At 38.2% G+C, this 72,089-nt stretch overlaps 1 protein-coding gene and 2 long non-coding RNA genes across 4 annotated transcripts; 2 read left to right on the top strand and 1 right to left on the bottom strand.

The window, feature by feature from the left end:
- Positions 1 to 24,690: 24,690 nt before the first annotated feature.
- On the top strand, positions 24,691 to 33,705 carry LOC132087545 (uncharacterized). Its single transcript, XR_009420531.1, has 4 exons — positions 24,691 to 24,838; positions 28,254 to 29,792; positions 30,379 to 30,516; positions 33,373 to 33,705. It is a non-coding gene; the product is annotated as an uncharacterized LOC132087545 (long non-coding RNA).
- On the bottom strand, positions 30,117 to 34,545 carry LOC132087552 (uncharacterized). The gene is made up of 3 exons (XR_009420532.1): positions 34,472 to 34,545; positions 32,109 to 32,209; positions 30,117 to 30,772 (listed from the first exon to the last, which is right to left on the bottom strand). It is a non-coding gene; the product is annotated as an uncharacterized LOC132087552 (long non-coding RNA).
- A 5,540-nt stretch (positions 34,546 to 40,085) lies between these two features.
- PRPF4B (pre-mRNA processing factor 4B) lies at positions 40,086 to 65,222 on the top strand. 2 transcript variants are annotated; one of them, XR_009420529.1, is made up of 19 exons: positions 40,086 to 40,240; positions 43,978 to 45,171; positions 48,021 to 48,194; positions 48,462 to 48,617; positions 49,352 to 49,433; positions 50,946 to 51,156; positions 53,539 to 53,612; positions 54,983 to 55,073; positions 55,436 to 55,583; positions 56,810 to 56,947; positions 58,152 to 58,305; positions 59,233 to 59,347; positions 59,833 to 59,984; positions 60,441 to 60,527; positions 61,190 to 61,965; positions 62,474 to 62,519; positions 63,041 to 63,127; positions 63,950 to 63,995; positions 65,032 to 65,222. XR_009420529.1 is itself a non-coding variant. In XM_059493875.1 (15 exons), the coding sequence occupies exons 1-15, from the start codon at positions 40,203 to 40,205 to the stop codon at positions 61,391 to 61,393; spliced, it is 3,018 nt and encodes a 1,005-aa protein (XP_059349858.1). In that variant the 5' UTR covers positions 40,086 to 40,202; the 3' UTR covers positions 61,394 to 62,725. The 2 variants fall into 2 exon arrangements, 1 of the variants encoding a protein (XP_059349858.1); XM_059493875.1 differs by lacking the exons at positions 63,041 to 63,127; positions 63,950 to 63,995; positions 65,032 to 65,222 and having other exon boundaries at positions 61,190 to 62,725.
- The last annotated feature ends 6,867 nt before the right edge of the window (positions 65,223 to 72,089 follow it).

The raw sequence follows: 72,089 nt of genomic DNA, 5'->3' as shown, positions 1-72,089 counted from the left end.
AGGATAGAAATCCCATGATGAGAAACATGAGTTTGGGATCTGGGAAGCCAAAGCCCTTTGCCCAATGCAGACACAGAGTGAGACAGGGTTGTTGGCAGCAGGAGACAGGACGAGGCAGGAAGCCTTGCTTGCTTACACAAACATCATCACAGAGCACACAACAGCAGCCTTTCTATATTAAAAAGCAACATTCTTATGCATGCATGTGCAAACACAATGGAGCACTGAGAGACTGTCTGCTCAATGGGCATTGCCATACTCTTTATATACGCATGCATGGGCAAAGCTAATGAAATGCAGAGAGAATTTGGCTTATTGTATGACCACTAACAGTATATGCAAAGGAAAGAGATTTTTAGGAGTCTGTTAATTCAGTCCTCTCAGAGCTTGTTCCTTTCTAGCATCAAAATATACCAGTTCAGTAAAAAACTCAGGCTTATGCTTAATTTTGTGCTTATGCTAATGTGCTGCCAGTCCAGCTACAACCAGAATCAAATTTTCAGACGATACTTGAAGTTTTGCTTAATGAGGATCTTTGTTTCTGTCAAATATGTTTCCACTGTCTCTTGCTGAAGCCAAATATCTTTATAAAAATGCTACAAAAATCGTTGGGTTTTGTTTAGTTAGGTTTTTTTTTTCCCCAAAGAAGAAAATCAAATACTTTTATTCTTGAAAAATTGCTGAACTTCCAGAGAAAAAGAGAAAAGATGTTGATGAACTAAGAACAAGTGTGAGAAGTATGATTCAAAGAAGAAAATGCTGGATTAGACTATATGAAGACCATGAAATAATGCTTAGCAAGCAGCTGAAAACTTGCATCCTCCCAGATGTCAAAACAAACTGGCCCAGAACAGAAAATTCAGTTCCCACATTTCAGCAAATAACACTTTACCCATTCCTGATTTTCCAACTCTACATTCTCTTCCACTACAAGTTTTTTAAAATGAAGGAACAGCAAAGAGCAAAAATATTACAAAAATTTGCTTTAAATCAAGAAAAAATATAATTGAATACACAACATAGCACTAAGGATCTTGAATAATTTGATCTTTTATCATAGTTCTAACATTCTGTTCAGCAGCAATTAACATTGGCCATATGTCTGCAAGACAGAAGGAGCTCTGGAGAGGACTGATATATTTTGAGGACACCCTCATTTCTTCAGAGCTTGGGATTGAATACTGTGAGCCTCAGTTCTGACCACTGCAATTTGCAAACCAACTCTTTTTAAAGAAATGTTTTACTTGCAATGGTGCTCCCAAAATATGTAGTACCAAAGGGAGACAGGCCCCTTCAAAGTGGCAAACAGTCTGATAGTGGAGGCACCATCACCATTCTGCTGCCCCTGATAATGTATTTACACACGTAGCTCACTTGAAAGCTGCTTGCCTTTCACTCTGGAATTGTTTCTTATCCAGACACATTGTAACAAGTTCAGCACAAACAAAAGAAAAGGGACTGACCGGAGGCGGAACCCAAAACACTCAAAACCACCAACTACCTTATGTTGCAACTGTACTCTCAAATCAACATGGAGAGGAAACTAATTTGAGAGAGAACAGGAGTAGAGCTGCATCAGCTTCTAATCCCTTTGGGTTTTGCTGGCTGTAAAGGCAGATATGTATCACTCCAAGAGCTTTGGATCAGAAAGCCGGAGCTTGAAACTCAATTACTCTAAATCCCACTATTCCATGGTGATAATTCATAATGCATTTCATGGCAAGAAGTAAATTGGTTGCTGCATAGTGCTTATACAGAAATTTTAAGATCAAAAGAGGATGCAGCGAAGGGCTATTCATACAACTGTCTATTCTAGTTCAACAAACATCTGGACAGATCTTGTACCTTCAAAGTCAGCAAGATGGAGTGGCCTCCTGAACTTTATTTAAGGATGCTTTCTACTTGCAGGTGAGCTGGTCAGGTTTTTTCATCATATTAGATCAGCACAAGCTTTGGCAGTTATTTTTAAAAAGCTTTTCCTGCTCCTAGTTTTAAATCCTGTATTTTGTTTTGCTTGGTGTAGTAAAATGTCTCATCTTCGCATCCTCACATAAAACTCCCCTGACACCAAAAAGGGTAATTCAGTTTCTACTGTAATTGTAAGCTTTTAGTAGAAAGACACTAACTGTGAACTTTAGGCAGAGAAGACACTGTGCCTGCAGACCTCTTGCAGAGAAGCCAGGCATGCAGAAATTGTTCTCCAAGTAACGTTGTTAGAAGAAAAGGAGGACACATTTGGCTCAGGAATGCAGCTACAGCAAAACAAGACTGGGTTTAGGAACTTGGGGAATATGGAGAGGGTTTTTACGGTAATAAATTATAATATGCATGTAGGGACTGAAAATTAGCAACATGCTTGTAGAAATTGGGGGGCACATTAGGAGGAGTGATCCCCCATGCCTTCCAGGCACCTAACTAAATTATGCCCTCTTTAACACAGAAAAATTGGTGTAAAGAGGTCTTATTTTGGCTTTGGAGATTTGGTAACAGTGACAGGTAGCTGGTTACTAAGCTATGCCCTGTACTTTACATTTTCAGAGTGAACCTGTATTTAAGTCTCACCATCAATGACAAAGCAGGGAGTAATTCTGGTAAAAAGAGGACCTTCTAGGCTGACAGTAGATCAGATTTTAGAGACTTCAACAGCAAAAAAAAGATCTCCAACTTCTACAGTTATTTGGTTTCATAAAACTCACTCGGATATCAAAATGCCCTTCTCCGTTGGAGGCTTGAATTCCCAAGATCACTGCCACAAATCATGGAATTATTTAGGTTGGAAGGGACCTTGGAGCCCCATTCCAACTTTCCTGCCACAGGCAGGGATGCCCCTCACTAGAACAGCAATGGGGCACCCACAACTTCTGTAGGCAACTTGCTCCAGTGCCTCACCACACCCTGAGTAAAGAGCATCTTCCTAAGCAGTGGTAACTGGGAGCAAGAGGCTGGCTGGCTTCATGCCAGGAAAGAAGCAAATTCAACCATGTACATTTAGGCATTTTTGAGTTTTTATGAGTAAGCTCTGGCTTAAAGGCATATTTGTGATGCAGCCAGAATCACATATTAGCTGTCAAAACTAAATTATTTCTGCAGGGCTTTCTGAATGTAGCATGACAACCACGTTGACCAATGGGTAAGATTCAGGTGGAAGTCTCGAGTTTTCAAAAAAAAAAAAGTCCTTTTTGTAATAATTGTGTGGAGTTGTAACATTTTATACAAAGCCCATTCTGACATAATGAAAGCTTGTCTTTTTCCAGTTTAAAGATCTCCCTTGTTATTTGTAAGACTGCTTATTTGTCTCCTGTGATAGGCATGCAAAACCCTTCAGCAGTGCTAATCTCATTAGAAACACAAGAGATACCAAACCACAGTGGATGGTCCATACTAAATAATTTTAAAATCACTTTCAGTTGGCTCTCACAAGAGATATTGTAACAACAAAAAGAACACTTGAAGGCTAAAATCAGAATTCATCCCCACAAAAGGCTACTTCCTTTAGAGATGCATCATAGAAATTCTAAAGAAGACTTTTTTTGAAACATAGCTGAGATTATAGTTTTGGATGAGTAAGAGGAGCTAATCATCTTGCTACTGCTTACCCTACATATCATTAGCTGGTGTGCTTGCCTATGAAATATTTGAACATACAGTGGATGATCTGTGGGAGTCCATCGGGAAATAGGTCACTTTTCTTGTCTGCTTTTACTGGATGATTTTGGAGAAGGCTCATCACATCACTGGTTTGGACCCTTGGATAATTTAATGTGTTATAGTAAAACAAACTGCTGAGCCTTATTTTCCGTCATTTTGCATTCATGTCATTAAAAATGTGTTTAAGTGTTCCAGATGTATTGCAGAGCAACAGAGCTTCAAGAACCAGATGTTCACCACAGCTCTTCCCAGCAGTGTTGACAGCAGCAGTTTTCCTGGTGATACCTCTCTTGTTTTCAGCCTCATTTCAGATAATACACACAGAAATTACTTTCTCTTGCTCTTTGGCTGTAGAGATTTTTTCCCTCTCTTCCAATATTTTTCTCTGCAATATCTTAATTTGGCAACATATTAAGGGACATGTCTTAACAAGTCAGCGCAAAGGGACAGAACTATTTCGCTTACGCAAAAAGAGATATTAAAAATTCAAAGGCTGCTTTATTACTTGTTTCAGTAGAAGCTAGTTCCAAATTCTACTAGCAAAGCGCTAAAGTTATCAAATACATGCCCAGCTGAGTAGTAAGAATCATTATGACCTACCTAATAAGGATTTATGCTGCACTGACTGGAATGTAACAACAAATCCCAAACACATGGAGGCCATATACATGGAGGGGAGAGATGTGAATCCTTCCAGGCACATATAAGCCAGAGATGAATGCAAGTGCTAGTGTACTCATACAAACAAAATTGTCCCACTTTCACCATTCTGCCATTGGCAACAATGCCTAGATTATCCAAAACCACAACAAATTACAAAGCAGAAGAATTATGACTCTCTAAGAATCTCTGTGCTGGAAGCATTACTGCAAGTCATGTTGCTAAAATAAAGAAAATAGCTAGAAAAAGTTAGATTTTTCTTTCTCTATTTTTTTCTTTAATAGAACAGTCTGCTCATTTAGTATTATTATTAGCCCTGTTTATTATTCATTCATTTCTCAAACCATTTCTTTTTAACTAGGCAAAAGATCACCAGATCAGGAGAAAGGTTCCATAAATAAGGAGAATGGGACAGAACGGAGCCCTTTCAGACATGAAGCATCTGCTGCTCCCAGGGAGGTATGTGGGTTTGGGATTGGCTTCATGGATGGCCTAAGCAAGCCCTGAGAGTTAGGTTGCAGGATAAACATGTATATCCAAATCAGATGCAGCTTTGCTTTTCCCTCATCACTCAAACCCAAACACTGTGTTACAATTTAAAGTCCCTGCAAAACATTTCTACTTCCCTTGGTATTATAATGTCTTCTGGTATCTCTTCACAACAACCACTACTAACAAACACAAACAAGACAACAACAACAAAACTCAAACCCAAAAGAACATATGCTCAGCTTATAAATAAACCACAATTTTTTCTTAAATGTTGTGCTTGCAAGGGAGGACTGTAATTACAGCTTCACAGGTACTATGTAACACAGGCTGGTTTGGGCAGCTTTAACCTGTCTTCCACAGTTTGCCTAAAACCCAGATCTCCCATTTGCCTAAAGCTTACTAATTATGAATTGCTAAAGAAAGCAGGTTTTAAAAGATTGTATCTGATCTATACTATCAGGACGCTTTGCTGGAGTAACCATTCCAGCCAAAGCATCCCTTGTGCAGATGTAACTCAGGAGCAGCAGAAGCACTGCATTTGGCAACCCTTCTGAAAGTCACCCTGTAACTGTACAATAGTTTCATTGGGGCAATTGCATTTGTATTAGGACATTTTCCTGGCCTGGCTCCACTAGCCAGAGATGACACCTTCTTGTATCCCTGGCTTATACTGCTGTGTCAACAGAAGTCTGTAACATAGATCCCTTCCTAGAGAGGGAATTGTGATTCTCTAGGAGAGGCCCAGACACTCCAGTGCAGACCATTCTCTTCCCTTACACCAGTGCAGAAACAGTGCAAGCCAATTAATGTCGTTGGATATGATCCAAATTTACATCTGTGTAAACGCAGAAGACACTTAACTCTAAATCCAATGCTGCTGCAGCGTTTGGTACTTGCGATACCAAATTCTGAACTACTTTCCACTCATGTTGAGTGGTTTGCAGATGGATCTAGATTCATGTGGAGTTTTTTGCTTAAATTATCACAGTGTTTAGGATTTTTGCCTCAAATTGTTTTGCAATTGTCATATGATTTACAAAAAAATGAATTAAAGACTACAAGGGAAATTAGCATCAACATTTGTTTTCACTGTCATGATTTATACCAGCTGCAGACCCGACCTCAAAAACCGACACTGTGTAAGTCAAACTGCACAACACAATGCCATTTCTCACACTACTAAACCCCTTTCTAGCAGCACTGTATTTCTCTTACTCTCTTGGGAGACTCATCAGTGACAGAGTTTGGGGTAGATATTAGTTTCTTCTGGTTCTGTGGACTTGCTACTACCTCTGCCTCATACACACAGTGCTAGCAGGGCCCTTATATTCGTTGGCAGCATTGACAAAACCACTAAGCCATACAACCCTCACACTTTCCAGATTTGCATAGTAGCTCCCAATTTTTTCAGTTGTCACTGCATGGAGAGGTGTTTAAATAGTTCTTTTCTTTCCTGGATGGCAGCCAGCATAATACACAATTTCAGACAGGGTTGATGCAGAAACAATGCTCTGCTTAAAAGCGTGAAAGCATTTCATGAAAGGAAAATAAAAATCAGAAGGAAATGCCTTATTGTTCATGGCTCAATCCTTTCTGCTTTTTAGCAAATGACATCAACAGCTAAACCCAGAAGTCAGAAAGCAAATCCAAAGCAAACCTTCTGAGATTTGCCTTCTGACAGGCACACACACTTCATTCCATTACCCAGTATGCAGAGCACAGCCCCAGAACTAATGGCACTGTGACCTGAAAAGAGAAGAGAAAGATCCAGAGGATGAAAGAGAGGGTGTAAGGATGGGGGGGGGGGGGGGGGGGGGGTGAGAATGGGTGTAGAGATACACTTCCCACAGCCTGAGCAATTTGCTTTAGCATGTGACTGCATTGCCATTGACTTACCCCTTGCCTGAGTCACAGCTGAGCCTATTTGTTTTAATCCTTGTTCTGATTTAGTTACAGCACCACATAAAAGACAATGGGATTTGTGAAAATCTCCTATGGAGGTCTACCAATTCAGGTATGCACTCAGTAGGGCCATGCAAATTGTAAGGCTGGGAAAAAGCCTTTAGAAGTAGATTTCCTGGAAGGCTGGGGGTTTACTTCCTTTGCCTGATGACTTGGCTCACTCACCACTTGCACTCTGGAAAAATTGTTTCTACTATGCATCTTTAAGTCACCAGCTAGGTCTTCAACCAGCACTTTTTACTCAAGACACACTTGTCATCTCAAACTCTTCTCCCAGACACAAAACAATTGGGTATTTCACTCAAAAATCTAATATGCTGTTAATGGCATCACCCAGCAAGACTAGAATTTCTGGTGAGAATTAGAAAATTAAGGTAGGAGAGAATCAGAGCTCTGGAACAACAGGGCAGGAAAATGACAAACTCTCAAAACTGAATTGAATAAATTCATCAGCATTCATTTAATTACTGGAAGAAGAGGGGTAAGACAAAATCACCCAAGAGATCAGCTGCAGCCCAGAATTTCAGAATTGATAGTTTTGTGGTGATTTCAGCTGACCATTTCAGAATTTAGTTGCCTATATAATTGAAATATATTAATGATGTCCACTTCTTTATAAGAGGCATGTTTTCCTAGCACATCTTGCTCTAGCATGAGACAGGCAAGCACACTGGCTTCACTCCTAAATGACTTTTAAGGGATAGAGGAAAGGAACATTTCTTCTACGTAGGACTCTTGCCAGCAGTTCTGAAAGCTGGGGCTGTTGTCCTTATGCCTAGCAATACACATATGCAACACCCCTTCATTTCACTGTAAGGACCATATGGTCTGTCTAGCATGAGCTTGAACCACTGCCATTTCATTCTAGCCTGGCTGTTCTGTAACAACAGAGGAATCCAATTTTCAATCCATCCATTTTGTCAGTAGTGTTGTCTTAAACCTATACCAACTCATCACCCAGTGAGAGGCACAGCTGCAGCCAGTGAAGTTTAACTTTGCTCTGCAGCAGCACAGGAAAAAATGACCTGCCAGCACTAATCACTGAATGCTTGAGGTTAAAATGTTTCCTAAAAAAAGGATACTAGTGCATCCTATGTAATTAATGTTTAGCCATAAGGTGAAATGGTTAACTTGACTCTTCTGATCACTCTCAGAGACTGAGAATTAAGCATTTTACTGTGTCTGCATGAAACTCGCTGTGAGCAAGAGGTTTTCAGCAGACAGTGAGATGATGCTCTCATGTGTTAGATAGGGGCAAGCAAACAAAAGTGGCGCAAGCATTTACCCAAGAAAATCATAAGAGGATGACCACACTAGATAAAACTGAGACAGGCTGGAAACTTAATCACATTTGTTTGTTATTGCAATAAATAAATAAATAACTCATTCATAGGAAATTTATAAAAAAGCAAAATCTGGTCAAACACATGCTCTTTCTGCTTACAGTTTTAAATCTTTTGTGATGCTAGCTTGCCAGGCAATTTAAGATAACAGAGCAGCCTTGATGCTATCCCTGTGCAGGGCAAGGAGTTGAATCAATCAGGATCACTAATCACTAATGAGAAAAAGCCACAGCACAACACCGTAGAAAGAAACAGCTGGCAATAATAAATCTAAATTGTTCTTCATAGAGAGAAAAATGGAATCATGTAGTGATTCCTGAACATCTTCCTGAATGCACACAGTGCTTGGCTTTGAGCAGGGCATTTGAGGATCTCAAAGGAACAGCATGGTTCAACAAATGCTTGCTAATGAATGAAAAAGTTGTAAAAGGAAAACTAAATATAAATATAAAAATGCAACTTCAAATTAGCTCATTCTACAGCTTTACTGAAGTAGCATCTTCACAGCCATAGTGGAAAAAAACCCAAAAAACAAAAAAACCCCCAACAAATTAGTTGATGCTGCCATCCTTACTTTATCATGCAAAGCAGATAGGAAACTGGATATTGCTCTCTTTCTGCAGGATCTGTGCCAGCTAGAAAGCATACTATAGCCAGAATCTGACAATTCATTTAGAAATGTTTTTGACCACACAGATTGTAATTACAGAGTGAGGAGTTAGAATATAATGGCTAGAGAAAATGCCCTGTCATTGATGGCCAAAGAATTCAATTTATGCTTCATTTATCAAAAAACAAAATCATGAATGATCCAATTACAGCACACACACCCCTCATTGTAAAAAATAGCTAGTCTCAAAGGGTTGTTTAAGTTAGCAGGAAAATGCAGTGTAAGAATCAATAGCAAAAAGTTAAAGCAAAAAAATAACACCAATTTAGAAATAAGTAACATTTCAGTTGTGACCTATTGGTAAGACTTATTATGAAATGAAGTAGTAAACTTCCTTTTTTTTAAGTTCAAATTATAGAGTGTTTCATAAAAACAAGGCATGTCTTGTCTATCAGGAATTCTGTGAAATGGACTACAGAGAACATGCCAGATGGGAGATCGGACACAGGCACCTTTCTGTGCTTTTTGGGGTCAACCACACTATGAAATCAGTAATTTCTCAAAATTCATCACCACACCCCTTAGTCTAAATTTATTGCCAAGTTTCCCATGAAAACAAAACTTAGCTTTGTGCTCTACATAGACATGGGCTTGTCCAGTGCCTCTTAGTAATTCTGGAACCCAGTAGCAAAGTTTAATGAATTCAACAAAAGGCAGGGGGTTGCTAAATACGAAATGCTTAAAGGATTTATAAAAAGAGACAAAAGAGAGAGGATCACAGAATTACACAGAGAATCAATCAGATTGGAAAAGACCTCTGAGATCATTGAGTTCAACCCATGAGCAAACACCACCATGTCAAGTACACCATGGCACAAAGTACCACATACAGTCTTTCCTTAAATACCTCCAGGGATGGTGACTCCACCACCTTCCTGTGCATGGGAATGGCAGTCCATTTCAATGTCTATTCACCCTTTCTGTAAAGAAATTCTTCCTAATGTCCAACCTAAACCTCCCCTGGCGTGGCTCAAGTCTTTGATAAGGTCACCTCTGAGTCTCCTTTTCTCCAGGCTAAACAACCCCAGCTCTCAGCTGCTCCTCATCAGACTTGTGATTCAGCCCCTTCACCAGCTTTGTTGTCCTTCTCTGGGCTTGCTCCAGCACCTCAATGTCTTTCTTGTAGTGAGGATTTCTAAACTGGATGGAATACTCAAAGTGTGGCCTCACCAGTGCCAGATGTAACTCCATATGGAATTGTTGTGGCCAAAGTGTAGGACCTGACCTTTGTTGAAACTTCCGCTGTTGGTCTCAAGCCCATTGATCCAGCCTGTCCAGGTCACTCTGCAGGGCCTTCCTGCCCTCCAGAAGATCAACACTCCTGCCCAGCTTGGTGTTGTCTGCAAATTTACTACAGGTAGACTCAGTTCCCTCATCCAGATCATCACTAAAGGTATCAAACAGCCCAGCCAGTCCTTAACACAGAAGACATCCTCTTAACCCATGGATCTCTTATTCTCCACAGAGGAACGGAACACAGAATTAGACATCAGAGAATCCCCTTGGGAGGACATGCATCATGCATATACACACTTTGAGAACAAGGCTTTAGTAGCTTTGCTGTTCATGAAATTGCTTAAGTGAGACCATTAAAAAAGCAATTTTTTGCTGTGGCCACGGATAGCATACAGTCCACGTTTATCTCAAAAGTTATCTGGGAGATGTTGCTGTTATGATCTCTTCTGGCCTTAAAATCTATGCCATTGTGTTACTTTTTCTTCAGCTCTACCATTAGTTGAATTCCTTCACCAATATTAGTCTGAGTAGCTCTTTAAAACATAATAGAGAAAAACATGATGGACAATACGACTTTTACTTATGAAAATTCCACATTGAGCACGAGACTGCAGGGACTGGTCTTTTTGAAATACCGCTACAATTTTCAGATGATTTCAGAAAGGAATTGTAATAACTAATTTGACTATTGACAGCACTTAATTTTTTCTGAAAATACAACTGAAAAGGATCCCATGCCAGATCCTCTTGCAAGGCTGGGTTTGCAGAGAGCAGAGATGTTAGATAACTTGTTAAAACAATTCCTGCTGTGGCTACACCTAGGAAACAAGCAACTTGCTACCCCACCACCCCAACCAGAATGGGATTGATTACTTCCAGGAGCAAATACTGTCTTCATTGCCTCTAGAAAGTATCCAAGTACTAATTTTAGGTGGAATGCATTACTTCTTAGGCCACTTAAGTTTGCAAAGCTCAACCACACATCTGGCTCCAGAAAAGCTTGAAGTTAGTACGAGACCAGGTTGGGAAGAATCAGCTGCAGCCACTGTGACCTCTTGCAGCAGGGTGTGGAGTAAAGTCATTGTTTGCAGAAATGGTACCAGCATTTAACCATATCTATCATCTACAGGAAGGAAAGTACAATACAAGGAAGGCCATGCTAAGTCCATCCTGAGCAAGCATGGGTTTTTTCCCTGAAGAGATTTCCTCAAACCTGTAACAGGACATGTTTGCCTCAGTTTAATTAGAGACAGTTTCTGTCAAAAGATCTGTTTCTGCCTGTTCCGCCAGCAGTGACTAAGACAGGTTTAATTGCACGCTAGGAAAGGTGTGCTGCATTGCTCACTTTCTATTAAGGGAAAAGAAATTAAAGCTGCCACAGGAAAATGGAATGGAGGCACCTCCACACAGCAGCTGGCAAGTGAAGAAAGGGCATTCCAACCACCAAGACATCATTTCCGAAAAATCAGACAACAATCAAGTGCCTTGGCCAGTTGCACTGACTGTGGCAGAGGAAGTAAAGCTTTCTTAGTATTAGGTTAAAACATCATATTATCTTGTTGCTTCCTTGTATTTGCACACGAAGAAAGAACAAGGACAATGAAACAGTAACACAGCTATTTACCAGTGCACGGCCTTTTTTAACACTGGACACACCCACCGCTATAAACTGGGAGCCAGAGAGAGACATTGTTTCAGAGCAAGTGCGTCAGGAGCAAAAAACTGGAACAACTCCCTGAGCAATCTCATTCTGGACAAGGGCTGTTAGTACGTGTCACCTCAGTGGCAGGGCCGAGGACAGGGAGCCACGCTTTCTTGCCAACCCGTACTGGCAAGAATACTAAAATTCTGGCCAAAGTATTCTTCATGACACAAAAGAGGAGTGCTACAGATCCCTTTCCTCAGGGATGAGAGTTACTAATAAGTACAGCAGTGCACTCTGTTCCTCAGCAAGACTTGAATCACCACCTATAAAGAAAAAATTCTTCTGCTCCTGCTAACAGCTATTACTGGGTACAATTCAGACCAGAATAAATTAACACCAATTAGATGCGATCAGCATAAACTTTCAGCAGCAGTTTATGGGCATACCTTTGCATATGCCTGGCTGGGAACACAAAAAGAGCTTCCTTCTCCCAGGGCTATGGTGGTTTGTCATTGCTGTATGACCATATTACTCAGAGGGTGTGGAATTATCAGGGCAATAACCCAAAAGAATGCTGAATATACATTTACAGCACTGGACTTTCACCTACCCTACCTCTGTTGGTTCATCTTCACAAGCCATCTCTTGGCACATATTTTTTGCGTTTAAGAGTCCACAGGGAGCTGCTTATTTAGAAAATACAGTGTAAATGAGGAAACATAATCCATAGATATTTTCAAGATATTTTCTGCCAACACTGCTGCTCTGTTTGTAAGCAGTTTATTCCTCTTGGTCTTTTATATTTCCCATTATATGTAGAATTACCTTGGAACAGGAATGTGAAGTTGGAAACACTGATTTAGGCGCAATGCAAACCAAGAGTGTACATCATATATACCACTAAGTCCTGTATATTTATGACCCAGAAAATAATAATGTACTAATACAATGCAGTGTCTTGCAGAATTTAGAGTTAACTACATATAATAGCATTAACTATTGATTCTTCAACAAAAATCATATTTGATCAGTTCTATCTGGTTCTCCTCCCTACTTTTTAAGTTTTTGTAGCTATTGTGAATTAGTTTTCACTAAGAATCTTCTAAGGAAAGAAGGGAAAGAAGTAATTTTTCTTCTCTATTTCTAACACTGTCTTAAAGAGGACAGGTATCTTTGAAAAGACTCGGATATGAGACAGAACTGTTTTTCCTTGCCCGACTTGTGCCCCAGACTTACTTTGAAGCCACAGTGAAAAAACTTAAAAACCTTCTTCTGCCTTATGTTACCTCTGCCACCCCTAAAGGAAGGGCTCTGACCATGAAGCTAGAAGAACATCTGAAACCACTGCTAACAGAGCAATCCAGTCACTATTAGCCATTAGAAAAATAGAGAAAGTCTATACAAATAACATTTAAGATATGTTACACTGAATGATGTAACCTAAATCCTGTTCCATTTAATACTGCATAATTGAATATTCTCTGAAACAGAAATTGGGCTCCTCATGCGTAAATAACACTTTCATACAAGCACTTAATAATCCCCATTTCCAAGAGGTTTTAATCCTTCTGCACTCTTAGGAAACTCAGAATACTAAACATTGTCTTACTGTGCTAAGGAGTCTTCTGAACCATGACAAAGTATCTTCACAGAGATAAATAAATAAAAGTAGGGGCACAAGGACTTTCCCAGGTTGTCTCTTCTCAATGGAAGCTCCAGCAATGAAAGCAGAGTTAAGAGTTGATGAGTTAATCATGACCAGCTGGAGGTACTTCAGTCTGAAGATTGGGGCTAAAAAGCCAGTCCTGTGGTCAAACTTGCCTCTTGAAGGCTCCCTACTCAATGTCAGCATCTTCTGGAGAGCACTCTAAGGCACCTGGCTCACCTCAGTACACACCCACACTGAAACACTGGGCTCCTATGGGCACTCTGAGGTTGGGGTCCTGGGTTCCTCCAGCCTTTTCTGAAATCAGCCTTCACGCACTTCTGGAAGGATTCCACATCACTCAGGACTTCTACACCTAAATCCTATTGCATTCCTAAATTCTCCATCTTAGATGCATTCTAGGTCTAAGTTGCTCAGGCTTGACCACAAACAACAGGAGATTGGGGGCCAAAAGGGGACAGCAATAAAATATCATTGGCCACCCCAATCTATTTCTCTTTTTTTTACAATTCTGCAAGCTGTGTGGCAGGAGCTCATTTACTATTTTAACATCTATAAATTACTAATATAATTTGCAAAATTCATCTTGGCACTGTTAAATGAGTTCAAAATAAGACTGATGAATGCATGCAAACCAAAAGGATCCAAATTAATGAAAAAAATCAACCTAGCCTAAAGCAAACTACTAGCCTTCACACACTTAGACACCACTTTGGTGACTGTCAGACACCCTTAGTGAAGTCAGCAAGATATTCTGTTCAGAAGAGGCCTTAAGGTGTGGTTTTAAATCAATTTAATTAAAATAGTATGAAAAGTTGTGCCCATCTTGTTGGATAGGATTACAGTTCCAGATTCATACATTAGCCAGGTATCAGCCTAGCCACTGTGGCTGTACATGGAGGCCTAGGCCTGTGGTTAACATCAGGCACAGTGTGATTAAACCCAGGAAAATCTGGCAAGAAATGTATGTTCATTATCTTCTTTGAAAGTCATTTCCTACGAATAATCAAATTTAATAGGTATGGTGTGTCGCAGACATTTCTCCACAGAAATCCTTTATTTCACATTTCTGTCTCTTCGGGAGCCAGGGGCCCCCAAAGAGAAGGTAAACAATTATTATCAGCTGCTGTGGAATGCAATAGGATTCACCTTGATTGGCTCATTTTCTATGTTTATAATTAAGAGCCAATCACCAGTTCAAGCCAGGGGACTGAGTCCTTGGCCACAACTTTGTTGTGGGTTCTTTTCTATCTATTCTTAGCTTAGCTAGCAGCTCTGCAAACCTCTCTCTATATTCTTTTCAGTATAATTATAATGTATTATATCATATATTAATAAATTCAGCCTTCTGATCAAGATACAAGATTCACCGTCTCTCTCTCACCAGCAGCGACCCACTCAGGCCGCTGTAATAATGGTGTGCCCTCCAATTAATATCAACCAAGCAGAAAGGAGACCAATATTGTAATTCTAGGAATACAATATTAGAATTCTCAACATTAGTGGGTACCCTATCTTGTAATGGTGTTTCATGCAACTTTTATAATACACAGTGACAGAAATTCCCAGATGATTATGTAGATATGACATTTACCTTAATTTATAGGAAAGAGCTCACTTGTGCAGATAGTGCTGATGAAGAAAACCAACTACAAATTTGGGAAATGTGTTGCATGTTCAGCATGTAAGCAGAATCTGCCCCTAGAGATTATACTGAAATCAATGAGCCTTCAGAGAGGGATATTTCCATTCGAAGTTTCCAGTCAAAACATGCATTATTTATAGCAGTAGAACCTTTGCCTGAATATAACACAAGAGTCTTTTGTCAGCTCTACCACAGCCCTTAACCTATGCTGTGCCTGCATTTTGTTGAGATACTGCTCTATGAAAGGTCTTTCCTGACAGCAAAGTAGGAAGGACAGGGAATGCAAGGATCAGTTTGTTCAAGAGGAAGCACAGGTAACACCCTAATACCTCTCTCAGACTCACAGAAATTGACATTCAAAGAACCACGCACACCACCACCACCTTCTTTGCTGGATTACACAGAGAGAAAATAAAGCATACTAATTCAGATTTTCCTTGAAAAATTTGGCTTGGAGTCAGAAGCAGACTTGGAAGACTTCTACTATACTTTGCAGTTTGACTAGAAAATAATTGTTAGTAAACAAGGTACATTTAAAATATTTTATATTATTCAGTGATAGTTACACATGAAAGCCTCACCAGACTTCCACTACTAGCTGTTCCTCAAATACCAAAGTGTGTTAACTTCTGATAAAAGGCTGCTGCTCCAAGATGTCTTAAAAAGCAAACCAGAAATATGTCAAAATTATTAATTTCTGCACCAAAATTTTCTTCCTTTTCTAGAGTGCAAAGAATTCTGATAGAATCTGTCATATTCAAATTGAAAGATCACTTACAAGGACATACCAAAATCCTTCACTTTACTATGCTCTCTGGGGTTGGGATAAAGAACAGATTAGAATTTGGTTCTATAAATTATACCTTGTATATACAAGACCTATTATCAGCAGTCAGTCTTTTCAGTAAACTAATTAATGCTGAATATTTCTGCCTTCTTATAATAGGATAATAAACACACACACACAGAAAAAGAAATAGAGCACTTATTTTGTATTCAAGGTCCCCTTTCTAATTAACTTATCAAGCTTACTATACAGCCTTCCTGAACAACAATGGGGAAAAAAATGAGAAACCCCCCCCCCCAGCATATTAAAAATTCTAGTGGGCATGCAACTGCAGCATGTTACACCTGCAGCTCTGCTACTCCAAGCTACTCTTGCCTGTTCTCAAATGCTTGGTGCTTAAGTGAAAGATGTAAAAACAGGGCAGAATGCTGCCAGAAATAATCTCTTGCCATTACTAGTAATTTAGTAAGTGGTACAGACCATTCTTCACAACACTACTGAATAAATTCCCTAGAAAAGCAGATTCCTTACAACACAATTGTCAAGGTGACACCAAAATGAAAGCTCAGTTCACTTACCAACTATTACAAGTCTCTTTGTGCTCTTTGCAAGATTGGGACTGTTGATCTGAGTTTTGGCTGAATTCCAATTTGTTTAATTAAATTCCACATAGCTACATCTCCCTCGCATCCCTTTGCTGCTGCTAAGTGCTATTAAACAACCAACACATTACATCAGTGTCCTCTGGGCCCAACACCAGCAAGGATCAAAACATTTCCCCAGAGCAGGCAGTGGAAAGCCACTGGAATCCTTCAGAATAAAGTACTGCTCTTGTCAAAAATGAGTACTTACCACTCAAGCAATTTCAAGTTAAAGAACCATCAGACTGTTGTGCAAACAAGTTAATACAATTCACATGGCAGTATTTTAAGGAAAGAAAACATTTCCCATTAGTAATTCTGTATGTACTCAGTTGCAAATGTTCAACTACTGTTATTTCAGAAGAAGAGGGACAAAGTATTGATGTTTGGTATGCACCTCCAAACTTTTCTGTGCCAAATGTACAACAGGAAGATGACACTGGGGATGCTTACCAGTTTCTTCTACTGTGACAATTTTCTTCTCTTAATTTTTTTCTTGAATTCTTTCATAGACATTCTACTTACAAATTGCCAGTAACTTCTCTCCACATAAGCCTCTAACATTTTCCTGTAAATCAAGAAATCCACAATTTACCTGAAGGAAACCTTTTATCCTGTTGTAGTAGTACATTCTTCACAATTGTGTTTCAGAGAACAGTGCTTCTGTCTTGTAGAAAGTTGTGATACTAGGGTTTTTTTATCCCCACAGGTTTTTTTAAACCACAGTCAAATAATAAATGTGGAGTCTTAGAGTAAAACCATTTTAAAGAGCAATTTCTATTTGGCTAAATAAGATTCAGGTATACTTAGCCACTGAATTTTTAAGTCAAGTTTATTTGATATCATGTTTTAATAGTTTATATTTTTATTTCAACATTGGTAAAGTTTATGATAATATACTCATTTTGTTATAAAAAGTAACCATGGAGAGATTCAGTAAATTTTGTTTACTCCACTGAATGCTACGGCATCAGTACATTTTCCTGAATCATTTACTGTTCTATATAGAGACTGTATTAAAAATGAAAGATGAAAAGAAGAAACCACTTATAAGGTTCACTGTCAGCTTTGACACATTTCAATTGATCCTGCCTTGAAATGTCAAGCTTTTGATTTGTAAGTAAGCAGAATGCATCAACAAGAGGAAACCAGAACAGAAATCAACACATTCACCCTTTGGACAGGACAAATCCCAGAATCCTCCCAGCATTGGAGTTACCACCTGTACCACACCCCATGCAAAGCACTTTGGAAAGACCACTCTTAGTGCTTTTAATTGCCACATAAGAACCATTTCTTCTTTTCTTACATATAACCCCTGGCTTTCAGCACAAAAGCCTGACAACACCAACAACTTCTTCCTTTGCTGGAATGCTTTGGGGTTTAGTTAAGGAACCTAATGTTCCACAGGAAGTGGTTTGAGGGTAAAGATGGCCCGGAAACAGGTTAATGAGATTCCCAAACTCAGGTGATATTTCTTTAATGTATTTTCAGAGAAGTTGTTTGTCAGCTTCTCTGAAAGTACAGAGAAAGGGGAAGAGGAGCAGCAAAAACTACGGCCAAACACCTCATCATCAGTGTGATGTCAGCTTGTGTGAAGGTCCAAGCTCTTCTGAATGCTGTGATAAAACAGAATTATCTCAGTGATGACTACCACCAGCAGTGAGTGAGCACTGCACAAACACAGCCTATCAGTCTCAAGCTGTAGTGCTCACAAATCCAAAATACTCAAACAGTGGGTCAGGGCACGAGCCATCCCTAGCAAGATCTGGCTCTGCCCAGCAACAGAGCTAACCCCAAGCAGCTCTCCTGAGCAACTTCACTGACAGCTTGGCTGCATTCCAAGTGAGAGATTCTACACCTAAAGTGCCTCTCCTTTTACACAAGCAAGATGATGCTTTTCACCTTTTTTTTTCCCTACTACTGCAGTAAGTTTTTGCACCATGTTTTCAGCAGTATTTCTATTTCAGTTGTGCGGCTGTGGATGTATCTGTTCTTTTAAAATAAAACCTCCACAGAGACAATAAAAAAATCTAAACTCCTACAAACAGAAGTGTCCCAATTTAGTTTTCCATCTTAATAGGACCTATAAGCATGGAGATCCTTCAGATACAATTGCTCCAGCATGCAACCAGCTACCTCAGAGCTGCACACTTTTGTGTGTGCAGATAATTCCAACTCAGTGTAGTGAAAACTGCAAACTGCTCTGAACTTGCGTTTGTCATACATTCTACCTATTTTGCATTATGACAAAAGGACATGCCTCAGAATAAAGAGCTTAACTGTAACACAAATACCGTCAAGGATTCATTCTATATTAAAATGTGAGATTTGCCACGCATTTACTATGGGTCAAAATCTTACCCTGAGATGGTGTAATTATCATCTGATACTAATCAAAACCTCAGTTTTTTCATATTCAGGAATACCAAATCTAGAAGCTAAACCTTTGAGTTCTGGCACTTTCCTCATGCAAGACCAGCCAAGAATACAGCTGTACACAGGTTACAAGAGAATCTAGTCTGTAACTTGTGGGTTAGTCTCAGCACTTGTGACCTAACATCAAACAGTGAGACTCTCAAACTTACCAATTTGTAACATCAACTTCTCTGAATTTAAGGTTTGCATTCAATAAATATTGAGAATCCATTTATTTTGGCAGCACTCTGCAGACCCACAAGGTAAGACACTGAAAAAAAATCACCTTTAGGCAGATACACCTACTGTTAGCAAACTGGTGTATTACCTTCTAAGATTCCACTGCAAAGTTAAGTGTAGGCAGGCAGTAAGAAATCCTAACAGGTGAATAACCCACACATTTAAGTGATGCTTCACAAGAAATTATGATGTCTTGTAGGAATGCCTATCATTCTCCAAGAGTATAAAAGGGGACACACAGAGAGGTCAGATTAAACAATTAAGTGTGCTAAACTTAATTTTTAGACTGATTTTTAGGCTAGTAAACCATACTAGTTTAAAAACCTCATGGCTTGTGATGCCAATATTAATGGGTTTTCTCTCTTTGGGGTAGCGGTACTTGGGTGGTGTTGTTATCATATTGTTGTTATCATATTTCTAGAGTCTCATACCTTCTGGGTGGTTTTCTCACAATCAGCTCTTCACAGCACCGTTGTTCCTGCTTCTTCATCAGGGCTCCTGCAAGGCTCTCCCTGAGCACCTAGCCCACCCCCCTTTTATCCCAGTTATCTTCATTGGCCACAGCTGCCACCCAATTAAGGACATCACAGCTGCAGCCCATCAAGAACAACTGGGACCTACCAGGGCAAGGCCTACATACAGATATTCAAGTATAATACTGATATTTTACTAGGACTCAAAGGCCACCTCTACTGTAGGGCGGTGGTGCTATTACATGAATACAAGCCACAAAAACCCCAAGACTTCCTTACAAGTATGCTTAATAGGAAAGCATATTTCCTTTTCCTTCACACCTAACAAAAAATTTAATTGGTTGATCTAGCAAACAAAAAAAAATCCATTTTCATACTAAGATTTATACAAAAGATGAAACATTTTCCCATACATTACTTTAGATCAGCACAGAACCCTTGCCATCTCCACTATCATCAGAAACACAGAATTTTCAGGAAATTTTCTTGCAGTCTTTGACAGCAAAGCTACAAAAAATGTGAACCTGTCTGATTCTGTGCCATCAGAAGCAGTCATCTGCCTCTTCCAAGTCACTAATATGGCAAATATCTCAAGCAAATTCACATCCCATCTTCTACACAGCTCTAAGCTCTTGAGAAGACAAAAGCCTTAAAGTAAAAGATCATTGTGAACAGCCCAGTCACATACTCACACACATATGTCCAAGTATCAACACATGTAAAGATTCACTCTTTTCTAACTGAGTATCAATAAACACTTTCTATTTATTCATTAACTATATGAGAATACTGTAAAGGTTTATAGATTACACTTTTCAGCATATTTCATCACAGTAGTTATGCCATCCTTAGTCTTGCTTACACTCAGATCTGTGTGTTATTTCTGCTCTTTACACCTCACTTTTGAACACAGCCCACTGAATCAGTCAATGGGTTTTGTGTGGGTGCAAAGTGTGCACTTGGGGACAGGGTGAGGTTTGTCTTGATTTTTCTTTCTTTTTTTTTTTCTTTTTTTTTTCTTTAGTATTCTTAAATTTTATTGTGTTTTTTATATAATTTCAGAAGTAGAGGGTGTTACATTCCATTGTGCTTACAAGTCTTATGACCAACACAGACCTGAAATAATCTATGTAAGAAAAAAAAAAAAGCAACACAACAAAACCCCAGCCTTAACTGTATTTACCCAATTCAGGCCGTGTCTTTCACAAGTGGCAATTCCAAACATCCCAACTATTTAGGTCAGGAACATCATGCAGATAAGAACTAAATATTTTTTAAGTACAGATTTCACATACAACAAAAGAGTACTTCTAGACAGTGTTATTGTTTACTTTAATGAATACTAGTTAAGTTATTCACTTCCTGATCTCATAGACTGTCACTATAAGTTTTTGACTTATTAAAGAAAAATCCTATTCATTTCCAAGGGAACCAGTTTCACAGCAGAAGTAGAGCATGCAAGTGTTTATAGAATCATGATGGCTAACATGCACCTAACAGGGTAAAGCAGGCTCATGGAAGGAGGCACATTGATAATTTGCAAGCAGCAAAATAGTTGGTTTCTAGAAGAAGGACTGATTTATTACAAGTAAATGAAAAAAAAAAAATGCTTCTAAAGTAATACTGCAAAAAGAGACAAAATACTATGACAGATATTACAGAATGGCTTACTTTTAAAAGGAATTTTAGTAGCACAGGATACAACTTAATGACAGCTCCCTGTCATTAAGTTGTATCCAATCACTAAGGAAATCGTTGTAACAAGGTCATTAAGTCATCATTCCATTACATACATTTAATTAATTTTTTGTTACAACACTTGGAAAATGTTTACAATTCTGCATTTCCACCCACCTGCCACAAAAGCTAGGAAAAAGTGTTTTAGCCTGTTATTCCATGACTAGATATTGAAAAGCTCTGGGTGAAGAAGGAGGTTACTTTAAACCCAAGGTGTTTTATCACTTTTGATAAATGCGTTTCCAGACTTCAGTCGAGGCATCAAAAGACTCTCCAAACACAGCACTAGTTTTGTAATCAGACCTACCATTATTATGACAGCTAAAGAACCAGAATAGATTATATTTTTTGTTATGTAAGTAATAAATCCAAGCTAATCAAACCTTCTCTCCACCAACCACTGCACACCTCAAGAAGTGAACTCGTGGACATTAGCTTATCTTAGTTTAAATCTTTCAGCTTTAGGGGAAAAATCCCCAAAACAAAAGAGTATTTAGTGTAAAGAGTTTAAACAGACATGAATGTAACATTTAAACATCCGATAAGGCTGCTAGGTACGTACTTGGAACATGTATTTAGGCTTTACTAGGACCAGCTAGTGCTCCCACTTATCACAAGACACGCCCTGCCAACACTGCAAGAGGAGATGTGTTTAGCACTAGCAAGAATGCGATCATTTCCTCAGTCCGCGGGGGCGGGGTGGGGCGGTGGAACCAAAACACAACAAGCGAAGCTGCAGACAAATCAGTGAAAAAACTGCGTAGTGAGCCTAAACCACCAAATTAAGACATAAAATTAGTGAATGAACACGTTTTTGGTTTTTTAATGTAAGTTACTACCACCGGCCCCAGTACCCCTTCACACACATGCACTGATACTGTCACCTACTGGATATTTTTGTATTTATCCCATTAGCGTTCCATTCATGTTCCAGCAGGGTCTATGTGGTAGTTAGATACAGAGAGAGCTGTAAAGAAGAGCCAGAAGGCAATTCCCTTAAGCAAAAAAGCCTGCACAGAGCCAAGGTCCCAACAGGAATATATGTAAATGCTTGGCTTGGGTAGGAGTGCATACCTTAAAGCGTGGGATTTTGGCATTTTTTAAAAGCCAGCAGATTTACAGAATTTGTCTGGCAGAGGGATTATTTACACTTACCAACTCTACGAGCTCAGCCAACATTTGTAGGGCCTCTCACTTGCATGTGTTTGCAAGTGCCACCATAGTGGCACAAGAGCAGCACTCACATTTGGAAAGCTTCCCACTTACCAGGAAATGAAAAGCAATAGGAAGGATGCTTTATCTTCCAGGCAAACGCCAAGTGTGTGGGAAATTCAGGAGAGTATCAGGGGATCAGCATTTACAGCACATCCTCCAAGCCACAGCTCATCTTTCACATGATCCTGTTGCTAATGAAGCATGATCTTAGACACTGCTCTGGGCACTTAAAAGTTGCAGTCTCTTTAAACAGCAGCAAACCTACTGCATCTAAATTTGGCTTCAACCACAAGTCTAACCAAGATAGACTGGCCAGAACCGTTTCCAAATTGAGTTTTGATATTTTCTTCTGAATCAAAGTTCAGAGGGACAGCTTCAAGTGTATTCTATGCCACCAGCTAAAACCAAACAAATTCCAGAAAGTGGAAATGTAGCAGAACAGGAAATTTTCAAAAAGCAATAGGAAATTACATTAAGGTACAATAATTTTAACTTAATGAAGAAAACACAAAGAATTTTCTGTAAAGCCATCAAGGAGAACATTTACATCACAAATACAAAATAAAAGAATGACTTTCAAAAACAAAAACATCAAGAGGTATGTTCTTAAAGGACAGGCCACCCCTTTCATTTACATTCCCACTGAAAAAAATCTAATTTACAATGTTTAATTTCACATTTGTATGAAAATTCTGAAATATTAGTCTTACAGTGGAGAACCTGAAATGAACCTAATCAGGAAGAAAGCACAGACTGAAAAAATGAGACAGAATCACAGAATGGTCAGAGTTGAATAGAGGACAAGCCCCACGTAAGCAAAACAATTCTCATTTTTATGTCCAAAAATAAAACAAACAACGAAAACATTTGAGTTAAAAAAAATAATGAAAAGTGAACATATTTTAAGAATCAAGTAACAATTCTCCTCAAGCATTTCACTCCAGCATAATTACAAGCATCTCTCCTGTACCAGTTCTACCACTGTTATCTTTCAAGAGTTAATGCACTGCATGAGCACTGCATAGCCAACATTCTTTAGGTTTACCTCCAACTGTCGATGGGGAAATGAACAGGAAGAGGCTGACATCATGTTCATGAGCAGCTGTCAAGGTAGCAAATTGTATTTTCCTAGGTAATAAGTAGCTTCCTAAAACTAGTTACATGTGCTTGCTGTTGGTCACATAGCAGCATAACAAGGAATAGGAGGTAGTTCAAGATTTGCAATTTTCTTTTCAGCGGTGACTGTCTTCTTTTTTTTTTTTGCAAGAGTTTAATTTATTTTGCAGGGGTTTGGACACTTGTTTATTTATGCATCTAAACACCATTAACAGTGCCTGGCCACACTGCCCAGACAGTCTCCCAGCAGAAAATGTTTTGCCCATCACTCTCCTTCTCCTGTAACTTTTGAAGGCCTGTCAGTTGGCTTCTACATAAGCTAAGAATATTTAATAGAGCAAATGTCTGTCTCTGAAGACATGGCACACTTGCTACCACAGACACTGAGAGCCATCTGTCCCAGTAGCAAGAGATGTCTATCAGCCCCCTTCACACCCAGGTTTCCTGCCAGGCATCTGCCTACTCTCCTGTGCCACCCTGAGTGATGCCATGGCTGCGGGATGCAGCACCACCCACAGCACTTCAGTGTTGGAGCGCCACGCTTCTGCCAAGTGACTGCCAGAGTGTTTCCTTTCTTCAACTCAGGGAAAGGTAATTTTGTCACTAAGGACAAAGGTGGATATTCCCCATCCACTATGCTGCCAGGTCCTATAGGACAAGTTCTCCACAAGCTGTTTTATTTAAGTATTATCACAAGCATCAAATTGGCTCCCACTGTCCTGTCCATCCATTCACTGCACACCCCAAGTAGGAGGTTTTAGGAGAGCTTTAACCCAACATAGCCTGTTTCCATCCTATGCATTCACTTAACCTTATTTTCTAATCCTGTAAAATGTTCAATTCAGAAGAAAGAAGGAAAGCTTCACTTTTTAAATACCAACAAGATGGAATGGAGCCAACAGTTCTATAGGGGGACAGAATATAAGAAAATAAAGATAGTGCAGAAAGTAATCTTACCCCTAAGGAGTTGCAGCTGGGCCAATTATCAAAGATTAGGAACAGGCCTGACTTTAACAGGCCACAGCTGTAACCAATGAGAAGAAGAGTGCTTAAAAGAGTGGGGTGGCTGGTTGAGAAGGGAACTGGAGTCAGTTTGCTGCTCTGTGGAGAAGAAAGAGTCAGTGCTCAGAGGAGATACCCACAAGAAAATATCAAGAGCACACAAAACTTCTGTGATAGAAGACAACAGTACGGAACTCCTGCAATAAGATGACAACACAGTTCCAAGCAGATAGTACTACAAGGTACTATTTTTGTGTAATTCAGAATTTGTAATGTAACTGCCTTTTTTTTTTTTTTTCCTTTTTTTTCCTTTCTTTTAACCCTCAGAATTATGGCTTTACTATAACCACAGCAATGCCAAGTCTATTTGAACAAATCACTTGGTTGAGTCAGAAAGACTGTCAGAGCATCAGTCACAGAGACTGGGCCTTTGACAGAAGTTCAATGAAGTTCAAAACTGAACTTCAGGGTGAAGGCTGAAGTAGGGAGCTTTCCAGAAAGTGAAAGGGAATGTAGTCAAGGTGGAAACCCAACTCTATGATACTGAAAATCTTCAAATATGCCTATATTTGCAAGTTGATTTTAGAAGTTTTGAGAAGACATTCCTATTTCTAATCTGGCTGTAGAGTAGCAGAAGAGAAAAAAAAAAAAGGTGTGGTTAAAGTCCATGTCCCTAAGAACTAGCAAAGATGCCCTTTTCAGTTAACAAGGCAGGAACATAAGCAGTCCTTGTCTTTGCAGGGTTTATATCTTTACATAGGTGTCTTCTGAACACAAATTCTAAACCAGGATCAAACATATCCTTAAAGATCAATATCCCAAATTGCCATTAAAAACCATCAGTTAAAAATTCACCTGTTTTGTTAAATCAGGGTCACAGTGTTTGGTTTTTGCATATTCAACATAAGAGAGAAAACTACCAGCAGGGGAAAAATACACTTTTTCTCTAGAAATCCTTTTTATGTCACAAAATAATCACTCCTGCACAGCACTCAATACTCAACAGTAGAGTACTATTTTTCCTCCCTGAGCAATTTACACAAGTGGTAACATGAAGAGGACATCCATGCAATTCACCTGTGTTTGCACCTGCTGGGTTAGAGAGACCTTGTTCCCTATTCCCAATGAAGGGCTTTGGTGTCAGCATGCATTCCCATGGGTTTCTGGAAAGCTAACTACAAGAATGCTTCCTGTCAGAAAGGAAATGAACTCTGTCACAGCTGGAAAATCATCACCTACTCTTCCTGTGTAAGTGGTCTGAAGGGATTACATTTCTCAGTTGCTGTGTTAATTTAGGCTTTTAATGTGTTTTATCATCAGTATTTAAAGCTATTAGTTAGGAAAGATTCATACCACTGTGAGAAAGGTAAGAGCACAAAGATTCTTATCAGACCTGTATACAATGAAATACTTCCATTTATTATGTTTCAATTATTTATTTATATTCCCAAAATGCCATGGTTTGCTGTGTTGAATTAAATTCCTAGCAGCCAATACTGCATAATGTAACACGATCATATTGGATTATTCTATTCTGATGATTGATTGGTCCACCAAAGTTTTCTAGAATTCTTTTGTTTCTGCTATATTACCTGTTATTCTTGCAGGCCTACAAATGGAATTTATTTAAAAAGGGGGGAAAAAAAACTCCATATGAAAACTATGTATGTGCTAGTATACAAAGAGAAAATTCCTTGGCAGGGAAATGGTAAAACATTTGAAAAAGCCAACGCAGATTACAGATTTGTTATCCCAAATTCATTGATTTTTCTGGATTATCCCCCTCACCATCCTCAGTGTACCTCAGGAACAACAGAGGAAGCACTGGCTGCTCACAAATTCAAGCACAAGTCTTTATGCTTTAAAATCACATCTTTAACACAATCATTTCAAAGAGATAACGCGAGCATAGAAGTTTAAAATCCTTGTCCTGTGAAAAACAACTATAGCAGGTTTAAAAAGTGCTTACTCACCTATCCAGATTATGGACCTTTCCAGCAAAAGGAAACAATGTCCTTTCAAAACACACTGTAAATAATTAATAACTGAGTAAATACTATTCCCAAAAATATGCAATACATTCATATATTAGATGTAATAAACAGGATTACTCATTCTTTAAACACTCTATAAGGAAATTAGAGCTATTTTAATGACATATTTGCAAAGGCAGTTCAAGTCCAGACACTCAGAAAATCAAGTATTTTAGAATACTATGGAATTGATTTATACTATGCTCAAGACTTCTACTAGTGAAAGTCTTCTTGCTAATTACTACACAAAGCAAGAATGAATCATAGAGTTATTTTATGCAACAGTATTCAAAACAAGAAAGAAGAAAAAGGGAATTTCATCCTCAGTTATTTGTGTGGATCTTTCCTGCACTAGAAAAATAAAGCTTACATTGCTCAAAGAATAAAAGCCCTGGACTTGCATGAGGGAACTTAAATACTCAGGGGAGTTGTTGAAGTGTTTGATGCATAGAAGGTGCTAAATCAGTGACTTCAGTGGAACCATAAAGCCTATATATAAAAATCTGTGATTTAAAGAGTGGGATTTAAGATGAAAGGCAACTCTGAAAGGCAAGTTGTGCCATTCTGAATAAATCTTTGTCATTATCTCCTCCTCTCCTCTTAAACATTTGTAATCTTTGAAAAGGAAAATCACCAGAAAAGAAAAAGTCAAGTCACTTGATAAAGTTTTAGGCTCCATAAAGGTCTCACATGCATTACAACACTATTTTAATGAAAATCATCAAGGCAAGTCTATCAGTGAATCAGTCCTGTTAGGAATTAGTTTAATTCTTCCCAGTTAGCTACTGAATGCTGATTACAGCAGCTGATAGTCACAGAAGCCACTATGTTTTTTCTTTCTCTATATAAACTACTGGATAAAATTTAGCAGCTGAAAAGTCTTGACTGCTCTCTCTCTGTGGCTCTTTGTTAACTGCTTGATCTGTAACTTAAACAGAATTACAGCCACACACTTTCAAGAAATTCACAATGGTATGTAATAATCAGCATTTTCCCTACAGTTTATAAAGACTCCACTATACTCCCAATCAGTAATATTGTACACTTCCATAATGTTTTAGATGATAAACCTGCACTTTGTGGCTGAAATAATGCAATAAAATTCAGTTATATTCTTTAGCATCATTAGAACTGCCGTAAATTGAGGACTTTAACTCCCATGCTCTGTCAGCAGAATGCACAAGCACAGAATGTACATGAGCACATTCATTACACACGAATGAAAAGCATCACTAGATTCAGTGCATTCTTGGTCTTTTTTCTCTCATCAGAAAATAAAACTATGAAAACATTATTTGGATTTGTAATATGTAACTTGATAGAAAACAAGTAGTTGAAAGATGTTAAGTAAGACTTAGGTGACATTAACGGACAAGCTCATGGGGTTGGGTTGCTTGGTTATTTTATCCTCTAAAATATATACACACCTAACTGCCATGTCATAAAATCTTAACTCTCAATACTGAACTGCCCTTTCTATAAACTTGAGATAGATTTTGCTGAATATATTCTACTGCTTAACACTGAACAGAATTCACACATTCCAGCTGTCCTCGTAGCGAACAGGTAGGAATTATAATTTTAAACCCTCCCGTAGTTATGGAGCCCCTGCTGTAATTCACAGGCAGAGGGGGACACTGGAAAGCGTTTGAAAACTAAGAAACAGCCCCTGATGTTGTTCATCTGCTGCCCCCTCCTGGAGGAAAACAAACAAAGCGCCACAGCACGGCCAGGAACACAGCTGGATTTCCAAGTCCAACACTTTGCTGGTAACCTCCTGACAGCAGATCTTTCTCCGTTTAAAGGAATTCCTTGAAGTTTTGCAGTATCCATAGACTCTAAAATATACTTCCCATGTGCATCTGTTAATCTGGGCATAACGAGAGGGACAAAGAGAAAATGAGGCTGCTTGCTCCAGCACTCTGGAGCTGTGTGCAGGGCACAACCTGTGCTCTCAGTCACAGTGAGCACAGCAGAGCTATCCTCACACCCTTCTGCCATCAGCGATTCCATGTGTGCCGCAGGACACACCACTGAGCTGGCTGTGATTCCCAACAGATCCCATTCTGCTCTGGGGACAAGGCCTTGAGAGGAAAGAATTACAGAACAGCTGCAGGCTGGGACTACAGCCAATGCCAGTTTTATGAGTTTGCACCTCAGGGGGACTGTAGGAAATGAACAGTGTTGACATGAAGTTCGTTTTGCTGTATAAAAGTCAAGCAAAACTCAAGTCAGAAGTAGGTATGAAAAGTTCAAGTAAATTCTTAATCTCCCTCTTCCAGGGAGAGCTCCAGAGATCCAGTCCATAAAAGCTCATTTTTCTTTCAAAACAGAGCTGTAAAAATCAGACACATTTCATATTAACCTCAGATAAAATTTGGGTTGTCATACTCCAGTGTAACTCCACAAGCAACTGTTGTAACGATGTAAAGTGCTTAACATTATACTTCTGCCACTTAAAGCAGAGATAATTCTGTTAACTGACTACTTGATTTTAAAAAAGCCCCTAAGGCAGATGCCTATGTGCAAGGTATATCATCAGCACACTGGTCTGCTCCCTACTTACTAACAAAAATGCTCCAGCCCACTTCAGGAAATTAGACCTTTGACTAGCTGAACCCAAATTCCATTTTTGCTTTCATTTTATTATACCAATTTCAGAGAGCTACTAAAACATGCATTTATTTCTTTCCACATGAGCAATAACAACTTCAAATGAGGAAAGCCAGATTCAGTATAGACAATTATTTAAGTTCTAGAAAACAGTTGGGATAAAGAATCCTTTGGGGGAAAAGCTTTTATGATTTGAATTAATTTATGGTACACAACTGTGAAAGTAAGAAAGTGACTTCTTTTGTTAAACTATTGTAAAAATGTTTTCTGACAATATAACAGACATGTATGTCCATAAACAACAACAAAAAGAGAAAACACCCCAAGCCAAATGTACATACTTAGAAGAAACTTAGAGAAAGAGATGTACTCAAGCTTCTCTACCTAAATATTAGAAAAGCTATCAGAATATTTTGTAATGTCAACTCGTGGACAGGTGGCTGATAGAGATTATTATCTTCTTTATGAAAGAAAAAGAGATCTTTTCTGAATAACAGGAAAACATCAAATGCCTTCTCAAAATCTCTTAGGAAGAAAGGATATACTTGAGGTAAGGCAAAGTTTTGATGTTAACTCTTACAAGTGCAGATGAGTAGAATTTTACACTAACTGATAAAATTGGTGCTTTAGTTAGTTGTCCTCTTAAAAATGCAGCCATGACCCAAAGGAAGCTGTTTTTTCACCTAGTTAATTTGCAGAATTCCAAGAAGTCTCACAGCATTTGTCTTGGCTCCTGAAAGAGTCTGTTTCAGGGGCTGTACTTTGCTATTGCCTGTAACAAACTACAGCAGAAAACCTTGGCTGCACCTTTTGATCAGCAAATGCTTAATTTACTCCAAAGACTGGTAATATCACAAACCAAGTAGGAGGCAGCTATTTTTATTTAGCCTGTCATAGAGCAACTTTCTTACAAAAATAAGTAAGCAAATCAGCAGATAAATATACGTGCCAAATAATCTGCAATTAAGAAAAAAAATAGCAAGTTTTGCTATAATACTGATCATACCTACTGTACATGCTACACTTAAATTAGCTTCAATCCTTCTTTCAAGTTGCTTTTTTGTTGAAACACACAGGATTATCTTCAGGCTTTTTTATTCTCTTTCATTTGTGGGTTTGTTGTTTCTTCGCAATAGATTTGTTTGTGATGTCCTCTCAACTGATGTCTGGTTTTGAATACTTGATCCCAAATTGAAAACAAAAGAGTGGTAGCAGCTCTGAAATTTTCCATATGCTCCTTCAACTCTTCTCTGGATTGCCATTTAAGAAATAAGGTACGTATAATAATTTAAAAAGAACCCCAAAATACATGATACCAATATTTTATAGTACCATCAGTCATGGAAAGACTTAAAAATGAGATATGAAAATGTCAGGTGATGAAAGACAAAGCTGTAGAGAACATAAACCTTGCTCCTCATTCTGTGCTATGTTTGTGACACAGACATAAAATAGAGCTTCTCAAGAAAAGTAATTTGTTTGAGTTGGTTTTTGTTTGTTCATTGTTGTGCTGTTTGGGGGTTTTTTAACCTGTAGGGCAAAATTAGATGCAAGTTAAAGATAAGTAATTTTTAAGTAATTTTGAGGAATGAACTGCTCGATTTTATTTTTGTGTATACTGCAAATACAATGAATCGGCAAGTGATTTACAGAAATGTTTAACTGCCATTCACACACATCTTGGAAATACAGATTATCATTACTGGATGCACAGTTGCATTATAAAATTGCTAAAGTGCTGCTCAGAACAACAAAAGGTAAAAATAAAATTAGGTAAGCACAAATTATAATCATAAAAATGACAGCATTTGAGAAGTTACTACTGTGTTTCGTGTACTTGCCATGACAATAAATATGCCTTCCTTTTTAAAAGTGACAATGCAGGAAGGAGAAACATGATTTTCAGGTTTGTCATTTGACCTGAATCACTTTGTTCTAGTAGATTACCATGTTTTTAACATATAAAAAATTTATCCTACAATGCACATTTCTAACATTCCTGTCTTTTCTAAGCTTCCTCATGTAAACTTCCAGTGATCATAATACATACAGATAAAGAACAATAACCTTTTTACATAATACAGCTACCATGCTACAAGGAGTTTATTTTCATTATGTCATGAATATCCAAAAATTGTTAAAATAACATAAAATGCTAATTACGTTGTTAAGACTAATACAAAGATCAGTGAAATGTCAGACCAAGACATAACCTTAAGAAATAGAGTGCTGCATACACTTTTAAATATATACACCATACTTTGTAAAATTACGAGGGAAAAAGCCCATTACATGATTGAGAAAATCATGTTTGTTTCAGAGTAAATTAAATACTTTCAACCATGCAAGTATCATTTGGCACAGAATAACTTAATTTGACTCATTTTTTGGTGCTGACATAGTTTGTATATTACTGCTTTTGTACAAGCAACAAAGTACCAAAATACCAAAAATTGTCCTTTCACCATCCTCCCAAAAGCTTACAAACAAGATATAAAAGCTGATGTTAGCTGTTATATAAATAAATCAATCTCAAAACAGAAGTACCAATTCTGAAGATAATTTGTAAAAAGCAGAACTTGATCATGTGAGACATTTCAGCAGACGGCTGTTTACAGAAAGAAAAATTTAAAGACTTTTTCCTCACCCAGTGTCACCAAGCCTTACTTATTAATTTGCCTACACCTTTTAATATGATGACACAGCAAGCATCAGATTACAAATACTGCTGGATTCTGGAGTTTCTAGTGACTAAGAGAAAAGGGAAGATAAATTGCCACTTTTGTGACCACATACAGATTAAAAAATATTTGAGAATATTATTGCTTTTTTCATGTGCTGTATTCAAGCATAAACAAACACTTACCTGACTCTCCAATTCAGTGTGCACCAGCATGGTTTAGTCAAGATACCACAAACACATGTAAGGATGTTGTGAGGGAGCTGAAGCCAGTAACTCTGAAGGGTCTGCATGTCACAGGACATAAGGAAGAAATATGTGAACTTTTATGTAGCCACTGTATGGCACATTCATGGGGTATAGCAATGTAGAACCTAGTAGCTCAGAACATACAGCAGTACCTACTGCTAAAGCAAACAGCATTTCTGGTCATTTATTTTAGTATATTAAGGTAAATTCCCAACATATTTCCTACAACATAATATAAAAGCTGTATTAAAAAACTCTAAGCCTCAACTCATTAAGGTTGCTAAGACAAGAAATAAAAATTAAATATTGCCAAAATTAAAGTTAAATTGCAAACATCAAAGTTGCCTTGGTAACCTTAATCTCATTGTTTTTTGTATATCTACTCTGCTCTCTCATAAATAAAGCAAGGCTAATGAAGCACTACCCATTCTACACACTGAATTTCAAAAGGATCACTGGGAGCAGAAATTTGCATACAGGCAAATCAGGAAATTGAAGATTTTGCAAGTGTACCCACCCACACAGATGAGTGCTTGGCTTTTTGACCTGTATTGAGAGCTCTCTTAATTTCTTCTCTTTTTTTGTGATTTTGTTTTCTTTTCAACATTCAACAAGTTTTTGGTTTCATTTTTGGAATCAAAATACCTAAGAAGTTAAAACATTAATGCCAGGTTTCACATTGGGGAATTTTTATATATATATAAACACACACACCCCCCCCAAAACCCTCTGATGCTTCAACTAATTGTCATTTGAGTAATGGCAGCAATATTAAATGGAAGTGACTGTGCACCCTGTTAATTTAATGCTGGTTCACATGTTTGAGACTAAATCCTTCTGTTCACTTCAGACTAAACTGCGGCCCAAGTTATTCTCATTTTCTGAGACTCCCCATTATTTTACTATTTGCTCACTTTGCCATGACCCATTTTCGCTTTTCCTAACACACCAAATTCTACTTAAGCTCATCTCCTCATCTTGTCTTTATCTCTGGCAACACCTCACAGGTTTTCCAGCCCCACTGGTGCTCAGTAGCCAACAACTTTTATATTCTGTCAACAAAACAATTAAAAACCTTTGCAAGCAAGGTGCCAAAGGAAACTGGAAAGTTTTCCTAGTTCCTGTCCCTGCCTCCCTAAAACAGTCTGTTACAATTAGCTTCCTGCAGTAAAGTATTGTCATTGTTCACTGCATTTTTCAGAGACTTTGAAAAGGCCAAATCTCAACAGATTTTTCCATCAGGAATGTGGCCTTTCAACGGTTCTAACAGAAGACACCTCCTGAAGAATGCTGATATATTTCCTTCAAGCCATGGACTGTTAGGGCTTTTTCAATAAAAGGTATCCACAGTCTTGCAGGTTCCACTTGGAAACATGAACAGAAAGTTTTCCCCATATACCTTCTAGAAAATTGGCTGAATCATTTTGGCTGATTTGCACATTTGACATCATGAAATATCCAAAAAGAAATCAGAGAGAGTCTAAACCCTTGGGTAAAAATAGATCTAAACTGAATATTGAACCTAGATGGTCATCATGAAGAGCATTACAATTCTGGTGTTACTCCAGCCATATTGACATGAAGTTAAAGCCAGAAAAGCTTCAGACATGAAGCATCCTTTAGCTTTGACATTCTCAGCAGTCCAGGGTCCCCAACCCCACTTTAGCAACACAACAAACAACAAAATGATAAGGTTATAGAGTCTTCCTTGCATGAAGCAAGGATCTCTACCTCTTGCAGATGGAAATAAAGCTTCACTGAGATGAAGCAACACTTGACAAGGGAAGTGACTTGCTGCTACTAACTTAACAAGGCAGAATTTCCTTTTAAACTAACAGCTACTTATCCAACCTAGCAACTATCAAATGCCAAAATGAGCCCACCAGAACCTCAAATCAACCTAAGAAGTACTCAAAACCCCCATCATGTCCTGCCATCCAGATTTCCTGCACTGAAGGTTGCCTTTTCTCCTCTACCTATGTAAGAGCTGCTCAGCTGCAAGCTCAATGCAGCTGCCACATCCCAGCCCACCTACTGCCTTGGAAGATGGGGATCCTTGTTGAGTGCTCTCAAGCAAACCCTAAGAAGTCCCTAATCCTTCCTCCCTGACCTTCAAATCACTGTTCTAATCTATCTTAATGAGTTTTAAAGCCTTCTTCCATCAATTAAAACAAATATATTTGTATGTACACTTGTATTACACAAATATTTAGCACTGAAAGAGAAAAAAACAACTGTAAGAGAAATAAACAACTGCAAAAAACCTGACATCTTGCATTCAGTACAGTTAGAAACAGTACCTGTGCTTGCACAGATGCTTGCAGGCCTTGATCCATTCCTTAGCTGTATTAAAAGCCATGGTTTGTTGCAGTAGCTTAAAACCAGAGCAAATATGTTAATCTAAAATAGAAGAAAGACATTTATCCACATTAAAGTTATTAACATGAATGTTCAAACTGAACTCCTATGCAGTTTTAAAGTATTTTGTGGTTATTTAGGCAATATGAGGCCAAATTTGGCTGAGATGCACAGCATTAAAGAAGAAAGAGCAATTATTGATTATGACAACATAATTTGACCATGGAGACTGTGGCAGCAAATCCAAGGTTAGCTCAGCTCTAAGAATGCCTAGTGCACTCAAAAGTGTCAAAACAGAGCAAAAACCAAAACAAACCAAAACATAATAACAAGGAGCTCTCAAAGATTTCAAGCCACAATTAAAAATGAGTTAGCAAAATATGCACTTGCAGTGGAGTTATTTTGTTGTAAATTATGGAGCATATGAAAAATATTGAAGGAACAGATATCTCTGAATACCCGAGCTTCAAGGATTATTTTTAGTGGCAGACACAAAACACTTTATGTGTCCCTTTTCTTCTAAGCACAACTGCTGACAGGCTAAATTTGTTCTGGAGAAAGTAGTGGTAGGAGGCTGCAGGTTTTGCCCAGAGGATTTCTGTTTAAAGGGAAATGCAATTGAGACCACTAACCTTTCTTGTAAAGGTTTTAATATAAAATAACTCAGCTTCACAGCAACTTCTGAATTCTTTTTTAAGATTTAAGATTCAATTTGTATATTGCTTTCCACTAACCAGTTAGGCTTTCAAGTAGGCTAAAAGCTACAACAAACATATTGTACCAAAAAACATTAGCAATTACAGTGAGAACTTGATACTAAGTTAAACACTAGCTTAGTGCTAAAAAGCTGTGTTTAAAACTATTTCAAAAATCATTCCCATACCAACAGGAAGGCTCTACTGTATCAGCTCCACAAGCACAAGGAATCAGCAGAAAACAATTTCATATAATTTTACACTAAAGCTTCCTTTACTAGAATGAAACATCTGAAAAACATTAGCAAGTTGAAATTTCTTAGTTTCTTTATTGTTTCTTCTGCACCTCAAAAATGTATAGAAATTAGCATGGTGTTAAAAATATTTAGAAAGGTTTTCTTTGCTCACATTTATCACAAAAATACAAGCAATATTCAGAAAAAAATATAAAATGTTTGCAATTCCACAGTACTATCAACAGCTAAAAACATCTTAGATTTTTTACTAGGAAGCTAAAATTAAGCAAACTTCTGCATGTTAACATAGCAATGAATAGTAATATAACCTTCAAAATTCATTGCCCTCACACATAATGGAAATAGTCAAAAGAGCATCTTAGGAATCCCAGTCCCAGGTTTTCTCACTACAGTTGTAAGAAAGATGGATTTTTGATCCCCACACCTCCCACCCAAAAGGAATGAAAATATTCAACAGACAATTTATAATTTGTTAATGAAAAGCAGTTCTCCTTTCACTTAAAAAACCAACAACTTGTATAAGCACTCATAAATTTTTTTACTGCTGTAGTCATCTCTGTTTTGAAATACTGTGCATTTCAATTGTCTTTCCATGTGCTTTCCTTCCTACCCCCTTAGAGAAAAAGTTACATTGGACTGCAGCCTTCTTCTTGGCTTACAGTCACAATCAAGGGGACACTGTAATTCACTGTGAAGCAAATAAAAAATCTGGTTTGTTTTTAGTTCTAAAATTTGCCATTTTCTCAATTACTTTTCCTCCAGGAATTCTGCTATAACCTTTTTAAAAATTCTATCTCCTGCCCTGTCAAGCAATAAAAACCTCAGAATGAGCCCATGTATCCCAAAGACAACAAAGGCATCAAAACCAGACAGTGTAACACGTAATGCAATCTAAACCTTTCCATCAAAACCCTTCATAATCTAATCTAAATCCTGCACCATGACACAGATGCCTGGCTGTAACCACAGGATGCCCTGTCATTCCACATTCTTCCACATTCCTAACCTTGCCTGTTTCCTTACCTGACCACTGCCACAAACTCCAGCACACACCCATGAGCCATCACCTTATTTCACAATCACCTGTGCCATTCTGAGCAATCACAACCAAAGCAGTAGCTCAACCCACAAAACAAGAATTTGGTTTATGTCACAGCAGCAGCCAGGGCAACCTTGCTAAAATCAATTAATCACTGCAACCACCCGCAACACCGAATGGTTAAACTGGGAAAAATGCCCAGACTACCTTTGGGCACTGTCATTCAAGATTTTTACCTACAAACATGAAGGTGAGCAGTAAATGCACAGTTTTATGGAGGGCAAAGCACTTGAAATTACTAACAGAAGCATTATTTAAGCAATGAGGAAAAAAGTGTAATTGGTACCAAAGTGACATTAGTAATTAATGCAAAGGGGAACAGAACTAGAGTACTGGAACAATGTTCCTTTGTGATTTAGGAGACAGATTATGCTACTCAAGGTCTTTCATATATCAATGGAGATAATATTTAGCTATAAGAAATGTCACCAAACTCAGAGCTAAAAGGCATTCACCTAGATAGAAGTACCTTCACAGAAATGTTTAGAGTCATTAAAAAACTACTAATACTGAAATTGCTGGACTATAATGATCAACTACTCATAGAAACAGTCATAATCCAAAATATTAAATGAGAAAGGATTTTGCAGAATGAACATCATCAAAATGTGAACATTTACAACATATTTTTAGAATTTTTACAGTTCTTACATTTTCTTTACTCAAACCAGCATGAATATGTTCCACAGTAGCTTCTGATACTGAAAGGCTCCAATACATTTTGACCAAACAAAATCATTTGCAGCAATAAGTTCAAGCTGAGGAGGCAATTGGATGAGAGCAAAAAATAAAACCTGACTTACTGGTAAAATCACTGTGTGGGCACATAACCATGTCCTGATAATGCCAAGCAAGCTACTTGAAAATTGCTTATCTGCTCAGTTTCAGATGATGTGCACTGAGATGAGGTTTCCTCTGAGGGATGTTTCTGTGCACCTTCCAGGCACTTCATAAAGTGATATAAAAGCACTCTCACAGACGAAGCACAGGCAGGTTTCTTTTACCCACATGTGTGATTTTCAATCATTTTCCATTAAGATCTACTCAGTCATGTGACAATAAACACATTTAAAGCCATGATCCACATCATGACCCTTTAAATGGATTTTCTCAGCATCTTGTGGCTCTAATGCTGTTTTCTCTCAGAACTCAGCTTTAAGGCACAAGCCTCTTCCATAGGGTGAGTTGAGCCTTTAGATCCAGCTTCCAATTGGATTTTCAACTGATTTTCCTATTATGTTTACACCCTGATTGAGCCTTAGGGGTTTTTTATTTCCCCAGCAAATGTCTGGGTTCTAACACAGGAAATGTGACAGATGCTAAGAGGCATAGACTGGGTTTGTCTGTCTTTTCTCTTGGAATATGGAAGAGAAGTCAGCACCGCAGGGTTCCTCAAGCTGCTATAGGAAATTCCTGCTCAAGGAAATAAGCTGCTACTTCTCCAAACAAGGTGTTCATTTCACAGGAGTGAGATGCATGAGGATTATGCTTGAGCTCATGTGACAACAGCAAGGACTCTTATTTTAAGGCATCTGACACACAGGCAACAAGAGAGCAATTTTTTGCAAGATTTTCTTTGTTTTTATTCTTTTCATCTCCAAAGCTCATTTTTACCTTGGTCCATTTTAGGGCAGCCTGAAATTCGACATGCCATATCATTTTCACAGATTTGAGCCAGGAGTTTCCTGATCTTACTTTTTGCAATGTCACTTTCAGAGATTTGAGCCAGGAGTTTCCTGATCTTACTTTTGATCCTGCTTGTGAAATAGCAGAGCTTGCACCTATGTATCTCCACCAGAAATATTTCCACCAGACCAGGCAATCTGGGCTTCAAAATCCTCAAGCAGAGCAGCATACAGCTGGGATGTTGTAATGTCCTCATGGTGATGTGTGGGTTCATTGACAGAACACATGGATATTCGCAGTTAAATCTGTTAATTTTCCAAAGTTGCAGTTGGCTAGAACATGGAGCTGGTAACACCAAGGTGGTGGGTGCAATCTCTGTACTGGACATTTACTTAAGAGCTGGACTCGAGGATCCTTGTGGATCCCTTCTGTTATGAACAAAAATTCAGTTAATATTTTTTTCTGTGAGAAAAAGTTACCACTACTGCTGGGCTGCTGCCTTTGTTATTGTAATCACGAGTCGTTGTCGTTAATAGTTGTTTTTGTATTAGTAAAAGCCCTGGCTGGGGCGAGTTAATGGCCCTTCTCCTGAGACTGTAACGGGTGGGGACCTTCCCAAGGCTAAGTTGTACCTTTCCCAGAATAGTGAAGACACCTGAGAGGGTGGGGGGGGTTATGCAAAGTGACTCCCAAGACCAAAATGCTTTGTGGAACCCCCGACTCCAAACCCACGGAGAAACCCCAAAAACAACGAGCCAAATAAGAGTTGAGAGACTAGAGTGATGTCTGGACATGAAGAGCCGAGTGCTGAGCCTGCAGAGACGCGGAACACCTTCGGACCCTCTCACCCTGACCATGGGAATTGACCCCGGCGGTGAGGCCAAGCTAACAGAATGGGAGGGGTACCATCTTATGGGATCAAGCCCTAAAGGCTCCCAAGAGGATCTGATCCCCAGCTCTGCCCCTAGTAGACAGAGCTGTGCATATCCTCCTCCTCTGAGTCGCCCTGGGAGAGACGACGGGAGACTGCAGCCCCGCCGAGCTACCCAATCCTGAGCTGATCACTTTTAATAAAAGCATTAAACAAGAGAAGAAGTCTCCTGGCCCTTGTTTATTTCACCTTCCAACTCAGTATAGTCTGTGAATCTATGAGAAGACAATAATAACATCCACTTCATTATTTCGAATGTCTTATCTACAGTCTGGGGAGCAACGCCATCCAGATTCAGATTCCAGCCCTGGGCATGCCTGCAGATCTTACGACTATCTCAAAGAAGTGAGGGTCCTGCACGAGAAAAACGATGCCATAAATGCTCAAATTACCTGTTGAAATTAAAAACGAAATACAGGTTAGCAACGGTACGAGATTTCTGTGCTAAGTTTATAACAGCTCCTGTTAGCAGACAGGCAGGAGTGATTTTAAATCTAATACTTATTTTAAAAGGCGAGAACGCTGGTGAGAAACCTGCCCCCTCCAGCCCAGGAGCCGCCACCGGAGCGCACCCAGCCCCAGCCCCGAACCCCAGCGAACCCTTCCCTCAGCCCGGCACAGCCAGGCCGAGCCGGGAAAGGCAAATTAAGCGGAGAGACGTATTTCTACGGGACCACAGCATTACAAAACGGCTTGGGTTGGAAGGGACCTTAAAAACCACCCAGTTCCAACCCCCTGCCATGCGCAGGGATAGCCTTCCACGGGACCAGGCTGCTCCGAACGCCCCCAAGCATGGGGCATCCACAGCTTCTCTGGGAAACGTGTTCCTCTGTCTCAGGGCTCTCACAGCGAAAAGGTCCCTCCCAATACCTCATCCAACCCCGCAGGTTCCCAGCCGGCTCCCTTCCCGCTCCCTTGCCGCCGCCACCGCCCTCACAGGCGGGGTGAGGGGCGGAGCCTCCGCCACGCTCCCGGCCCCGCGCGCGGGGTTCACTTCCGGTCCCGCGTCTCCCCCCGCCCCCTCCCAGCGGCGGCGGCGGCAGCGAAGGAGTTCGGAAGTTCAAAATGGCCGCCGCGGCCGAGCCCGAGCAGCGACCGCCCGAGTAAGGACTGGCTGGAGGGGGGGGGAGGCTGCTCGCCCTGGAGCTTAGGGGAGGAGGAGAAGGGAGTTGGAGGGAGAAGCGCGGGCGAGGGGACTGGGGAGGTGGGACATAGATACGGGACGGGGACGACCAGAAGCGGCCCGGGTGGAAGTGGTGAGGGAGGAGGAGGAAGGGGCTGTGGAGAGGAGGACGGGGGAAGGCGGCCGCGCCGGGGGAGAGGGGTTGCCGTAGGCGCCGCTGGCCCGCGGCGAGGCGGCCCGGCGGGGCCTGGGGCGCTGGATCGGCCCGTGGATTCGGGAGGGCCGCGCGGGGGGAGGGGGAAGGGAAGCGGCGGCGGGCGCGTGTCCCCGGGAGTCCCGCGTGCGCCTTCCCGCCCTGGGGTGCTCCCGCCGCGGGGAACCGGGATTGCCGCCGGCCAGCCGGGATTGCCGCCGGTGCGGGGGACGTGGGACGGAGGGATGCGCATCTTCCGCGTGGCTGCGAGGCCGCTGCTGCCCGCCCGGGCGCGCAGGGCTCGGGCATCCCTGAGGCCGATCCGGGCCGGCGCTCCCGGGAGCCCCGCGCCACTCAAAGCGCGCACACCCCACACACACTCTCCGAGCCGGGCCGGGGGCTCCGGGCCAGCGGGGCTGCCCTGGGGCCGCCGAGCCGCTGCCCGCCCTGCGGTGAACCCTCCTCCTCCCTCCCTCCTTCCCCCGAGCCCCGGCCGCTCTCGCGGTGTGGAAAGTGCCCGTGCTGGGGGAAGCAGAAAGTGATTTGTTGCCGCCAGCCCCTCCTTCCAGCCCTCGAAATGAGTGGCAAGTGGCGGCTCCCGTTGGGAAACGCAGACGGAGCTGCCGCCTCCCTGCCGGAGCGGGGCTCCCGGGCGTGCGATTTGCAGGCGCCCCGGTTTGTGCCGCGGGGTTTGGGCTTGTCCACACTCTCCTGAGTGAACACAATCTTCTGGAAATTCTGCTGGGAGTTAACGATCTAATGCTTCCTCTATCGCTCCTCTTTACTGCATTAATATTTTAGCCATATAAAGTGCTTTCTGTGTCATTTTCTCCTTAAAAGTTGTGATTTGAGGCTTGATTTTATTGTTTATCCTGGGAGTAGAAAACGGGCGAGGAAAAGCAGTGGGAGTATATGTGAGCCGTGTAAAACACATGCTCATGGAGAATAGGGTTTAGTATTGTAGAAAGTTAAGTGATAAGGTAGAAGCTGATGATAGGGCTCCTGTATGAAGGAAGAGATGGGTGAAATCGCTGCACATCCTTGTGAACTTCCTGTTATTTTTCTTCTTGAATTCAAAAATAGGAAAAAGTAGGGCTATAACAAGTTCATGTCGCAGTTTCTCTCTATTTAAAGCCATTAGCACCTAAGCATGTAGACATGCCTCATCACCTTCTGAAAAGGCTTTTTCATCCTTGTCGTTATATTTCTGAAGCGTTGAGTGGAAGTAAAAGTTTATCCACAGTTTGATGAAATTACTTGAAATAAATGTATTCCCTGTACATGAAGAAAACTTGAACTGTTTCTTGCACATTAATCAGCCTGATGTTATTGTTGAGCTACAAAGACAGCTGGCAGCTGTATTGGCAACCTGTAGTGGCCTGAGATGCTGCTGTGGTGATGTGTCTTGTCTGGCACCTTAGCTACCAGCTGGCTTTTCCAGAATTTAGGATGAGGTTATTGCATAACTCCAAAATAAATACAATAGCAAAATAACTTTCCTAAATATTTTTGTATTGCTTTCTGCTGTTAAGAGAAGGAAGGCTTACCTGGAACAGCTTGAACACATGTAATTTGTATTGTATTTAATATTTTTATAATGTCTTGAAGTACTTTTAATGTGCTAACTGGGGACTTTACACAGGATACTGGATCCAACTAAAAGAAATTTTGAAGGGCACATAGTTCTCTTAAAATTCTTCTTGTTACATTTCCCTACTTATGTCACAGATAGTCTTGCTCAGGATGGCTAATCCAAGTTGAAGAAGTTTTGCATTTAATGCTGCTTCTTTTTAAACTTTTTATATTGCCAAGTGCAAGATTAAATAAGCTCTTTTTAAGCCACTTTTTCCTCCTTTGTTCTGATACACTTTTATCATAATGGTGTGGAGTGTCAGGGGGCAGCAGTTAAGAAAAACACCTTGCTGTGTGCCTTGAATAAGCAGAAGTAGTAATTTAAACATCAAAGACAAGCAGCATTCTGAGTTAAATCTCTCAATATTTTATATTCTTAACTCTAACAGTTTGTTCCTTTTGGACATTATTCATTTCATAGCCCTAGAGTTCTAAAAAATAATTTTAGCCAATAATTTAATGTACTTTGCAGAAAAGTCAGTTTTATTTACTAATACAGGAATTTGCCTAACTCGGGCAGGAGAGAGTAAATTTGCACTGCTTGAAGATCCTGTCCTTAATTAGGAAGACACTAATCAAATTCATAGTGAGATGCTGTCCTTTAGGTCTGGCTTAGAACATCTCAGATACATTTATTGGATCAGATGATTGATTGGTCATATTCTTCAGAAACAACTGAGACCAGTAGAGTTCAGAAGATAATTTCCACATTTCTGTGTACATTCACCCCCTGCTCCTGACTGTCATGTTTGGGGGATTTCTTTTCACCTAATGAGGCTTAGTATGCAGCAAAGAGCTATGTTTAAGTTATTAAAGTGGCAACTAGTAAATTTCAAATCTGTTGTTTAGATGGGGTGAGTTTGTAGAGAAATGAACTCTGGCACCTGTGATATTTCAGAAGGCAAATGTCTGTATTAACAGACAGTAACTTAATTGATGTTGTGAAGGAGATGGGGAGGAATTTGCTGAACACTCTAAAAACCCCTATTGCTAAGCCAGTTTCAGTGGCTATGGAAGATAATACAAGGGAATCTGTAACATCAGGACTGAATTTTATATTTTTTAAAGTTACTATTTGGAGAAATTATAGTTAATTGAAAATATTTTTCTTAGAAGAAACACTGTATGTCTTTATTTCAATAACCTGCTGTAGACTTATTTTCAGCAGTTTTGGTCAATGGCATTTTACAGGTGTCAAGATTCACACATTTTTTTGAAGCTACTAATCTGCTGCATACTGTCAGAAAGCTGCTCTGAAATTAGACTTCCTTAATTTGTCCCATTCCTCAGCAACGTTACCTGTATTGCATAAGTAATATAAATCTGTAAGAACGTTTCTTGAACTTCTAACAGGTGTGTACACTTAGAGAAAAGAATTGCAGCTAAGAGAGTCAGCTCTGGATGAGATTTTGCAAGAAAGTTTCATAAGGTGGTCAGCATCATACCTTGAAATAAATTTTGATCTTTGTATCCCAACTGTTTTCTGCCACTTGAAAATACTTGTAAAAGCATGGCTTGGGTTAGGCATTGGAGTGGAGCAGAAAGTGACACAGATGATGGTGTAGTACTGACAAATAAATATTCAGCACTGTGTATGCTGTGAACAGATGGGTCAGAATTGAATGTAAAGGTATAAGCATTGATTCCATCCACACTTTTGTCAGTGCATTTGCTGTCTGTTCCTTCTGTACTATTTCCTTCTGCAGCCATAGCTGTCTGTTCCTGAGGAAGTGTATCTGCTCTTATAACTTACTTAAATTACTGGTACATTTTTAATTCTCCAAAGGTAGGTGAATAAATGCCAGTTAGTTTCTGTCATAAAAGGCTGTCTATTTAACATGAGATAAAGGACTACAGTGAGTTTATAGTACTGATCTCTTTATTTCTTGCAGGGTTGAGGATGCTGAGGCATCGGAGAAAAGTGTGAATGAAGAAAATGGGGAAGTGTCAGAGGCAGACCAACCTCAGAACAAGCACAGCAGACACAAAAAAAAGAAACACAAACACCGAAGTAAACATAAGAAACACAAACATTCTTCAGAAGATGACAAGGACAAAAAACATAAACACAGACACAAACATAAGAAGCATAAATGGAAAGAGGTGGCTGATGCCTCTGACAAAGAAGATGGACCAGCTAAAAGAACTAAAATTGATTTTTTGGCTCCTCTGGAAGACTTAGAGAAACAAAGAGCATTGCTGAAAGCTGAACTTGAAAATGAATTAATGGAAGGAAAAGTCCAGTCTGGGATGGGATTAATATTACAAGGTTATGAGTCAGGATCTGAAGAAGAGGGGGAGATTAATGAAAAAGCACGAAATGGAACAAGACCTACAGCAAAGTCAAATACTAAGGGGAAATTAGAACCTGTGGACAATAAAACTAGTTCCAAGAAATCAAGTAAGAGTGAATCAAAAGAAAGGACTAGGCACAGATCTGACAAAAAGAAATCCAAGGCAGGAGTTGATGGAGTAAAAGAGAAGACTACTAGAAGCAAGTCAAAAGAAAGGAGGAAATCCAAAAGTCCTTATAAGAGGAGTAAGTCTCAAGATCAGACAAGGAAATCTAGGTCTCCAATACTTAAGAGAAGATCTCAGGAGAAAAACAGAAAGTCTAAGTCTCCTCCAGAGGATAGAAATAAGGCTGATGATAAAAGTAAATCAAGAGACCGCAGAAAGTCTCCAGTTGTAAATGAAAGCAAAAGCAGAGATCGTGGTAGAAAATCTAAATCTCCAGCAGAACTAAGAAGCAAATCCAAAGATAGAAGATCACGGTCCAAAGATAGAAAACCTAGGAGATCAGAGACTGACAAAGAAAAAAAGCCAATTAAATCTCCTTCTAAAGATGCTTCTTCAGGGAAAGAAAACAGGTCCCCTAGACGGCCTGGCCGCAGCCCAAAGGGGAGAAGCTTGTCTCCCAAGCAGCGTGAGAAGTCCAGAAGGAGCAGATCCCCTCTCTTCAACGACCGGAGATCGAAACAGAGCAGGTCCCCCTCTCGAACCCGCTCTCCTGTTAGAAGGGTGAGGAGCAGATCTGCAGAAAGAAAAAGGAGAGAATCAGAAAGGAGGCGTCTTTCTTCTCCCAGGTAACTTAAAGTGTCATGAGCCGCCACAAAAATGTGTTAGGGGATGAACTATCTTCTAGTTTGGAGTTTATCTTCTCATTTTGTTCAGAAAATAGGTATTAAAAAAGGTACTCAGATAGTACAATATATCATGAGCTTCCTTTGTATGTATTCACTTTTTTTTTAGGACTATTTTTCCCAGCTGTCAGAGGTGCAAATTCATCTTGTGGTTGTTAAAGTGCTAAGTTATTTGTTGCTCACACTCTTATTGGGAACAAGTTTTGTAACTGTATTCTTCTGTCTAATCAGAATTTGGCTACTATTTTGATTCTTTGTCAGTAGTTCTGTTGCTTTCTGAAACTTCTGTGGAGTGAGAATCCTCTTCAGTGTTACATATTAGTGTTGGCTGAAAGTGAGAAATTAAACCCTGTTTCCCCTCAAGAAAAGCCCTTATGATAGTGTCAGTATGTGTGGAAGTAAGCCAATTTTTTTATCAAGATATCCTTCTCAGAGTTGTTTTTTTTCCTTCAAAATACTGTGGATTTGCTAGTGGAATGGTAATGTTGCTTTGTTATTGGACTGCCATATGTAATTATCATATTTTGCATACACTTAAAGGAGAAGGATGGATAACTATTGTATTAGTGCAGTCTTGGCATTTTTTAAAAACGATTTAGCCTATGAAAGCAGTTGCCTTGAAATTTGAATGCTAATAATGCCTGGGTGGCGAGTTTCCAAGAAGAGAACAATATGAGTGTACATGTTTTTGGAAGTTAATTCATTGGCTGTAAGAAGTTTAAGAGTTAGAAAAGTTCAGCAGTGGACAATAAATAATTTAAAACTTTGTATCAGGGGGTTTAGTTTCACCCAGGCTGAGAACTAAGAAATATGAATTTTAGAATGAATTGGAACCACAAAGCTTAGAGAAGAGGCACCTAAAAGTGTGAAAGTTTCAGCCTGAATCACTGTGGTTACTCTGGTTTCGGGTATGGGGTATCTTTGGGTGCTTTGGAGAGTGGCCCCAGTGATGCTAACCCGATCAAGTGAGAATTGTAAACGCTGTCAGTTTATCAGGAATGTGTCGGCCCAACCACTGAGTATTTCTGGCATAGTAGTTGACTTTTCCTCTGCAACGTTTTGCATCTTTCAGTTTTCATTTTTCTTGACAGCTTGCATTGCAGCCAGCTTGAATTGCTTGTCTAGACACCTATTTCAAGTGATGCATGTGTCTAGAATTTTGCTGTCAAAGTCATACTTCTGTAACTGCGTGGTGAGCAGCATGTGAGTGGGGGACTACTAACATATTTTCTGCTGGAGGTGTTTGCAGATCAGCAGGAATAATCTTTCCTTGTAAGACATCTAAATTAATTCCACCCGTGTTCGAGGTTTAACTACTTGTAATTACTCAAACTGCCAGAGAATTTCAGGAGCTTTAATGAACAGTTTTAACAAAAACAAAAATCCTTGTAATTTCATTTTTCAAGTTTGTTTCCAGTATTCTAATCTTGTAAGACACTTCTCAGGTCTTTGACTGAAGTTACTCATTATGTGATGTTACTATGAATTTTTAATCATCTTCCACTTTTTATCTCACCCTTGTGATCTCTGAACTAATTTATTTTTTGTGACAGATATTGTGATTAGATTTTGGCAGTACAATGGCTCTGTTAGGAAGCCTGGAACTCCTCATCCTGTGCCTTTTTATGTAATATTGTTCACAGGAACATAATATAAATTAATTGGGCTAAAGGTATTGGCCTGCTCCAGCATTTGAGTGCAGTAATTCCTTGTAGAAACTGCCAGTACTCTGCATACGCATAAATTTTCCTTTTGCCTCACTGTTTACTATTTTGCATCAGTTCTGTATGTCTGATCATTGTCTCTAGTTAAGGTAATTGAAATTGATGTAGCAGTCTCAAAACAAACGAAAAAAAAGTCACAGAATGAGTGGAATTAGTCTTCTAAGATATTTTGTTCATTGATGAGATATAACACCTGTTATTCCAAGTTGTTCCAATTTAATTTAAAAAAAAAAAAAAGGAGGGGGGAAAAAATAGAGTAGCAACATTTCCTTTGAAATAGGGTGAAACTATTTTCCGATTGCTAATGCAGCTTCGTAAGAGTAGTTGTTAAATTTATAATTTATATTCTTTCTAGTTTTTAACTGACCTCTTGCTGTCATGCAGTTAAGCTTTATAATCCCATCAAGGATTTTTTTCCTTGAATAATTATGAGAATAATCTGTTTAGACAAGAATAAAGACATTTTGAGGAGTGTATATAGTATCAGACTTGAATTATTTTTTTAATTTGAGAAGGGATAATTTAGATTTTAGTTAAGAATTCTAGTTTTCATCTGCTGTTTTAGAATGTGTGAAATGTTGAAGCCATGCAGTTGTAGTGCCCAAATTGAAACAGACATTGTTGTCAGTCCTGTGAAATAGCATGATCCTAAGCCTAAATTTCAATAGCATGGTGGGAAGTTGGTGAAATAATTCTCAAGAATAAGAGTCTGGGGTTTATATTGTTTCAGTACTGTGTCTGGTAAACGTGAAAACGGGCCACTATTTATGTAAGACCTAAAAACAAGCTTTGTTTTAAAACCTCTCTTAGCTTGTTGGTAGTAATTAATGAACTGTTTCCAGACTTGTCCTGAGCTAGAGCTCTGCATGGGCACACACTTCCCAGGGTGGGGAGAGACACACAGGAAAGGCAGCCAGCTCTGCTGGCTACTTATCCATCCCTCCCTCAGAAGCCCATCTGGTGGTCCCTCACCTGCAGTAAAATTTTCAAGTGAGTTTTTAGAGGGAATAATTTCTTTTTTTCAGCTTGCTCCTGATTTTTACTACCACTCTCTTCCTCTGTTTTAAGAACACGGACCAGGGATGACATTTTGTCCAGGCGTGAAAGATCCAAGGATGTCAGCCCACCCAGCAGATGGTCCCCGTCCAGGAGAAGATCTCGGTCCCCCATTAGGAGGAGGTCTCGAACGCCCCTTCGGCGCAGCCGATCTCCCAGGAGGCGGAGCAGATCTCCTCGGAGGAGGTAAGGGCACCCTGAGATGTTAAGTGTATTTTGTAAGATATTACAGGAAGAATAAGGATTGCCATCATATGTGTAAAGAGATCATGTTTGGGGTTTTTGTCCATATTAATATGTGCTAGCACAGTTAAATTCATTTTGTCCTCCATTAATGAAATTGTTTCATTACTTGGAATCATTTGATGTCTTACTTTTCTGGAAGGATTTTCCTTCTTTTCTTAAAAACAATCCCCCAGTCCAAAATCCAAATCTCTTGTTTTTATCAAACAGGGATAGAGGCCGGAGAAGTAGATCTCGCCTTCGGAGGAGGTCCAGGTCACGTGGTGGCCATAGACGTCGGAGCAGAAGCAAAGTTAAAGAAGACAAATTTAAAGGTAGTCTTTCTGAGGGCATGAAAGTTGAACAGGAGTCTTCATCTGATGAAAAGTAAGACTATATTTCTGACTTACACTGATTATTTATAATCTGCAGTTCCATTGATACCAAAAATGAACTAACATTTATCTTGATGCTGTAGGTTTGAGTTGTCACCTAAAACCATAATCATGTCTTTGTACTTGCGGTCTTGTCCAGTTACTGTTGTGAGAATCTGAAAAACTTAGGAATATGCAAAAAATACCACAACCTCTTGGCTAGTGGGCAGACCTGTGGGGAGGATGTATCATTAGGTTTTTAGGATCCTAAACCTGATCAGGATCTTTTGAAAACTTTTGGCCTGCTTGCTAAAGCTTACTGCTTGAGGAAAAGCTTTAATAGCTGAAAGGATTAACTGCTATCTGCAAATTGTGTTTATATTTCCTAAACCTCTGCCTATTTAATTGTGTAAGAGTATGCATTCTTAATGAAATTATTAAGGAAAAATGATGCTGCAGTGAAAAGGAACAAGGATTTTTTGTTTGTTGTGTTTTAGAAGAGAGTTGTTAATTGTTTACAATTAAAAATAGAATGTAGAAAGTCTCAGTGAGATACCAAGAGATAAGTTTTCTTTGTAAGGAAATGTAAATATATGCAGTGGGATACACTGCATAGCTTTCTGAGTCATTTGAACAGCTATTGTTTAATATATTCTGTGCTTTATATGCCAAGCAAGTTCACTTGGTAAAATTCAGTAGATAATTATATGTTTGTGAAGTCATATTAAAAAAATCATATTTTTGTAGTCTTGAAGATTTTGATTTGGAAGAAGAGGATGAAGAAGCAGAGATAAGACAAAGGAGATTACAGCGACAAGCAATTGTTCAGGTACATGGTTACAGGAACTGATTCTGTGTTTTTAGTGTAAAATGTCAGGGTAATGGAAGGCTCTTTGCCTCTTTTCCTATTGCTGAATTGCAATAATAATGCCTATTGCTGTATTTTTCCAGTTAGTTCATTGTAAATGTTAGTCTCTCTTAAACTCTACGCTTCTATTGTCACAGCATTGCTTTTAAAACTGAAGTGACTCTTCTGTGAGTCATTTTTTGCTACAGTTAAACATTCTCTGATGGTCTTAAGACAAGTTAAAAATGTTCTTCAGTTACCTTTTTCTGTAGGTTTTCTCTGTAGCTGTATCACTGATACAATAACATCAGTGTAACAGTAAGTTTTATATCAATTAACCTAACTGGGTCAGTTTGTTTCAAGTAGAAGTTGTTCTTGTCAATTTCCAAAATTACGTAAAGCCACTGTCATGTTGTCCTCCCTAAAAGTATATGTGACTTGCATGAACTTCATACTTCAGTAACAAGGTAACAGTAATCACAAGTGTAATGTGTGATCAAAACCCCTGAAAGAAGCTGTGGCCAGAGGGGGTGTCACTGTACAGTACGAGTCAGCTATCTCTTTTCAAAGGTGGGATTTGGCACACAATTAGAACATAGTAAGCAAAATGCTGTGGTGTATTTATGTAGTATCATGTACAAAATTACTGACTTTGATGTAGTGCTTATTTTAAATAGCACTAAAAATACTGTTCATGGTTTTATGCAAAGCCCATTGTAAAATCCTTCAGAACTATGACTGAGCCAAACCATATAAATTCTTTTTAAAGACTGGTTACACCTGATGTTGGTGCAGGCTGGAAGCAAATTGCAGAGCTGAATTCCCTAAATGGAAAAACCTCTGCTTGTATGATTGAATAGTTCAACCTGGACAGCTGAGTGGTAGCAGCATTTCTTCATCTTGATTTTTACCTTTTGGGATAGGAGGTGAGGTCTGTATAACTTCATAGTACCAAAGGGTGGCAAAAATTGGAAAGATGATATTTGAAGTTTTTTAATGCTTTGGAAATTTTTCAACACAAATGAATAAACAGGATTTATAGTTCACATTAAAAAAACTGAATCTAAAGGCTACTTTTCTGTACCATAACACTAATAAAACTGGGAAATATTCTAGAATGTAGGATATAAAATAGGTAATTTTTCATCAAAGACTGTATTTCAGTGTTTGTGTGCCAGGATCGTTTAGTAATAAATTTGTTCCTGCTCACATTTTTTTGTGCATAACTAAATAGTTAATATTCATTAATAATCTGTTTTTACAGAAATGTAAAAACCTAAAGAACACATATTAATATTTCAGTCTTATGGTCTGGACTGTGATGCATTGTGACATTCAAAAATAATCTGTTGTCTTTATAGACATAGGTGATTATGAAAGCAAAGATTAATGTTTCAGCTGAAAGCTCAAACCATTGAAGGGGTGGATATGAAAATGTTTAAGTTGTGATAAATTGTAACAAACAGTGAGATTAAAAACTAAATTTCTTTTTAGAAATACAAAGGCCAGACAGAAGACAGTAACATATCTGTACCGTCTGAACCGAGCAGCCCTCAGAGCAGTACGCGCAGTCGCTCCAATTCTCCTGACGACATCCTAGAAAGAGTCGCTGCTGATGTTAAGGAGTATGAACGGGAAAATGTGGACACATTTGAGGCATCAGTGAAAGCCAAGCACAACCTCATGACAGTTGAACAGAACAATGGTAAGATTCTGAAATCTCTCTATTGCTATTTATGAAAGCTCAGACACTTGGCTTAGTTTACTTATGTACTTCCAGACTAGGAAGTAGATTGACTTTTTGGATGGAATCTGTGCATGTTTTTGCAAATATTATGGTGCTTAAAACATAGCATTAAAATAAGGCTTCCTCATTAGAAAGGATAATATGAGTGGAACACGTTCTCTGCATTTCTGGTAACTCTTAACACAATTTGTGCATTACATTTGGAAGAGCAGACAAGGATATCTGTCTATATGGTTAAGAATTACCCTTCCAAATTTTTCTTTTCACTCAGGCAAGTTGTTTTCTTAGAAGCTTAGTATAGTCCTAGACTTTATTTTGTGAGGGTTGGAAATTAGGCTCCTTTTTTTATACCTTTTTTTGGTCAAAGCCACTTTTACAGAAGAATATAGGTAGGTCTGTAGTAATTTAGAATGATTAAAGCTTTTGAGAGCCATTGCTAGTAAGTCCGTTTTAGCAGCATAGCTAATTGCTCAAATTAGGTATTTTCTTTCTCTTCCCCCTGTCATGTACTCTGTTGTACAGCCATGTTGAAATGAAATAAGTTTTGATAAAAACCTGCCTTTTGCCAGCTGCAGCAAAAGGAGCATGGTAGATCTCCCAGCACACCCTGTAGTATTGAAAGTGTGCTGCTTTTTTTTGTCTTTTGAAGGTGGATTACTGTAAATCTTCCAAGTAGTGAGAGGTGTGTGCAGTTGCTGTGTGGTTCTATTTGAGCTAGTTTAAGGTGCTCTGGTTTCTCTCTACAGTTTAATTGCAATTGCAATGTTTAATGAGGCTGTGGAGCCTGCCCAGCCCCTCTGAGGGAGAATTGCAGTTAGCTTGTATTTCATGTCCTGTGCCACACCTATCTTTGGGGGGTAAATTCACTGTCTCTAGTGGATGCTTCTCTTCAGAGTAATAAAGCTGCATCTTTTTGGGACTGCTGTACTGCTCTGTAGTTTATCCTGGCATTCCCTTGAGCCATATATTTTCAGATTGTTCTCCTGCAACATTAGTGAAGAGAACTGTTATAGAGCTTTCTTTGCATACCACAAGTTTAGGTTTATGATGTCTAATAGACTATGTGTTTTTCCTATTTTGTCAAAGCATGTACTGCTCTAATTTTGTCTATTAAAGCATATGAAAATTTAAGTCTTAACTACCTAGGCATTCTCCCTATGTAAAAAAGATTTTTAAAGTTACATTCACATCTGGATTCTGGGTTGGAGGTGGCTGTAACAACAGCTGAAACCAGTGGGTTATCTTCCTCTGTAAGAGTGAATTTTTATTTCTATCCTGACCTCTTATAGGGCCAGAGTAGTAAGTTGCTAAGAAACTAGTCAATAACTCATTGTAGCCTAGTACAGGTAACTGGAACTAAGGAAAGCTTGAGGAAGTTTCTAGGAGAGTCTGCAGCTCAAAAGAGTGGTATAAACTGCCTCCTCATAAGTGTCAGGTGACAGTTCTGTACCTTGAAACAGTGGTATCAGCATGCTGGATGATTTTTTATGCTGTCAGATTTTAGTCTGGTTATTTGGTGTGGAAGGGGCTTGTGCATCACGGGACCTGAAGCCTCCGAGCTGAATTAATTATTTTTCTTCACTGCGTAGTGAAGGGAGGGTCTCCAGTTTTCCATGTTCATGGAGGGCTGCCATAATGTGTGCATGAATGAAATAGTTTGAAGTTTGCTTGCTTTTACTAATGTGTACTTAATTTATATTTCTTTGCTTTTATCTTATCAACCAAGTAAAATGTCTTTGGGATTTAAAGATGATTAAGAGGTGAGAAAGGGATTATCTTGCCCATAACAAAACTGTTTCTCTTTAACACAATAGTAAACATTGTGTTTGACAAAAAGCTGTACACTGGGTCCTTTTTAGCAGGGTTGGAGAAAATGTTTTCCAAACAAAGAATTTCTGGGCTTTACAACTTTGGCTTTTGGTAAAATATCTCATGATTAGCAGAAAAGCCTGAACTTGTGTATTGAAAACATGACTGTATTTTTTTATGTAGACACATAGTAATTTTATACTTCTTTCCATACATATATATAGATAGTCATTATTTGTAGGGAGCATGTAAGTATGTAGTTTTTTCTTTCTGCTATGTTTACTTGAAAGCTATTGCACATAGTTTTTTAAAGAAATATAAATTTTTGAGTTGTTTGAAGAACTTAACTAGTCTGAGTTTTATATTCTAGAATGTGAAATTATATTTGCTAGAAACATTAGTAGAGCTACCTGTTTGCCAATGTACTGATCTTAGACTATGTTGTAAAGATACCAAGTGCCAAATTATACTGGCAACAGAGTTATCATTTGACATCTTTTTCATGTTGAGTAATCTGAATCTCATTTTAAGGTTCATCTCAGAAGAAGCTGCTAGCTCCCGATATGTTCACAGAATCAGATGATATGTTTGCTGCATACTTTGATGTAGGTAATTCTGGAGATGAAATGTATGGGGTTTTTTTCTGCTTGATTTTTGCTAGGGTCACTGTCACTTGAGGGTTGTGAGAACTTTGATTTGTAAAAGCATGTGCTGCTAAGTGACTTGTATGTTCTTAATCTTTTGGTCAGCCAAGGCAGGCAAAGTGCTTCCTAATTAATATTTCAGTGAAATAAAACCTGCTGAAATTAGTGGCAATTTTATAGAGTTAGCAATTGGGGAATTTACCTGCTGTTTGAATACAATGGCACATGGTAAAAACATGAATCTATTTATAAGTTCAGCTTTTTATTATTGTTACCATGTTGCATGTTCTAAATATGAGCTTTTTCCAGAGATTCATGTGTGGTTAATTAAAAAATGTGTAAAATACTGCAATTGGCTAATGATGCTATGTTGGAGTAATCTGGTGGTTTGTTTGGAGATTTTTTGGCATGAAGAGATACATTTCCTGGTTTTACTTTAACACTTTTTCATTAGCTTTTCTCTAAATATGCTGCAGTGACCCTCAGATATTGGCAGTCCAGTGACTACTTTCGAGACTTTATGTGCCACTCTCTTTAAATCCTCTGTGTTGTAGCTGATGCACAACCCTGAGAAATAACTAAAGAACTTTCTTCTTAACTTAAACCAAAATTAACTAGAGAATTTTTTTGGCAGATATAACACAGGCTATGTATAACTCTGGTATCCCTCTGACCTGGAAAAAGATGAATACTTGAAGGGTAGTGTGTGTGTGAGGGTGCATTTTTAAAAGGTCAGAAGTTACAAGTGGGGATTTATATGGCTTGTAAGTGAGCAGCTTCCCTCTTCCAGAAGCTATTGTTCAATTGAAGATAAACTTTACTACTCACTGTTTTGAATTTGTGGTTAAAATACTATCCAGTCTGTTAAGAGATGTCAACAGCAGTTGTAGAAGTGTTATGGTAGTATGTGTAATAGTATGAAACAAGTGGCATATAATGAACAGAAATTCAGAGCTTAAACAGTTGTGCTTTCCTTGCAAACTGCTGAGCCTTTTTACTATAAACTTACTGTAAATAAGTAGTCCTACTTAGATGGTCCAAAATGTGCATTCTGATGTGACTTATATAAATTCCTTGTGAGTATTAATTGAAACTTTGCCCATTTATGTTTAATAATAATAATAATTTTGTTGGTGGATCTCATCCTCTTTCCTTGCATCAGTCTTTAGATACTGGTATGTAAATAACATTGTTTCTCTCTCCTGCAAGATAAGTGTGTTTGTATTGTGGAGAGAGCAGTTTTTCAGTAGGGAAAAAGGGCTTTGGGAAGTAAACATCAAAGAAAAATACAGAGCACACAAGCAAAGCTGTTACTTTTCTTTTTATTTCAGAGTGCTCGTCTAAGGGCTGCTGGGTTTGGAAAAGACTTCAAAGAAAACCCCAATCTCAGGGATAACTGGACAGATGCAGAAGGCTATTACCGTAAGTTGTGTTTGTCTGTCTGCAAGGACAGGTAGAGTGAGGGTGCTGAGTGAGGCTCAGAGAGTATTGAAATGTTGTTCTAATGTAGATATATCCCAGATCCCTCTCTGAGTGTGTAATGTAATGGATGAAACAAGCATGCAGGTCTTAACCTCAGTTTTGAAAGGACTCCAGACTTAGAAACTTACCCTTTGTTCCCCATAATTTCCACAAAGCTAGGTGATACAAAACATTGTGCACCATGAAATTAAAGGATCTTGCTATTTGCCCTCATATTTTGTAATGATAGTGGTTTCTTTTTCTTGAAAAGTTCCATTATGTTAATCCCTCATAACTTGAACTTGCTTGGTTGTATCCCTCAGGTGTTAATATAGGTGAAGTTCTGGATAAACGTTACAATGTCTATGGTTACACCGGTCAGGGAGTCTTCAGCAATGTGGTGCGAGCCAGGGACATGGCCAGAGCAAACCAAGAAGTAGCAGTGAAAATCATCAGGAACAATGAACTTATGTAAGTAATGGGGCTTTTTGATGAAATAAAGCATGTGGAATAGTTGGAAGTTTTTCATGGTGTGATTTCAATCTCCCTGTTTCAAGTGAAGTAACAGATCACAGCTGTGATTCCTGCCTTTTCTGCTAATGTGAACCAGACAATGGGAAGCGCTTCAAGACTATGTATCCACACTTCTTTACAGCTATCACAGGAAGAAGGCTATTTGCATTTTTGTCAGGCACTTTCTCATTTGCAAAACTGAAGGAACAGTGATAGCAAGAAACAAGGTTACAGCTAATTATGAGCCCTACGTTTGAGATGGGAGTTGTGAAGTGTAAAAATTTTATTTCGATGGAACAAATCTATTTGGCAGGCTGTGGGTTGGATCCCAGTCAATCATCTGCAACTTAAAAAAGATCTCCATAGATGTAATTATTTTTGTATGTTTTCTAAACATTTGCATGTATATAAAATACATAGAAAGAGATGGTACTCTCACTGTTGAAATACAAAAATAAAAGAGGTCTTTCAGAATGAGTGAACATTAACAAGTAAGATCTCTTAAACTATGTCATTTGAGGACTTGACTTGTCTACAGTACTTGTTTTCACCATCTGCTGCAGTATTTATGCAGTAATTTCTTGTGTCCTCTTCTGTTAATGACAACTTAAATGAAAATCTTTTCCATCTATTTTACCTTGGAAGTTTTAAAAATTGTCTTACTGTGTGTATAACTGGAATTGTTTTAATTACATGAATAAGTATCCAGAAAAGTTTTAAAGGCAAAAGGGAGGTTGATAAGCTGTTTTAGTTTGGTGAGTTGTATAGGTAATAAGCTTGGATGTGTAATTGAATCCATTGTCAGTTCAGTTTGTCTTTTAATACTGTTGTATGTGTTGAAGCAGTTTTTTAAACAAGTAAACTTCTCAAGTGGGTGATGTTTGAAATTTGTCACGTTACAGGACAAAATCCAGTTTTAGCCTTAGATGCAGCTGAGAATGAGGAAAGAATAATTAGGTTGCAAAGGTACAGTGAACATCCAGGAATTAAATAAACTTACCTAGTGTGTAGTCACTGGCAGCAAACCATTGTTGTGATTTTGGTTTTTCAGCTGTGGTACATTAAGTATTGACAAGACACTTCTCATTCCTGGATAATTATAGCCACACAAGTGAATGTTTAGATTTAAAAAGGTATTAGAATCTAACTGATTTTGTTTTAGAGTCACATTTCTCTGTTTTCAGGCAAAAAACTGGCCTAAAAGAACTGGAATTTTTAAAGAAGCTCAATGATGCTGATCCTGATGACAAGTTTCATTGTCTACGGTTGTTCAGGCATTTCTACCACAAACAACATCTGTGTCTGGTATTTGAGCCACTCAGGTAAGATGACAAATGTTTGGGGTTCTCTGTAAAAGGTAAAGTACTACTGTATGTTCTTTACCTGTCTGGTTTTGGCTGTTGTTGAGATACCTTGTTGAATCTTGTGCCAAGATTCAAGAATGCAAGGAACTTTGAAAAAAAAAAAAAAAAAAAAATTGTCTGTGGGCACAAATTCACAGACTACTGGACTATTTCTGATTTATTTTTAGCACTGTTGTGAATTTTCTGCCTGGAAAATATTTGAAACAAGATAATGTACTAAAGATGGTTCATCTCTCTAGTACTGCTGTTAATGATTTATGTCAGTATTTTTATTAGTTTTCATAATTCTTCATTTTAAGGGTTTGTGTTAAGATGCATTCCCAGAGAGATTGAAGAAATACTGTATATTCCGTAAAGAGTACACATACAGTAACAGCCTTAGGGAGAAAGTTGTTACAGTGATTCTTGCATGCTCACTTTCTGTTCAAGTAATTAAGCTCTTGTGACAGGTTGATTGTAGATATTGTTTTATGATCAGATGTATTAATTGCCTGTTTTATGTTCAGATATATTAATTGCCTTAGTCCCCATTCCTATTTAGAGACATAAGTTGTTCAAATCTTAAGTTTTTTGTGTATGTCATATTTTAAGTTTTGCCATATTTGGGGTGATAATAAGTTATATACTACAACAATGCAAATTTTGTGAGATTACTATCATATTTCATTAATAAGCTGTAGAACAAATTATTCTCTTGTGCTACACTGTCTTGATAACACACTGTTACCTTATTTATGTCCAGTTATGTTTTTGTCCTGGAATGATGGTCTTTTTATCTGCTGCTTAGGTCACCAAAAAAATCTCAGCTTTTATCTTTTGTGTGCTTCCTTTTCATTTATTTCTGGAGAAAATTAGTACAAAGGGTTTACAGTTGTTAAGAAAATTCTGTTTGTGTGCAAATAAATCCTCTCATATAAATATTGATTAAAGATATAATCTGAATTAAGTAAGTCCAGTGTAGTAAGTAATTACACAGCATAAGACAGATCTGACTGACCAGCCTTTTTATTTCAATTTCTGTAGCTCACATAGTGGAATATTAAATGCTACATTTCTCAAAAATACATAAAGCTAACTGGTTTGTTCAAGTTTGTCATAGAGTTTAGGAGTTTTTCTGTCAAGCTCTTTCCAATTTTTTTTTTTCCCCCTTTTCCCTTAACAGTATGAATTTACGAGAGGTGTTGAAGAAGTACGGGAAAGATGTTGGACTGCACATTAAAGCTGTGCGGTCCTACAGCCAGCAATTGTTCCTGGCTTTAAAACTTCTTAAAAGATGCAATATCCTACATGCAGATATTAAACCAGATAATATTTTGGTAAGTAGCAAATAATTAAAACTTTTTTTGCATAGTCTGTAGCGTAAAATGAAGTATTTGAAATTCATATCATTCTGTTAATTTAGATGAAGTCAAATTTACTGACAATGTTAAGGGTCCACACTTTGATATAAAATGATACTGTGGTATAAGTAGTAAGAAAGGAATACAACACAGCATCTAATTAAAATCTTCTCAAACAAATATTAATCTCCTTCTGTCTTTATAGAAAGCAAACTTTCCAAAGCAGGACATTGCCTTACAGGAGAATTATTTCAAAATTTCCCTTCAAATTTTCCCATCAATAGTTGAGAGATGTTCTTGCTTTCTGCAAAATGGAAGCAGATTGTTTGAGTCTGAAATGGAGATTTTGTTTATGTGAGTGAGATGATGGGGAAAGGTCTTTAATGCCTCTTTTCTGGTAGGGCATAAGAGCTACATGAGAGGAATCCAGTGGTTTCCTTTGGTTTTTCTTTGGACATCATCCCTGTGACAAACTCAGATTTTTAATTTATCTAAAATGTTTTCTTATTACGATCTCAGCAGTAAAATCTATGTAAGCATGAGATGTGAAAAATACACTGTTTTATAAGTGGTACTCTGGGTTCTGGAGTTGCAAGTCTAAATCAATAAAATTTCAATACCTGGAATGAAATCTGGGTCCAGCAAGGATGTTTTGTACATCCTTGAAAAGTACATGAAACTGACCTTTTTTTTTTTTGTATTTTGTACGGTCTGAAGACATTAACTCTCACTTTCATTTTGAGCAAGTTTTATAATTTTCTTAGAATATAGAGAGGAAGGACCTTCCAGTTTAAAGCCTGAAAGTTTTTCCTGTCTCTGACTTCAGTGTGTTGTCACTTTTACAGTTCTGTTATCAATTCTGTCCACAAATAATGCTAATGGATATTTATGTTTAACTTGCAGGTGAATGAGTCTAAAACGATACTAAAGCTTTGTGATTTTGGCTCAGCTTCACACGTTGCAGATAACGACATCACACCTTATCTAGTTAGTAGATTTTATCGAGCTCCAGAAATCAGTAAGTGCATTTTGGATTAGCTACATCTATCACTTGCCAGCAAGTGCCAGTATTAGCAGATGAAAATTTGACTTGAATTTATTCTCTAGTCTTAGCAAAACATGACTCTGAGAATACAATGGCTGTCAAAAATTCAGACTTTGAAGGCACGTTTGTGCGACTCTTGATGTATGTTAGTGATCAGCTCAGTGAGAAGTCATTCTGATGGGTTATAGCTATGTTTTAATTTAGAGGTATTGTTCTGACTTCTTGGATTTTGCTAATTTAAAGCTGATCAGTTTAGGTGTTAGGTAAAAGTTTCCCTTTCTAAAATAACGGTACTTCAAAAGCTAAAATGTTTATGTCCTTCTTTTATGGTAGCTTTTTATTCCCAAGAAGAGCAGCACCAATATAGTTCACAAATCAGAATTTTTTCATCTATCTGCTTTTGTGATATTATATCAAAGTCTACCTGTATGGAATTAACTGGAATTCCTCTGTTTCAGTTATAGGAAAAATCTATGACTATGGTATAGATATGTGGTCTGTAGGCTGCACATTATATGAGCTTTATACAGGAAAAATACTGTTTCCTGGCAAAACCAATAATCATATGTTGAAACTTGCCATGGATCTCAAAGGAAAGATGCCAAACAAGGTAAGAAAAATAAGTACTTAATATATGAAACTGCTCTCATGTACAGTAGAATATACAGTCTTTGTTCTGGAATTCTGTTTCTTATCATACATATTTTTTCTTAACAGTAAATGCTAGACTTTGCTCTGACTGTGTAATTTATACTGATTTAAAATCTTATGAAGTGAAAGTATACAGCTTCTTTTTCATAGACTAAGTATAAAGTGAAAACAGAAACCTTCTAAGCACTGACCTGAAAAACCTGCGTAAGTCAATGAAAGATCCTGTGTCCTTTTTCAAAGGGTTTGAACTGTATCTTTGTATTCAATCTCAACACCTCTTCCTGTCCTTTGGTATTTTTTTTTAATTAGTATTAAATTACTTATGTTAGCAAATTAATAGACATTGATGTTAATTGTGAAATGTGTAAGACACAGAGAACTTGGCTGAAACTCTTGCCTCTTCCTCATTTTCCAGATGATTCGAAAAGGTGTGTTCAAAGATCAGCACTTTGATCAAAATCTCAACTTTATGTATATAGAAGTAGATAAAGTGACAGAAAGGGTAAGTCTAAGTCCTCCATGTGTTGACTAACCCATCACTTTTTCCGAATTTTCCTACTACATGGTCTTTCAAATGTACCTTGACTTCCTAATTAAAAACAAGATTTTATAAGCTGTTAGAAAGTCCTTTTGCAGCAGTATGGACAGATTACATACTTATAAAATGGCCAAATAATTTTTTTTTACCCTAGGATGTAGGAACACAATTAAGAAAACTAAATTGAATCTGGTAGATATACAGGGTATCTCCATATAATCTGTCCTTAAATTACTAATAAAAGAAATTCTGCCTTTATTTTGTAGAAGGACGTTTTGTATGATATGGTTATATTGTATGAAGTCACTATTAATTTTGGTATCATTTTGACATATTATATCTAAGAATCATAAAATAGTGGTCAGATATGGGAACTTTCCATGTTCTGAGTTATGGGATGTTAGGTTCATGTGTGAACCTGTTTTTGTGGCCTCCCCCTCCACAGTGTTTTTTCCACTCTTTTCTCTGCACATGACGATTTTGTGAGGCCATGTGGGGGCAGGGTGTTACTGCTCAGGTACAAGACAAGCCTGCTGAAAAGCTGCAGCTGAAGCTCTGTAGAAGGGATGGATAAGGGGTTTGTGCATTACTTCTGTTCTACAAGGCTACCATTTCTATGTTTGTAGGAGAAGGTAACTGTTATGAGCACCATTAATCCAACCAAGGACCTATTAGCAGACTTGATTGGGTGCCAACGACTCCCTGAAGACCAGCGTAAAAAAGTGCACCAGCTGAAGGACTTGTTGGACCAGATTCTAATGCTAGACCCAGCTAAACGGATTAGCATCAACCAGGCTCTGCAGCACGCCTTCATCCAGGAGAAAATTTAAACCAGATGAAGAAGTTCAAAGGGTTTGATTAATTAAGATACAAAGACTGAAGAAATTTCACAGCAGTTATTAATGTATATAAACATAAATATTTCCCCTGCAAAGTTGAGGAAGAAATGATACATTTGAATTAACATCAAGGCCGATATTTCTTTTAGAAATGTTAGAGTAATTCTGTTTTGTGTCTTATGTGAAAATTTTCACTGTAGAACTGTTTTAATTGCCAAGACTGCACAAAAGTACAATGCTAATGTATATGGTTGCAGTTCGTATATATTATAAAAAGAAAAAAGCATCTGTTATAAAAAAAAAAGAAAGAAAAAAAAAAAAAGAGAGCAGTAATACTGGGTGGTTGATTTGTTTTTAGCAGACTTGGCTTCATTTTTGTCTTTACAAAATGGCCAGCATAAATGCTGTTTATATTCACATTTTCCTAGGTGTGTGTGTGCAGGCCACAGCAGCATGCCCTTGGTGTAGTCAGTGCCGAAGGGGGTCTGTTCCTTCTTGAGCCTGCCCGCAGGGATGGTCTCCTCTTTTAAAGCAGGTTGTGTACAACTTTCAGTACACTGAAGGTAAGCTAACCCATCAACATCACCGGTGTTTAAGCTGTTATTTTACTGGAACAACTGACAAATGAGAGACAATAGCATTGTGGCAGAATTCCCTGCATGTTTGAGAAATGATCTTGTTTTATTTTCTGGCATTGCAACCGTGGCATAGTTACAACTTCTGTTCTGTTCATCACATTTAAAACTGGGAGAGAGCGCACTTGATGGATAGAGCGCCTTCAGTGTACTGTTTCTTATTACTTTAGTTTTTTTAATCAACTTGCTATAGACTTTGTATACATTTTGTTAAATACAGTTCACTATGACATAGAACCAATACTTACAGAAGAGTTTTCATTTAGTAATTACATATGTTGGGATCTCATTCGAAAGACCTTATATCTAAAGGATAGATAGACAACATAATTTTTAACTATTTGTATGTCATTTTGAAAGTGTACTGCTTTATGCTAAAAGTGTTTCATTTGTTCATTGTTTTCATTATTTGTGATCATGTTGTCTTTCAATACAGGCATAAACCTTCCACTCTTGAACAAAGCAGCTGCTTTTTAAAAGCGGTAATTGCTTCTTTACCTTTTATTTCTTTTGTAAATGAAGCTTTTCTTTAAGAAATGTGACTTTAAAGTGTTGTCTCTTGCATAAAACAGTTGACACTTACTTATTGTAAAGTGAAGATTGTTCTGCTGCATGTAAAGTGGACCATGCAGATTTCTGTATGTTTTCAGTATGCATCATTAGATAATAAAGTCTTTTGTGAACAAGGCATTTGTAGCCATTTTTAAAAGAATCTGTCTTCAGTGATGGTAAATCAGGTAATTTGTAAGACCCGCCCCTGCATTTCCTATTAATCATTTAATTAAAGGGATTATTAAATGTTATGATCTTTGGGAGAACTATAGGCTATATTAATTGGATATATAATTATCACTGCTTAAAAACAAAGCAAAAAAACCCTACAGATACTGTCTGTCTGCTTTCATTGTAATGAAATTATTCCTGTAGGACGTGGGATTAAATTCAGGCTTTAACTAATGTTTGTGCTGTTTTTCTCACTTTTCCTTTTTGATGGTGCTGAAAGAGAAAAAAGGAAAGCGAGTCACAGGCCACTCAACGCCTACTCCATGGGTCTGATTTGCTGAGACACCAACTTCACCTTCCTAACAAGGTTATTTCTGACAGCATGTGTAGATAAACATTTAGCAACAAGTTAAAAGAGCTTGAGACAATTGAGTTGGTTATACAGGGTGACGAAAACAGAAACAACCTTTGCAGGTCCATACTGCTGTTTTAATGTTCTCTTTGACAATGTTTAAAAGTTCATCTTTTCATTTTTTTATTAATATATTCTGACAGGCTGTGAAAACCCCACTGGTTTCACGTACTTTATAATACTTTGAACTAAGAAGGATTTTTGTATCCATCTAGGTACATAATGGCAACAGTCATGCACTCTTAGTGCACTCAAGAATGAGGAAAAATGCCACAAAGCAGGTCATTCTGCTGGTGGGGAATACCCCACCAAGGAGGTGTAATGAACTAACTACGAAAACAAGCAGGAGATGGGTGATTTTGTATACCTATTTGGAACCTTCAACCTGTCTCTTCTCAATTTATATTGTAAAATCCCTAATAGAAACCAATCTCTCCCTATTTCTACATATTGAGGTATCTTTTCCATACAGGAAATGAAAGAAGTTAGCTTTCATGTTTAGCGAAACACTAGTTGCTTGCTAGTTAAATACAGCAACTGTAACTTGCACTTTTATGACAGAGGCAGCACTTCTGAGGGCACTTTTACACAGATGTAGTAATAGCTTATTCTTTCTGTTGCTTTGTACTTTATTAAAATAGGAATATGAAACAATGAAATGAGTTGGTGATACAGAAACAAAGCAGTAGAAAAGATGCCCCTTAATGCCTACAGAATTGTTTTAAGCTGCTCTGGAGAAGCATAAAGTTGCTCGTTTACTTGTTCTTTGTGTTGTAGGTGCAGCTCAAAAGAAGATGAAGGCTACCAGAAGACATGAACAAAGGTTTCTGTCCTATAAAAGATATGAAAAATACTCTTCATCTAGTTCTGTCTTAATCTTTTAGTTTCCAGCATTTCAATTTAGAATTGATTAACACTGCTGCATTACTGATAATTCCTGAAACATACTTGCTGTATTAAAATTTGTTACATAGATTGTTTTGTTTCTGGTTGAAGAGATTTTTTTTATTGCAATTAAATGCAGGTAAACTAGCATTACTGTTTAAATGTGGTTTTATTAAAATGATAGAATGAGCAGTACAAAATCTATTATATTTAGGAAAAAAATAGGCCATTATATTTGGTTAATGTAAATGTGTTAACCAGAAAACATTTAAGCAGGTGATGCGCTTTTTTCTTCAACTTCAGTAGTTTTATTATTTATTTCAATTCTGTCAAACTTAATTATCCATACAGAGAATAGCTGGCAGGGGTTATTTAGAAAAAAAAGTGGATTTCAGTCCCCCATCCAGCTGATACTTCTTGTTGACAACAGTAGAAAACTTTAGTTCTGGCTTCAAACACCTCTGGGCTTGAGGATCTTTTGACACGGTTAAGGCCCCTCTCCAGTTTTGGGCAGTGCCTGTCCCTGTAGCCTGAGGTCTCTGAGTAGCTGTGGCTGCCCCTACAGGCAGCTGAATTCATGGATGTGGCTGGGTGCAAACAGAACAGCTGTGCAACTGAGGTGAACAATTTCTCAGTTTATCTAATAGGGAGGATAACTTATCTTTTCCTCCTGAGCACAAATTTTTAATTTATGTCTTTGCTAGAGGTCCTACCTATAGAAGGTTTGGCTAAATCTGCTGTGCTGATTTCTGTTTCCTTCTCCCTCATGGTGACAAGGAGCTTCACATTTAACAGACTCAGTTTTCCAAGCCTTCCAAAAAACCCAAGATTCCAGCCCTGTGGAGTTAGAATATGTTTTTATTACCTTGGTGTATACTATTTAGCTTAAAAATTAATTACTGTTTCAAGAGCTTTTAATAGAAGATAATGATTCCTTTAAAACCTTTTTAATAATACTTTATCTCCATACATAGGGTAAGTGGCACTAAACATCTGAAGAACCTTTATGTGTATATTGACCCCCATACAGAAGGCAGACCAGACTGTGATACTGCTGGAGATAGAGGGATCTTCTGCAGCATGTGTAAAATTGTAATGTGGGTGGAGGATGTTGAGAAATGGCAATTGCTTGAAATTAATAAACTGTGCTTGAAACTTGCCTTCATCCTGTCTTCTGTTCTGCCTCCATATTCTGCTGCAAAGCTGTGAAATATATTAACAACTTTTAAATGCACTAGAAATTAAGTGTAGTTCTTTGAATGGGGTTGCTCCTTAAGTATCAGAGGCATTGGGAAAAGTCTTCCTGAACATGTAAAATGGAGCTTTTGTTAGGTTGCCTCTCCCATAGCTTTGGAAGCCCCTCAGCACCAAAGATTTAATGTGAATTCACTTTTATTTTTACTGTGTCTTTTTTTATCTTTTATAGCAAGGTGTTAACCTGTATTGAGTCAGGGGCTGAAAGAATTGGATTGTGTTGCAGTGAAGGGAAGCCATATATACTTACAAATTAACCTTTTTAAGGGAAAAAATAGGTGGGGAGTAGCAGCATGGTGAAGTGGGAGGGAATGTGTGTTTTCATTTATTAACTTGTAAATTATGTATCACATTATTAGTTTAAATGTTTGTGTGTGGGTACAGAAGTGAGACTTAGCATGTGTGTTCTACACTTGTGTCTTAGTTTTGTTAATTTAAGTATGTAGATAATTAAAATTTAATTTTAACTTGTGACAGTACTTACTCTAAATGTAAAACCTTGGCATTCCTTCCATCATACGTCTATTGAATTCTTCACTGTTAATTATTTCCTCATAAACATCCATTTTGATGGTTGTGGCCTAGGTATTTCTATAAAGTAGGTAGGAGGTAATTATTTACAAAATAATGAAAACCCACAAACATTTACAAAGATTCAGTGATTGGCTTAAGTTGCTGAGAAATAATTTTAAGCTTTTTATGGGAAGGTATAAATGAATAGGCTATATCTGACTAAACCGTTGATGGTTTAGTCTCAGAAGTGACTTTTTAAGTGAGAGTGCAACAAAAGAAACTAAAGGGGTCCCTGAGGATACCTGAAGTACACCCAGCCTGAAAAAAGGGACTGATAGTAGCAAGACTAATTAGCAAAGGAAGGAATTGATAACAAAAGTTACTGGGCACAAGAAGGCAGAGAAGAAACTACTCATGATTGCCAGTAAGTGTTAAAACTCTAATTCTGTATTGTTAGAGGAAATGGAGCTTTTCACAGACTCTTAGTGAAACTGACATGTTCAAGGCTTTGAGAGCCAGTATAAACCTGTAGCTACACTAGACCTTTCCATTTGGAGAGGCAGATCTGTCACAGAATCTGACATAGTATCAGGCACAAGCTTAGTTTTTTAGAGGATGAAGTTGAATTCATTGGTGAAAAGACAGGTAACCACCTTAAGTATTCTTCTGTCTTAGCAAGAAAAAGTTATTTAATAGTCTGGGTTTGACATTCTGCATATTCACTTTCCAAACAGCTCTTAACTACTGATAGCAAAACTCCTTGTGTAAAGGGGACACCTCAGCTATTCTACAAATCTTTCTCCTATGTTAAAACAAAGCTCATCTGAAAAATGTTATCCAGATGAGGTATTCCATGTAAAACAACCTGACATTTGGGCTGCAGCTTTTCCATGGGAAGGAACAAGGTTTTGCTCAATTAAAGCCAAGCTGACCTCCACACCATGGTTACTTGAGTATCTACTAGTCAACTAGGAAGGCAACACACAATTCTGTAAATAATTTCAAAAAATATCCAGACAGATTAGGCCAGCTGGGTTAAACTGGTAACAGTGTGTTCCTTTCAGCTTCTGGAATGAGGATACAGCATTGTGGGTGAACGTGAGGACTGCCTGCAACCAGTGTTCCTTTGGGTGATCTCCTTCACACAGAATAATGACAGTTTGGTCACTGTGAGTTTTTAAATTAAACCTGAAATGCGCAGAATGCCTGTGACGGTGTTCACAGGGGTTCTTGGATGAGGTAAGACACGAGGATCTGACTCCATGTTTCAGAAGGCTTGATTTATTCTTTTATGATATATATTCTTTTAGTATAGTTTTAATGTAATAGAAGAAAATGTTTCATCAGAAGGCTAGCTAAGAATAAAAAAGAAAGGAAGGATAACAAAGGTTTGTGCCTCAGGCTCTGTGTCTAAGCCAGCTGGGCTGTGATTGGCCATTAATTACAACCACATGAGACCAATCACAGATCCACCTGTTGCATTCTACAGCACAGATAATCATTATTTACATTTTGTTCCTGAGGCCTCTCAGTTTCTCAGGTGGAAAAAATCCTAAGGAAAGGATTTTTCATAAAAGTTGTCTGCGACAGAATGCCTATCCTTTTTTTCCCTGTAGGAGGCTTAAATCTGGCAGAAAAAATTTAGGTCTAGAGGTTCCTCCTTTTACAGAGAACATCCAGCACTCTCTGACAGGGTAGAAAATGGGTGGTTTCACAAGTTGACCCAAATTGCTTTGTAGCTCATTAAGGCTAATATACCACATCCATTCTTACTTGCAAATAATTTGCAATCTATTTATAAATGTTTATAAGGCCTTAATAAAAAAACTGAGCTGTGCTTACATGAAAATCCCAAATAATGCCTAGGTCAAAACCTTTTTTTCCTTGTTTTTTTTTTTTTTTTTCAATAATCCAGGAATCCTCATTTCCTGTAATAAATTACATAGCAGTTGAATACGTGAAATTGAGAGCAATTTAGGATATCTCACAGACAATCTGCTCCAAAGACTGCAGCTAATCCTGTGTAACTGACTTCCAGATTTGTTCCAGACTCCCACAAGAAGGTGCACACCCACTTTACCTTCTCATGCTCATAGGGGAGGCTGAGGACCTTTTCTGTATTGTTCCTACTGGATTCACATCATCTTTTTGATTTCTAGTACACTGATCACAGAACAGAACAAACACATAAACCGAGATAACAAAACACAAATAACATCTAGGCAACACCCAGGCTTCCTTCTGGTTTCCCAGCTGCCCCTCAGTGACACAGTGACAGAAATTTGAGGCAGAGTCTTGTTCAGAATATGTGCTGCAATGTTGTGAATTAAAAGCTATCCAAACATCCATAACACAGCTAGATGCCAGGCAAAATAAACAAATAAATAAACTAAAAATCGCAAACCACAGTGTGGTTTTGGTCTAAAAAGTGTTCTAGCTCCAATCTCATTTTTCCCACAACCATTAGCAGTCCAGTGGCCTGTGATGAATCCCCAGTGATAATACACTGGCCAGAAGAAAAGGAAGTGTTATCAGGGTCTTTGTCTGTGATAGGAATGATTAAAGAAAATGAAGCTTGAAGGGCACAAGGGAAACCGTGGTTTGGTTTAAGCTGATTTTGCAAGGGGCAGGTGTTTAAAAATTTTTAGTGGTTTCTTGGTTTAATATCTATCACAGATATAAAATATTATCTGCCTTTCCTAGCATTCCTTAAGGCATTGGACTTCCACAGGGCTTTACGGAGTAGGGAAGGAGAGAGTGGCAGAAGCCCCCATCAGGGTTCTCCCAGTTTCAAACTGAGCAGAGACAATCACACATAGATCCATTGCTTTCCTGATTTACTATAGGAGAAGGCACAGCTGTTACAAGTTTGTCCCATAACAGGAAATGTAGTATCATAAACATTCTTCCTAAGTCTTTTAAAATACAGAGTTTGCAGAACACTCACAAAAGCATATTGAAAAGAAAACAACCTTCCAAAACCTGGCCATGTGCTCTCTGCTAGCTACACCACATAATGGCAAAACCTGGGACAATTCCCCTCTCCACCCCATCAGTATCACATTTCTATGTTTTCCAGCAAGAGCAAAGGGCGGGCACATCTCAGAGATGAGACTCTATGAGGTAAGGGCAGGGTTTGGGAAAGGAAAATGTTTAATAGAAGTTTTTGAATTCTTACTTCATATTGCAGAATTTGTTTGTCCTAGATGGGTAGATCAGCAAGAACTAAATTTGAAACAAACCTATTCAAGGTTTGTTAAAAAGTTAATCATTATTGAAATTGTTCTGAGGTAACAATTTTAGAGCAATTAGGTCAATTCTTAGGGTATCTAACTGCACCATAGCTAAACAATAATTTAATTGTTAGTAAAATCATCAAAAGAAAATACAACAGTAGCTGTATGAGTGGAAGGCTGCTTTTCTTCACTGAAATTCATCCTTTTGATTATGAACAATCCATCTCATGATTGTTAAAACGTGGTGTAAGCCATGTATTTTATAAAATAATGTTTTCCTCTGACATCCAACTAATTTCCAAACACAATCAGCAAAAGCAGCAGCAGCAAATTATTTCTGTGTGTTTTTCCAGGAAAAAGTACATGTGAAGATACATGCCATTACCACACTTGGTTTTTTAGCAGAACCTGTTGTGATATGCAGGGGTTAATGTTTTTAAACTGAAGGGGAAAGCAGGTTCAGACTGGATATTAAGGCCGAAGTCTTTTACAATCAGGGTGGTGAAACACTGGAACAGGTTGCCCAGAGATGTGGGGGATCCCCTATATCTGGAAAATTCGAGGGGATGTTAGATGGGACTCTGAGCAACCTGATCTAGTCAAAGGTGTCCCTGCTTCTTGCAGGGAGGTTGGAACTGGATGATCTTTAAAGGTCTTTCCAGCCCACGCTGTTCTGTATTTCCTGCTGATCCCAGTCTATGCTCTCTCACTTTGATAACCTTAGTGTTTAGTTGAGTGTTTCAGCCAATTCTACAACCATGCAACTGTGATTTAATTTAGATCCCATTTCCTGGTTTTGTTTATTGCAGAGCAGAACAGCACAAAATCCTTGCTAAACTTTAATGACATTCACTGCTGTACACTTACACACCAAGCAGGTCACACTAATGAAGGAAATTAGATCAATTTGATACTGTTTATCCTTGACCAAATGTTGTGTTCTATGTCTGTGGATTCTATTACTACTTAAGAGATTACCAAGAAATTTCTCCACTGATTTTGTGTACTTACCTGGTACCTTCTTTTACTTCTTTTACAATTGCAGACCTCGATAAAAAATGACATTCTGTACTTGTATCACAAAAGAACTGTAAAGTCACACATTTTCGAAAGATGAGGACTAATGGAACAATATCAGAATGTCAGAAGTTGGCTTTTGTTGCTCAGATGCTTTTAAAAAAGTTTTTAAATGTTCTACAGTCATCACTTTAAATGTCAAAATGAAACAACATTCAGCAGTGCTGTGAGACAGCACAAACATTCCTTTGTTGCAAATTGCAGCAACTCAGAAATTGTTTTGTTAGCTTCTTTTAGGTATGTTGCTAACTCCATGGAATTTCTGTAAGTATTTTAATTCCTGTTTTTTTAAGCTATGCAAATATTTTACAGATTTTAAAATTAACATTCATATCAGTAAGTGAAGAATTCCTTATTTCATATCTGTAAATTAGTTATACTACTTTTATCTAAAAGACAAGGTAAAATATACATCTGCAATAGATATTTTACTGGTTGAAAAACATTATACTCTACACATCACTAGATATAAATGAAGGTGAACCCATTTCATACCCTTAATTTATTGTGAGGGATACAAATTGGATATATCATTATTTGTGTATACATTCAGGGAAAACAAGTTAAGTGATTATTCAAAGTTCAGGTTGGAGTTCTCAATCTCCATAAACATTTCCTATGAATTAGAATACATGGTGCAAAAGAAATGTTGTTTGAAATTGAAAGTACTGACATGGTTCTTGCAGTTCCAGGATCTTAACTAAATTGGAAGAGAAAGCCCAGTAACAATGAGACAAAAAGCCAAGCAAAACCTCCCTTCCTGCTGTATCCTACTTCATCAATAACTGAAACCAACAATTAGGCAGAGAATAAAGATTATCTACTGAAGAAATTATACTAATAATGGGGTTAATTAATTGTATATTTAGAAGTCTACAAGCATCTTCAGGGTGCAACAGACTAACATGCTGGAGAGAAGACTTAAGGCTTACTAGAACAGACTGGTCTTTACCTCCCAAATGCCCATTCTTAACTTTAATGACAAAAGAAATTGACATCAATTAATAAAAACATGTTGAGTGCTCCAATTAGAAAGTACATAAATGTGATTACCTGTTGATATTTAATTTGAGTGCTAACACGTCTTTAGGTGCATTGCTCTCCCCTGTTTAGCCTGGGCGGGTGCCTATGACATGAACTACTCGATTTAACTTTATATCATTATTAAAACATTATTTTACCTGCTCAGAAAAATTTGTCTTCTTCCAGGCATAAAACAGTCATTGCTTTTGATATTTTAGCTGAAGTAAGGAAAATTTTGTTCAAATATCAGAAATTTGTTCCACAATAAGCACAAGTAACATGAAATAAAACAGGATACCTAATTTATTTGGCCAACAAAGTTCACCTGTTATGCTACACTGATGTTCAGATAACCTCAAATTTAGCAAAAGGTCCACAAGAGTCCTGCAAAAAAAGAAAACCAATTTGAACAATAGTGGATGTGAAAACATTTCTCAGAAATTATTGACTTACCTTTTTCCTTGGATCTTTTCACTAGAAAATTTTAACATGCTACTAGTGTGTAACTTAGTTTCAGTGAGCTGAACTTGGCTTTTAACATACCTCAGGTGTTGGGTCTGCACAAACAAGATTTTAGGGGATTTTAGGAAAGGACAAAGGTTTTGGGCTTGCTTTTTCCTCCCCAGGTTTTGCATGTTGCATTCTAAACATACTCCACCTACTCATGGCTAAAATGTATTGATACCAATTGATATTGACATTACGTACACATTACAGGCAATACAGAGTGCATTTTAATATTTGCTTGCTTGCAAATCAAAGAAAAAGAATTTTTAAAGAAAATCTTGTAAATGTAGACATTTTTCTTGATTTCTATAAGATTATATAATGTGCATAATTGTCTGTAATTCCTACACCAGGAAAGGTGTAGGAAACCTTTTAACAATGACCATAGCTTAGTTTTTCATCTTAAATTCTAACCTGTTTGA

The sequence above is a fragment of the Ammospiza nelsoni genome, chromosome 1 (genome assembly GCF_027579445.1).
Source record: "Ammospiza nelsoni isolate bAmmNel1 chromosome 1, bAmmNel1.pri, whole genome shotgun sequence".
Classification (NCBI taxonomy): domain Eukaryota; kingdom Metazoa; phylum Chordata; class Aves; order Passeriformes; family Passerellidae; genus Ammospiza; species Ammospiza nelsoni.
This window is presented reverse-complemented; position numbering and strand designations above follow the sequence as displayed.

Bases quoted from the DNA above. Each gene is read 5' to 3' on its own strand.
- PRPF4B (XM_059493875.1), top strand. From the start codon at position 40,203: ATGGCCGCCGCGGCCGAGCCCGAGCAGCGACCGCCCGA. The intron at 40,241-43,977 runs GTAAGGACTGGC...TATTTCTTGCAG, and splicing joins CCCGAGCAGCGACCGCCCGA to GGTTGAGGATGCTGAGGCAT. The intron at 51,157-53,538 runs GTAAGATTCTGA...TCTCATTTTAAG, and splicing joins GACAGTTGAACAGAACAATG to GTTCATCTCAGAAGAAGCTG.